Raw genomic sequence first — 72089 nt, forward strand, 5'->3', positions numbered from 1 at the left:
CCTATATTAAAAGATGAATCGTTGTCTCGTAGAAAAATTAAAAAAGAAAATTACAAATTGGTTGTTCAAATAAAATAAAACATTTTTTAAACGTCAATATGAGTTCAATTCAATTAACATCTGTATATTTTCGAGGATATGAAGTTTCAAGTTCAAATCCCTAATATTATTACTTAAAAGACGTTTTAAATAAATATTGCTTAAACTTCAAGTTTATTATATTTACAAAAGCTTCGACTTGTACGTGATCCCATCTTTGTGAATTTTGATTAATGGATCCATTACAAATGTACTGGTTTGATAATTCATAGATCTATTAAATACTTTGACACAAATGTACGAGTTAAACTTGTAATTTAATTTAAAATATCATAAAATAACAATTTTTTTAATTAAACTTCATAATATGGGATATTGATTCAATCAACAACAATAATTCAAACTATATATTTATACAACCAAAAAAGGTTCATCATAAAACTCACAAGTCTAACTCAACTTAGAAGTTTATACAATCAATGAAAAGACGGTCTTACGTATAAATTGTTAGAATTGGAAAACATGAAGCAAAGTCAAATTAGGCACTTGAATTTTAATTTTTAAAGTTGAACTAAGGTTATTTTTCTTTTATATAATTTATTTTTGGTTAATTTTCATAAATATGACAAATTGAATAAAAACTCTATGAAACTAGCCATTTTCGGATTTTTCTTTTTTTTTTCAAACTTTTATTTGTTTAAGATCGTGTACCAAACATAAAATATGTATTTTTTTTTATAAAAATATAAACAATTATGTATCAAATCTAAACGATCTTGTACAAAAAAATCTTAAAAAAATAGTTGAGATTTGACTACCAAAATCTAAACGATCAAATCTAAACGACTCCATACCAATTTTTTTTTGAAAAAAATCGTTTAGGTTTAGATACGTTCGTCTATCAAATCTAAACAATTTAAGACCAAATCTAAACTTAGGTACAAAAATAGTATGTTCCAAATAATCTTGGAAAAAATAGTTTATATTTATTTACGCAAGTTTAAATAATAAAAAATAAAATATAAATAATCATGTACTTTTATAAAAAAATTATCCAAATAAAATATAAATGATTGTAAAATCTAAACTATAATTTACAAAATACATTACAAGGGATGGTAGTTAATGAATAAACATTTTGTACTTGATTGTAGGTATACTATTTGATTTTTGAAATTGTTGTAAATATTTTATATATATATATTTTTAAAAGAAGGTTGATTTTTTTGTATAATAAAAAATAATAAAATTGGAATAATTAGTTATGCGAGCATTGTAGGGGCAGACGATTAAACCTTTAATTAGTGAAAAATTATGGGAGTTGAGTTACATTAAGTTTGGTTTGGCTTTAAAAATTTTGTCAAATTTTTCTTATAATTATTCATTTGATCTTTTTAGAAAATATATTACCATTTTGGATAAAAAAAAGAAAGAATTAAAATTAATTAGGGCATCATAGGTGTAAGTAGCGATTTATAGTTGCGGGTGTAAATAAAACTCTTGGAAAGAGAAAGACAATAAAAATATTAAAAGGAAACAAAAAAGAAAAGGAAGATATATTTCCAAAAACAATTTTTGATTTTCGTTGGAGGTGTTGTTGTCTTCGATCTCTGTTTCGTTTCTCCTTCTTCTTCTTCCTCTTGTTCTTGTTCTTTTCTTTTAGGTTTTCTTCTTCTTCTTCTTCTTCTTGCAGGAGATCTTTCTATCCAATTTCAACCTTCTCCTCACCTCACCTGAATTTCACCATCTTCTCCGGTGATCATTACTTCTAAATTCATACAACACCATCCCCCTTTCCCCTTTCCCCATTTCACTTTGTTTTCGGATTAATTCCCTCCTAATTTCTCCTTTTCCGATCCAAATGCCGCACAATTTCGGAGCATGACGTTTTTTCTGGTAAATGATGAGAGCTTCATTTGGGGCTTTTGACGAATCAAATTCTCCTTCTACATCAACCCCACCTCTCCCTCCTCACGTTTCTCACCCTCCTCTGCCCTACCCCACCAACAGGCAAAGGTGATGATGGGACTCAACCATTTTTTTTCATGCGATTTTTCTATTTCCATTATCTGGGTGATTGCCCTCTTTCTTATGTCGTGCGAAGATCTAAATTTTTGTTAAATCGTGGGTCTTCATTTCTGAGATTTTAATGCGTTTCTCCCTGCCCGATAGTTAACATTGTAAATGTTCGTCGAGCGTAAGAAGTTTGAATAAATGTGAAGTTCTTCATTTCTCTTTTCTTTCCAAGTGCTGTTTTAGTTTCTTGTTTTACTGTACTGTTATTTTGGCTTGGAATTGTTGCCATTGCATTTGGGGACGGGAGGGAGCAACCAGAGGTGCTTAAACTGTTACTGTTGTTAATCGAATGCTCTAATTTGACATGGCGTGTGCATTTAGATGAAAGACACAACCTTTTGATTACTATGTAGATAATTCCTCATCTCCAATGATAGAAAATTGAGAGTATGGTTGGAAGTTTTACAAATTTCTGCTTTGTCTTTAGTTATTGTGAGGGTGGTTAGTGTTACCATTATCGTTATTGGGTAATGGAGCATAAATACTTGTTCTGGCTAATGGGATTTTACTCTACCAGTACTGATGTGATATAGATTCAGATAGTTCATTTAATATTTAGAGTACTTGGATTTTGAAAATCTGATTCTTCCTAAGAACTAAATTTTATCTCATTTTTTTCAGAGTCAGTAATGTTTTTCAACTTTTAGCCCAGAGGGAGGTTTCACCTCAAACAAAGCGTGCATCAAGGAGGTTTTGGGGAGATTCTCATGACCGGCAATGTGATTCGGTTGGGCCAAGATGTGAAGCAGCTAGAGATGCTAAACGGGGTCTTATCTCATGGTAGTGTGTTTGTTCTTATAATGCATCTGAATGTTTAATGCAATAAATGAAACAATGAAGAATGTTTTGCCTATTTGTTTATCCTATCATTTGATGTTGTGATGTTTCCTCTGTTACTTTGCCCCTCACTTGGGATATGTTACTAAAATTGGAATCTTGCCAGGGTTGAGGCTGAATCACTACGACATCTTTCAGCTAAATATTGTCCTCTTTTGCCTCCTCCAAGGTCGACAATTGCAGCAGCATTCAGCCCTGATGGGAGAACGCTTGCTTCTACACAGTGAGTTGCTGATTAACGGATTCTTTTTGCTACAATGATGTGATGAAGTTTCATGTTCAATTTAATGTTGTTTATGTACTCTTTTTGTTTTCATGTTCCCTGCAGTGGAGATCATACTGTAAAAATTATTGATTGCCAAACTGGTACCTGCTTAAAGGTGCTGAGTGGTCATCGTAGAACCCCTTGGGTGGTAAGTGAAAGCATTTTTTTCAGCTTATCATATTGGTGATAAACGTATGACACTCTTCAATGTTACTATAAAATATACAGATATAAAAAATAGTTTGGTTAATTGCTTAGCCCTTTATTTGTTCTGTTAAAGTCAATTTCATTGGCTATATTTATTTCTTAACAACATATATTGAAACTGTGGCTTAATTACATTTCTGTCAAGGCTTCATTGATTATTAGTTATCTGTGTGACTCAAGTTTGCTCCAATCTACTGGGTGCATCTTCTTGTAATCTTTCAGGTCAGATTCCATCCACTGTACCCTGAAATTCTTGCTAGTGGTAGCTTGGATTATGATGTTCGACTCTGGGATGCAAATACTGCAGAATGCATTGGCTCTCGTGATTTCTGTAATATCTTTCTCCAACTTGTTTATATAGTATTGTGAAGAGGGCTGGATACTTATAAATTTTGTATGGTTTGTATGAGCCATTGCTCAACCTTCCTCTCCTTTTATGCAGATCGTCCCATTGCGTCCATAGCTTTCCATGCCCAAGGAGAACTTCTTGCTGTGGCATCAGGTCATAAGGTGAGATTTTTATATGGAGAATTAGATACGTAAATCTGTCAGTGGATTCTTTAATATCCATTATCATCATTTCTATATAAAAACGACAAATTAAAGAATACAAGAAAAAAAAAAGCCCTCAAATAGAGCCCACATAAAGGGAGGACTTGGAGATCCAATCAAGTAAAGTGAGACCTTACAAGTAGTGACTAAAAAATCTAACATTCAAAGAAAAACTTTGACCCTAACATGGGATCAAACGTCTTCATATTACTTTCCAACCATCTAAAAGTTCTACTATTTCTTCTTCCTACAAACTCCATAACAAATCTCAAATCCCTGATATCCTGGCTGCCACCAAAAGCCCCCTCTTGCGAAAAAGCGGATGGAAAAGCAACCCTTTGATCATCTTCTTGAGCCCTCATGTGTCTGATAAGCTGAAAGCCATGTTGAAAAACCTGAGCAAGTGCATTCTAATATACAGCTTTGACCTCAAATTTTATGCAGCTTTACATTTGGCACTACAATAAAAGAGGGGAGACACCCTCACCAACCATTGTTTTAAGGACACGGCGGTCATTGCGTGCTGTGCATTTTCATCCGCATGCAGCCCAATTCCTTTTAACTGCCGAGGTGAGTTATTTTTATTTCCTTCAAATTTGCCTCCTAATCACTTATCCTAATTTTTCTATTTAACATGTTCTGAAGGTTAATGATCTCGATACATCAGAATCTGCCATAACATTAGCAACGTCTCCTGGTTATGTGCAATATCCACCTCCTACCGTATATTTTGCTGATGCACATTCTTCTGATCGATCTAGTTTGATGGATGGCCTACCTTTGATGTCCTTTCCTCTCTTGATATGGCCTTCATTTTCTAAAGAAAATAGGAGAATGTCCATGCAGCGAACGGAAGGAGATCCTGGTGCAGGGAGATTACAAAGAGTTGATCCTTCTGCCTCAGTGCGGCTTTTAACATATTCAACACCATCAGGACAGTATGAACTTGTGTTATCACCCATTGAACCTAATAGCTCATCACCAGTTCCTGAAGAAACTGGAACCAATCATTATTCAAGTGAAATGGAAACAGAAGTTTCAGAAACTGCTGGGGATGCTTCAGAGAATATGGAAGTGCAGACCGAAGTGAGGAATAATCAAAATTTTCCTTTTAATGACCCTTGGGAACTGCCTTTCTTGCAAGGGTGGTTAATTGGCCAAAGTCAAGCTAGTCAGCATGCTCTTCGGCCACACAGTGATGATGTTCGTGAAAATTCTTCTGCACCTTCTGATATAGGAGGAATTCATGCTCCACTTACTTCATTAATTCCTACCAGTGCTAGCCAAAGCAGAGTTGGTAGGAGATCTAGTTCAAGACACCGTTCTATGCGTTCTCGTGTGCCTGTGCCTGTGAGTGGTTCAGATGAAGGTGGTAGTATGAGTAACACAATTCCTGATGAAAGTGATCCACAGCCTATTGTCAGTAGAATTCAATCTGAGCTTGCTGCCTCTTTGGCAGCTGTAGCTGCTGCTGAGTTGCCTTGTACTGTTAAACTCAGAATATGGTCACATGATGTTAAAAATCCTTGTGCTCCACTGGATGATGAAAGATGTCGGTTAATAATTCCGCATGCTGTTCTTTGTAGGTATGTTCTGTTGCAGTCATGCAATATCATTCTGCTTCTTAACTCTATTATATTTATACACTCCCATACCTGTAACGTTGGAACCAACCATTTAATGATTGTGTCTTTCCACTAGTTATAATACATATATACCTGGCCGTAGCCTTATATCGGAGACTTACAACATGGGATGGTTGCAGAGCATTTATTTTGCTCGATTCTTGGATTCTAGTCTCACTAACCATAGTTTTTCTACCAATTATGTTGTTGCAGTGAAATGGGTGCCCATTTTTCACCTTGTGGGAGATTTTTGGCAGCATGTGTGGCATGCATGTTGCCACATATGGAAGCTGATCCTGGATTCCAAAGCCATGCTAATAGTGATGCAACTGGTGCAGCAACATCACCTACACGACACCCAATTTCTGCTCAGCAAGTCATGTATGAGCTTCGGATATACTCTTTGGAGGAGGCAACGTAATATTTCTTCACCATTCACAATATTGAAGATAGTGGTTAATATTTTTTCCTTTTTATAGCCTAAGTTTATCTCTCATCATTTTTTTTTACTTAGGTTTGGCGTGGTACTAGCATCTAGAGCCATAAGAGCTGCCCATTGTCTAACATCTATACAGGTTTGTTAATGATAATGACTGTTATGTTCCTTTGAGTACTTTAAACTAGCATGAGTTCTTTTTCTACACATAAATTCTCGAAGACCTTTCTCTAATTATGAAAAACATTTTCTACTACGCCTTTAGTTTGCAAATTCTATGTAGTGAAGTGCAAGCTGTGCAAGATAATGTTTACTGTGAGAAGTTCTACTTTTGCACACTTAATGTGGCTCAGAGAATGGAAGGATTGAGTTCAATGTTTAGTTAAGGTTTGAAAAATTCAGGAGTATTTTTCATGCATAGGTCAATGTCTATACTTTTACCAATTAATTGTACAAATCCTTTTCATAAAAGGGACATCTTTATAATTCTGGGCTTGGCAAGTTGCTTCGTTTGGTAGTACTTCAATAATGGTTAAATACGAAACAAATAAGAGAATTTGGAAAGAGAGGTTGAGAGGTTTGCCTTCTTATAGGAGTTTGACCAAATAAATTTTTAATTATCCTTTGTCAGTTTATTTTATTCTCAACCATTGGAGTCTTGTCCTGTTTTGTGGTTGGCTGATTATTCTCTGATTACAAATTCTTCGATTCATCTCACTGAAGACTGAGCTTCTTATAAAAAATAAAAATAAAACCTCCTAGGAAACTAGTTGTACCAACAGATTGGCCTCTTTTTTGTGATTTATTTTCTCTTGTTTTGTTTCCTTTCTAATCTCCATATTTGGTGGGCCTTGTCCTTTGTGGCATTTTTTTTGTTCTTTCATTCATTTCATCTTAGCTACAAATTTTTCATTATGAAAAGTCAAAATAAGTTGAAGTTCCGAGTCTTACAGAAGTTTCTTTTTGTAATAATTGCAGTTCTCTCCCACATCAGAACATCTATTACTTGCTTACGGCCGCCGGCATAGTTCACTTCTTAAGAGTGTTGTTGTAGATGGAGAGACAACTGTGCCCATATACACTATACTTGAGGTAAATATTCTCACGTAAAAAACACTACTTGAGGCAGATATCATTTCTTTTGTTAATTGTGGTAACCATGACCAAGAGGTTAGAAAGGTTTGAATCCTCTCAAGCACATGTTTTTGAGTTAAAAAGATATATATATTTCTAATCGTGTGTACTAAATGAAAAGATGTATTATATCTCTTCAGCTGTGATGAAACAATGCTCTGTTCTAAAGGGCATTTCCACCCTTTTCAATTGATTATAACTATTTGATGTTTCTTATAAAGAAAAGAAAAAACAATTTCAAGTTGTTTTGAAATAAGAGATTATTTCGAGGGATTAATCTTTTAACAGCTATATTAATTGATTTATATGGCATATAGTGTACGCCTGATTTTTTGGTGCATTATTTACAAGTAGTTCTTATACGCGTAGTATAACTTTTTTTTTGTTGTGTAAAGACCCTTTGTTTGCAAAGTAACGCATTAAGTTTTACTTCATGAATATGCAGCTTTTACTGTGACATTTGCTAGTTAAAGGGAAAAAATATCTTGTATTTCTTCTATTAAAGGCAATACAAGTGTGAACTTTGATTGTAAGATATCACTTCTTTTAGCAACTTTTTATTTGTTGAAAAGGAAACAATTATTCTCTTTTTCTAGGATAATACATGGCTGGTGGTCTTTTTTCGCAGTTTCAATGCTATTAAGTCCTAGCCATTTGCTCTTTTTAAATAGACCTAATTCGTTGGATTTTGTATTTCTTGTATATATAATTTCTTGAAGAATATGCAACATATCGATAATGCTGACACGGTCAAGAAAGTTTTTATTTGGTGTTTTATCGTGGAACCTCATTGTGTTTTGTACTCAAACGAGCATTGTTTCCTTAGTCTTCAATTGGGTGTCAATCATAAATCACAACATTATATATATGATGGCATTGTAGCTACTTTTGTATTTGCCCCAGTCTGCTGCTGCTCATTTATGATAATGTTCAATTAATATCAATCTATATAACCTTTTAATGTTCCTTAATTGACTGAAGTTTGCTTTGAAAAACCTAGGTTTACAGAGTTTCTAACATGGAACTTGTGAGGGTTCTTCCGAGTGCCGAGGATGAGGTAAATGTGGCATGCTTTCATCCCTCCGTGGGAGGTGGTGTAGTATATGGGACCAAGGTTAGTTTCTAAATATATTTTTCAATAGAATTTTTTTTTTCATTTTAATACAATTATTTTGCCTGATATTTCAGTATTAATGCAACTTTGATGTCTCTTTTGCCTGTCCATACAGGAGGGGAAGTTGAGAATCCTCCAATACGACAGTTCCCAAGCCATTAATCATTCAACATATGGTTTTCTCGATGAAAATATGCTTGAGGTAGGAAACAGTCTTGGGATGCTTTCTTCTTCCTACCTCTTCTTACGACCATATCGTATTATGTCCATGGTACCAGCTTACCAGCATAGCTTTTCTGCATGAAATTTCACCTTTCTAGTGATGTGTTAAGTAACTGGCAGACCACTATATAGGAACACTACCAACCAACCTAGTGGTAAACCGTACGATAACTAGAAATAAAGTAGCGGTACAAAGCATGAAATACACCTACTGGATAACTTTTTTGTTATAGGATGGCATGCTGGGTCGTTCTTGAGTTCTATTGTACAAAACTGGGAATAGTTAGCAATGGTTGAACTTATACATACACACACATTATCCATTTTTTGTTCTTTCATTATCTGTGTAGAAATGAGTGGCGTGCCTGTCAATCTGATTTGATGTTCTTACTTCATCAAACCAAAATATTCTGATATTGCTTAGTCCATATTTCTCATATATAATTGGTTGCCACTGACTTGAATGTTGGAACAAATTTTCAGTCATGAGGAGAATCAGATTATCATTTGGAAATGTATATATATGCAATAATTAAGTGAAAATTTTCTATTCGTGCTCTTTTAACGAGGAACAAATCTTTTTTCCATTGGTATAATATAAAGTTACAACAAAATCCCAAATCGAAAATACAAAAACATCCAAAGCCCAAACCAAATGACCATAGCAATACAATCTAAAGAAACCCTTGCAACAAATCAAATCAGTAACTTTCTATTAAATTGAATTCTACTGCTGCTGCTCCTAGTTTTATTCTGCTTACTTTTCTTAATTCTTAGAGATTGGCTCATACAATTGCAGTCTCTTGTGCTTCCGATTATCTTCATTTTTCTTTGTTCTTTTTTCTTCTCACGAGGTTTTTGGCACGGTGACTTTGTAATGCCATATGGATTGCAATGTCTTATGTATTAGATATTAACCTAAGTGCTCATTTTATTATATATTAACTATATTGAGAGAGAAGATATCATGTATATTCTACACGACATGCCATTGAATGTTCTGATCTATTTCACAAGTTCTCTTTGTATAATTTTTAATTGTAGGCTGTTGTTTTATTTCTACTTTTCTAATTTTTTTTAAATTGTAGGTTCCAACCTATGCCCTAGAATGCTAGTAATTGTCGATCATAACATGAGATTCGGCGCAGCTTGACTGGTTTGTCTCTTTCACATCCTCAAGGTTTTTTTTTCGTAACTGTACTTTTCATGTTTGTTTTGATTACTCCCATTTCTTTCGGCTATTGTCACGTCGGATAAATCAATCATGTATAAGGATTGTGCACGATAACAACATAGCAACATAACATAACCTTCATGGGTGAGATGAAATTTATAGGTTATGTCATCAGGTATCTCCCAAACTAGAGAAGGATTTCACATGAAATATTCCAATTGCGGCTATTAAAATTTATTTCATAAAATGAAAAAGAAGTCATAATTAGGGAAGACTTTGGAATTGTTTGCTTGAGTGAACCCAAAAGTCTGTTTCTTCTAAAGTTCCTCTAATCCCTGGACGATCCTAACAAATTGGTATCTGTAATCTGGAGATAGTCCCTCAAATTCTCCCATACAACCTTGCCAATTTTTCCTTTACTTTCTCTGAACCAACTATGAACTTCTTGTGTACAATGTCGACCGTGTATTAACACAGGCTAATTTGTAAACAGTTATTAACTATTTCTCTTTTCCCTGTCCTAGGTCAAACACCTAAAGTAGAATCTGAAAACAATTGAAGTTCCATTTACATTTCATATAAATGTCAATAGAATGTGAATAGTCTTTATTCTCAGCTATAGGAAACAGAATGTGAATTATCTCCATCTCCCGTTTTCTGTCAAACTTCAATTATTTTTTGCTTTGGATTGAGAAAAGTTAGCTCGAAATTTGGTAAGTTCTAAAGTGAAATATCTTCAGGGTGGATGTGCTTGCGTGTGCTTTTCAATTAGGCTCGGAGCAAAGCTGAACAGATCGTTCCATCATTACTCAGTATTACTGCAAATTTACCAGAGGCATGTCAAAAATTCAGTTTGGCGCACCATTGTTGTACAAGCTTGTATTTTTCTGTTTGTAATTTAAAACTGTTATGGTGCTTACTTGATTTGATCTTTACCTGGAATTACATATACAGATATTAAAAAAAGAAAAAAAAAAAAGAAAAAAAAGCAAATGTCAAGGTCGTGATTATTGTATGTGCTTTGTTTTGCCTTTAATTCCAGACTTTTGATTTAAATTGGATGGACATGAAATGTAATTTTTTCATTTTCTTTTTTGGTCATGATTTTGTTTTTCCATTGAAGAATTCAGGATTTAGCTTTTAGCCACGCGAAGAATTTTCTTCCAAGTTCAGTTATAATGAGCAGCCTACTTGAGAATTTAACCACTTGATCCATCAACTACATTTTCACATTATTATTATTATTATTTTTTTTTTAAAAGAAAGAAAACTAAGTTGAAGTTTAGAGGAAGAAGGGGATTGGAAACTGGCTAAGCTACAAAGAGTAGTAGATGCTTGGTTTTATGGGTATAATTCTTTTCTGATTGTCGTTCTCGCGATAAAGGCTTTCCGAGCTTCTCTCCTTTCATTAAGGAGATTTGGGATTTCTTTAATTTATTCTATGGTTACTATTTGGTTGGACTTTTGGGTTCAATACAGGGATGCAGCTGTTGCAACTTTTGGTATGACTTTTTCAAATGTTCTAATTTTTTTTCATACGAAACATATAAGAGTAACTTTTGAAGTTTCTCAATGCCTACAAGTTGGTTGCAGTGAACTATTGGTCTAGCGTTCGGCTCCATTATAATTAGAAAGATTAGGGGAACAGTCCACTGTGTAATTAATATTTTACTATTGTCTTAAAATTTAGTTGTATTTTGTTATCAGATTGAAACACGTTTTAGGACACTTTGAATCTATTGATAGATCGTCTCTCATCTTTTAATTTTGCAATATTTTAAAATAGGACAAAACCATCGTTTTTAAAATATCATTTATTACCTCATCTCTTGTCAATAAATCTTTTAAATATTTAATTCTTTTTTTTTATTAACAGAATTTTTTAATTTTAACTTTTTTGAAAATACATATTTATTAGGCTAACCAGAAAAATAGCAATATGGATTTTTTTTTTTTAAAGAAAAGGACAAATACAGGTGAAAATGTCTTGAATTTTCCACTCTAGTAAAAAAACTTATATTTTAAATACAACTATTTTCAAAACCTAAAATACCCCCATAATTGAATCACACTTTCCAACTTAAATCATTTCAACTCTACCCTTTAATTTTTTTCATACCAAAACACTCAAACACCTAAAATCTTTCTAATCCCTAATTCTCCTCTTAAACTCCTTGGTCTTCTTCATCTCTATTGAAGTTCATCTTGAACCTTCCATCTCAGTGACGTGAGGCTTCAGACGTCAGAATCCTCGTAAGACCGATGGTCCACTATGTGGTTCATAAAACATCCATCAACGTAATAGTATTTTACCTAAACTACGTGAACATCATCTCACTCGAAAGGGGGCGTCCACCTTCAGTTCTTGCAAAAACAAGGTTTGTCTCCTTCTTTCTTCGTTCACAAATTATTAATAGACTCATGTATTGTCTACAATTAACAAAAATAAGGTAACCAATTACTTTGACCTCTCTAATCTTTGTCGATTGTGACATGAAAATGTGACAAAATAGTCCAGTGACCTCCATCTTCACAACTACTTCATAGGTCAGAAAAATACAAAACGTTGTGGAGTATACAATCTAAATTACTGTATTTTTTTTTAATGATTAATTAATATATAGAGGATACACTTTCGAATTAATTATTCATTTAAAATAGATTAACAAATATTGAAAGATTTTTCCTACTTTCTAGGACTACAAACTATAACAGAAATTATTTGAATATTTATAAATGTTTATTTAACTAATAAATTAAAGCAAATATTAAAAGCTATGAAAAAAGTGAAGAGTAAAGGAAGAACAAAAGTGAGTAAAAGATTAAAGAAGGTCAAAATCACTAGTTTGAAAGAAACCAACCACAAAAGAACCAAGTGAGGACGAGGTATGCATCTAATTATTTGTTTGAATGTGACAAAATCACTAATAATGTAGATAAACAGCGAATCAGATTAGAAGACATCACTAATATCGCAAAGAATACTAGAATTTGCATCAAATAAAAAAATAATTCCATAACAGAAATAATCTAAAAGGACTTGTTTGCAACAACCAAACAACTTCCCTATTAATATTTTATATTAATATGCATATCACCATATCTACAATAGAAAACAAAGGATTTAATTGTTGGAGGATCTAGAGGCAAGCGCGACAGTCCTAAAACTTCTAAAGAGAGAACAAAATTGTCCTACAAAAGAAGAAAATGTGGTGCACAAAAAACAAAGGATCAAAAGCTTGGTACTCTATCTTTGTTGCCTTGATTCTTAAGCAGTACAACCTAATTGTAAACAACAATGAACATGAGTAGGCTACCAAAACAAAATTCATGAAACAAACGGAGGAAAAGCAAGAGGAAGAATCCCCAAGGGATGAGAAGGTATAATATCACATTCTAGTACTTCGTTTAATAAAGTACATTGTATTTGGTATATCAAGAATACAAATATTAACCAATGAATCTTAATGGACAAGGGAGCAATGAACAGGAAGACGATAAAAAGAAAAACAAGAAAACGAAACTAAAGAAGGAGAAGATGAAACATAGGACAATGAAGCCCATACATCAAAAACACAAGAAGACACAATGACGATAGTGAAAGAATCTTCAGATGGCAATACAAGAACAAAGGATACACCAAGGGAAGAAGGTTTCGTATAAGATATCAATTAAATCACAGCACATAACAAATCATAGTTAAAAGGCGGCAAGAGAAAGGAAAAAGGCAAAGAATCTAACAGGTGCAAGAGGAAAGCCCCTATGACACAGAAAAAAATTGAGTTACAATTGGTCAATTACATTGTATTTTGGTCTGAATTGTTTGAAGTACATTGTATTTGACTATTTGTGTGTTTTGTGTGTATATTACTCCATTTTCCCTCCAACCTGTAATTATTTTAATTTTATTTAATTATATTAGAACTATTAGACCTTTATTTGAAATAATGGATGATATCGTGGAGTTAGAATTAATTAAATATTTGTTGGTTGAATATTTAATTAGTTAGTAAAGTTGAATTTTGTGGTGCTCTTCATACTGAATTTAATTAAATAATTTAAGTGTTCATTTTATTCCATTAATAGAATAATGAAAATTTTTGTCAGAGATTTCATAATTATATGCATATTTGATTATATATAATTATATTGAAAAAAAGTAAAGATAATTTAATTTATGACAAATTAGTTATTGTGGAAGATAATTTATTATTTTGGAAAAAGATAAATATTGATTGTGAGGAGGAGTTGCTATGATTGGATAAATATGAGAAAAGAGAATGAATAAGATTTATTTAAAAAGAAGATAATTACTGAGAGAATGGTTGATTTGATTGGACGAGAAAAGATGATAGATTTAATTAGGATATGAGATAATAGTTTAAATAAATATATATGTTTATTATATATTTTGGTGAGAGAATAATAATAACAACAAAAAATATTATTATTATTATTAGTAACGATTATAAATGTCTAACATTTTGTGAGAATTTATCGTGAAAAGATAATGTGAAAAAATATATATATATATTGATATTATATATCCCAAAAGAAAAAAAATTATTTTTATTATTATATATTGATATTATATATCCCAAAAGAAAAAAAATTATTTTTATTATTATTTGAGTTTATAAATAGCATTAAAATGCTTAAATTGAAAATAAAAGAAAATGGAAAAGATTCTTAATCTTCTAAACTAAGATAAACTCTTGTGCCCATCACCGATTTTGGTTAACGTAAGTTATGTGATTGATTTGAGTTGGATTTTGAACTTATTTTTTTAATAACGTGAATTTTAAAGTATTGTAAAAAATATGGTAGGTACAAAACTATAGACAAAAATAGTTATTTTTTGGTGAAGTCGTAGACCCACATATTACCTTTTTTCCATTATTTATATATATTGTGCATGAGACCCACACATTCATTTTTTCTCATATATATATATATATATATATATATATATATATATATATATATATATATTAAATATGAATATCTCAATTTTCCATCTTCAATTTTTGTTAAAGTCTTTTTTTACTGTGAGTCAATTTTTTTCATTAAATTTACTTGTATTATTTTGGGTCAATTTTAAGAGATTAAAAGAGCTTAATTTAGGAGTAATTTTCTCAATATATGGATATATATATTTACTTATATTACCTAAAAATAATAATTTGTTCATTTTGAAATAAAACTAATTCCTTACAAAAAAAAAAAAAACTTTTATCTAAACAAATTAATCATTTTGCTATATATATATATATATATGAAAATATCCCAAAAATATATTCATCATTAGTATTAAATTAATAATATACAACAATAAATTCCTCATACAGAGTCAACAACCAATACAGAGTCAACAACCACGAAAATAAATCATTATCGGAGAATTTCGATAAAACTAACATAAACCAAGAAACACCCTTATCCTCCACAATCTGGATGAGGTTGGAATAATTGCAGTCAACCCAATAAACCATCAAACGAGACAAAGAAAGATTGGAAGACGGAAAAAGTTTATCTTAAATATATTCAACAAATTGTTGAAATGAATATGCAAATGAAACATATACCTCAATGACACAATAATCGTAATATTGGAAAGTTTCAATCCATCTACCATAAAAAATTATAATATATTTGTATAAAATCAACATTGAGAATAAATTAAATTTCAAAGCGCTTGAGACTAATCAACTCAAAGAACAAGTTGCAAAGCCCCTCCTACAAATCAAAACATTGTAAATAAACTATAAAATCCTCGAGATGAGTTCACTTTTAAATAAGAAATATCAAAAGTTGTTTATCTCACAATACCGAAATCTACCGACACAAATTCAATTTCACAAGATACGTTCTTTCAAAAACAAGGAGATTTGAAACAATCTCGATGTGTTGGTCGATTATTTATATATCTTAACCAATAAAAGCTAGATTGAGTTGGCCAAATTATTGAATCAATAGAATAAAATTTACTATTTTAGCTATGAAATTTTCGAAGGACACGTGATGTTTTCAATATTATAAAAATCTCCTATGATATAAAAAGGGTATAATATTACAACATAATTAGTTTAAGCACTAAACCTTTGTATCATAAAAGGGATTACCCTCAAATATCAGTAAATCCTCAACAGCACAACACAAATTATTAAGCAAATCTTCAAAGTTTCATAATAAATCAAAGAATACAAAAGCTCAAAAGCTAAGGAACAACCAAATAAATTATTATGGTAATTAAGCAAGTGGTTGCCCATTTTTCTTCTCTATATTACTAAGTATTGAGTCAGTCAAAACTCCCAATTCTTAAGCAGAAATTCTCTCTTTTATCCTCCACATATATCAGTCTAACAAATCAAACTCTTAACCTATATAAACTGCCCTAAATAATGTTCAAAAATCAAAAAACCAAAAACAAAAAGTCACCTTGATTAGTTTCACAGCTACCAATTCAAGTTTCTTATTTTCCAAACCAAAAAAAAGAAAAAAGAAAAAGGACAGAAAGAGAAGGAGAAATATGTCAAACATGCAGCAAAGTTTGAATGCTGGCCAAACCAAAGGCCAGACCCAGGTCATTCCAACTTTCTATTCCTTTCTTTTGCTTTTTACTTGAAATAAGTTTTGATAACTCTCCAAAATTAAATCTTACATTATTAGTTAGTAGCCTCGTACCTAAATTTTATATTTACTTAATGGTTAGATATCTCATTTTAGTTTTCGTACTTTTATAGTTTAATTATTGATTAGACCCGACCATTTTCTTGAATTGAAATCTTCACTTATTTTTTCTTTTTTTGTAAAAAGTTAAATAAAACCGTTTAAAACGCACTCATTTAACCTTATTCGATTTTGTCCAATTTTGAATTTTTTTCCAAATATAACTTTGAAATTGTAAAATCTTAATTTTTTTTCATAATATATTTTGTTTTTGGGGTTTGGATAATGAGGGGCAGGAAAGAACAGAAGAATGGATGGAAGCCACCAAATTAGGTCCAACAAATGAACCAGGAGACATGTCTAGTAATTCAGCTCAAGCTCAACTGTGTGCTAATTCTGCTCAACACTCTACTCACCAACATGATCAAGAACCCAATAGTCTTCTCCAACAGGTAATACTTCTAGAATGCATTTAATCATTCCAAACAAATTTTTAATACTGAAATTCGGTATCAACTGTAAATTTATAATCTTCGGAAGGGAATCAAACAAATATATGCCTGCAAAATAGAAAAAAACTTGCATCGATGTGGTGCTTGACCATCAATACTCCGACAATCAAGTCCCTCTAACTGTTTAAAGAGAGCTAGAGAGTATAAAAGTTAATAGGTATTTCAATGTCCATCAAATGACATATCATTGTTCCCTTGATTTATAAGAAATAAGTCTTGTACCGGTTATTTACTAATTAATCCTTGGGTAATTAATTAAGTTATTACTTAGTAACACAAGCATGTGCAAAAGTAAAACACTTCACCTAGTCTTTTCTGTCATAAGTTTGAGCCCTATACTTAGATACTATGACTTGATGGCCGACGATTCTATATACGAGTCCGTCTTTCAAACTTCTACTCTTCAACTCTCTCTAAACCATTATTAACTTGATCGTCGGAATGTTGGTGGTCAAGCAACATATTGGTACTAGTTTTTCTATTTTGAATAGCATTTGTTTGATTCTCTTTCTAAGATTACAAATTTACAGTTTGATACCAAATTTCAGTTATGAACAAATTCAACATTGATTTTTTTTACATAATTTGGTTTGTGATGTTATAATTTTGTTGCAGACTGGAGAGAAGATGGTGCACATGGCTCAGGGTGCTGTGGACACAGTGAAGGAAACGCTTGGAATGGGTGACAAGAAATGAAGAACAAGATCTTTAAAATAGTTATTAATTTTAAATTTATTATTAATACCTCTTTATTTTTTCTATAGGTTTGTGTCCTATATGTTCATTAGGGCATGGGAAGAACAATTCCTCTGTTTGGAATTTGGATATACATTTTTTTTCAATGTAATATAATAAGGCATAGCAGATATTGCAAATGCATAAATGAAGACTCCATAAGGGTTCACTCTCCCTCCCATTCTTTTCTCATATGACAGTTTTCTAAGTAAATGACCATATATTGACATGAATGTTGATAACAATAATATAGTTATGAATTAAACAATTGTGGAACTCAGCTGTAGTTGTTAGTATTTGGGATTAACTATTGATTATTAATTCTCATGACCCTCTAATTTTGTGCGATTTTGAGTTCATTTCATGTACTCCTCTAGTTCTGTATCACGTGCTCATCGGCTATTTTGGTTTAGGATTTAAAATCCGTTCTTAATTCTTGAGATAATATGTGTTTGTTGAGGAAAAAGTTGCTCATTTTCTCTATCAAAACAAATTCTTTCCCAAACCTTCACCATAAATCTTCCTCTTATTTTCCCCTCCATTTTTTTTTATAGACAACATGTTTGATTTTACAACATTTTACAATTACTCTAATTTTCATATTCATATGTAACTTCCGCTTCTCATTCTTCATGTAAACCCTATGCCGTTTTCTTTTATCAATGAAGTTTTTCATTCTTGTAATCTTTGTGGATAATTTCATCAAAACCAACTATCTCACACCTTTATTTTTGTTAACAATCGCTTCTAAAGAGGTTCCTCTATTGGATACCTTACAATTAAATCAAATATCAACAAAAAGATGTAACCCTTCATGACATTCTTTTCTCTCTCGATTATTTGTTGATTTTATAAATTAGATTTTATAAATTATTTGAGCCTTGAAGTTCATCAAAAAAGACCAGAGATAACACTTGCAATAGCAGAATCACATTAGATCAGTAGGAAAGATAAAAGTTAAGAAAGATCAAGTTCGTGTCAACGTAATGATATTGACATAATTTCTATGTCCTCAACATAACTATGTTGTTAGAGGTAAGAGGTTCAATACCAATAAATAAATAATGGTTCTAATCTTAGAATGAAGGAGGGACAATTTGGTTCAAATTATCTATGGTTGTCGATCGCCTAGATGGAGTGATGTGTTGTGTAGCTTTAACATCTAGATAAAATGTGTGTTTTCTTTCCTTATATCTTGCATAAAATGTAGGTATCTCACCTGGTCAAAATGCCTTCTATGGTCAGCTCCGTGTAATGGTTATATCGCCAACTGGTCAGAACGCCAATTTGAGTTACGGATCTCAATTTCTTTAAGACGTTTTGCAACTATGCTCCTTTGTGAAAACCAGTTTCACAATAACCTCGTCATCTCCAAGATAAAACAGCCCCGTTCTTCGATTAATTTTGTACTGATACTAATCAGAATTCACAACACTTAGATAAACATTCAAATGCTCGAAATACTAAGAAGAAAACTTTTGGGAGAGAAAATCGTTCATGTGTTATATTCTTTATATATCTTGAAGAGAAGAATGAGAGTGATATATATAGAAGCAAAGATGCAACCAACGGTCACAAAACGAAATTAATGACAACTAAATATGATTTATTTGGACACAATTTTCAGTTTTTGAAAGTTTAATTTACAAAAAAAACATTTATGATAAGAGAACGGTTTAGTAAAATATATTATTACTTTATTCCTCCTCTCCTCTTCATGCCCGACGCGCGTCCGTGGAGATATAGCCATACCTATGTACTACTCGTAAAATGGGTTTTAATGACACTCCTAATCAAGACATTGTGTGGTTGAAAATAAAAAAAAAGGATGAGGTGAGGTAAATTGTGTCGTTGAAAATAAAAATACAAATTATTTTTTGACACAATTTAATTTATTTTGACCAATTTTTGCGTCATTAATTAACAACAATTTTTTTATGTCATTAAAACAATTTTCAAATGCAAAATTTCCAAATTTCAAAATGTTTGAATTTCCCTACCTCACGCAATTAAAACTAAATAAAAACCCTAAATTTTCTCTCAAGCAAAAACGATGGAGTGGAACGAAGCCTTAACACAAAAAAGAAATCTCTCTCTACTAAAAATGCAAAGAACAAAGTGGGCTACCATGTTGTTGTGAAGAACTCGTGCCTTTCAATTTTCCGCCACCCATCGGCGTCGATTCCACACACCAGCCACTGCCATTGTTGCTGCCATAACAAGCCTTCACCGTCAAACCCACCAATCTACCCACTTCTGTCAAATAAATTTATTTAGAAATACGTGTTTTAATAACACTTGAAATTAAGGAAAAAGGGGTGGGAGGGAATAAAATGCGCTAAAAATAAAAATGCGAAATTTTTCGTGACACAATTTTCTTAACACAAATTAAGTTTTCTTGACATAATTTTCACGTCGTTAATTAACGACATTATTTATGTGTCAATAAAAACTACCCTAATAAAAAGTCAATGTTTTCCTTCATTCGTATGCTTTTTTATTTTTTTAAAAAAATAATTAGACGCTTTCATCCCTCTTGCGAACCACGATCGAAAAAAATCCTTACTTCATCCCACGTTACTGCTATCTTTCTCTCTCGCAAACGTTCTTTGGTGACGTTTCCTACTCTCTCGCAAACGCTCTTCACGAATTTCCCTCTCTCTCAAAAGTTGTTCATCCGCCATTTGAAGAAGCTCACCAAATTTGTAGGTAGTTGAAGAATCCTAGGATTATGAGATTGATCAAGTTCATTTATGAGCTAGTTTGATTAGATTAGGTCATACATACATGTATTACAATTCATTTATCTTTTGGATTATTGTAAAACCTTTACCGACACTGAAATTTACATTTTTTATTATCAATAAAAAAATATTTCTAAACATATGTGGGTAAGTTGAATCATGTATTTAATTTATTTATATCCATCATTTACATGTCAAAAAATGTGTTGTAACTTGAAAAATAACGACGCCAAACAAGTGTTGACATATAAGTCTTTATAAACAGAAATGATATTGTAACTATCATGTGTTTGCTTAGTGGTAAAATTTTAAAAAATTAACTAAGATGTTATGGGTTCGATCCATGGTGGCCAACCAACCTAGTTTTCTTGACACTTAAGTAGTTTTTCTTTTGCATATTTATAACTATATTTCCATTCATGGAGTATGAATGAGACTAATATATCTTATTTAATGAATTCAGTCCTCCAATTAATTAATAACAAAATTAAATGTCTTCTGTTGAACTTAAGTTAAATTTGAATCATGGTCATTTCTCTCATAACCAATAATTTTAATATGAATCCAATTCACACTAAATAATATTTGAAATCATTCAAATATTTTATCTCTCGTAAATTAATTTTGAATCATATCAAAAATTAAATTTATACAATAAAGTTTGATTAACATATAAACTTTATTTTATAATATATCACTATATATTATATTAATTCCTAAAATAAATTTGAATATTTCAAATTACAAACAATATAAATAAATCTCCTTAACCTTTACGAGCTAGGAAGGGAGCCTAATAGACCTACAGATCAGAAGCTACAACAATATGAGATTAATTGGCTAAACTCACTAACCACATTAATCAATATTCGTTAACTGTGTGTACACTCCACTAAAACTCACAATTGAACTCTTCTCACTATAGATATTTTTGTGTCCATGGATATAGATCAATAACAGTAAGTTAGTCCTTCACGAGCGTTCACAACACTAGCTGGGTCAAATTACCGTTTTACCCTCGAGTTACCTCTAGTCCTTAAATATCAGTGCTCCTATAATGAACAATTTGTTTATGGTCCAACCAATGAACAACTTGTTTATGGTCCAACCAATAAACAAAAACTCATTTTCTGCCATAGAGAGGGTAGAGTCATTTGTTCAAGTTCCGAAGACACCATTTAAGGAAACACTCATCTCCTTACCCTAAGTTGAGAATGAGTGAATTCCATCTTGTGTGATTATGTTCTCAGCTCCCCACTCAGTCTTATCCCTAAAATCATAAGCATATTGAGTCGGTGATCTAGCCACTCTCACTCATACAAATCAAAGGACAATCCCTCGCGAACAGGAGTTCATAATACACTCAGGATAAGTTATGTGGGTCATCCTAATGAAATGAAACCTAACTAGTTAACGGAGTTACATCTAGTCGTTACTATTTCGCAGTCTGCTCTTATGCAAACTCATTGCATAGGATAACCTCACTTGAATGTCACCTACACGAACGCGTTTGATCATTGTTTTTTTATCAAATACAAAGTGAGTTGTATTCATGGTGTTACCAAGATAAGGTACCCAGCCTTATCTCTATATATAGACTCTTTAAGCTGATCTCGAACATTGATCCATGTATGTCTCTACATAACCTTCCTCGTAACCTTCCCTCATCGAAATTTCAAGACTTCAACCAAGATAAGCACGCTCGTCATTTGTCAATTCAATCTCATGTATCCAAGCCTAAACTTGAAACATCAACAGGTGCTGATTAAGAACTAAAACCCTAAAATACTTATCATACCAAAACGTCCTAAACCTCGCATTGCGGCACGAGACACGACCTGAGGAGCCCTGACGCTTCAAAATGGAAAGTCAGAACGTTAAACTTAAGTCCTAGAACTTTAGCTTGATCGCCTAATCCAACTCAAGTAACTTAACAAACGTGAAACTTAAACATCAGACAATTATATTCACAACGTAGCATAGAACAACTTCTTTTTATTAATTTAACAACATGTGTTATATATACATATTACATATTTCCTTAATACATGAACTACATTGTAAAACTTAAAATGTCTTGCTCAGCTTCAATGCCTTACTTTCTCACTTTGGCCTTAATGCCTAAGTTTCCTAGGAAAAAGGAAACTTAAACCATAAGTTAAATACTTAGTGAGTGATAATTTTGAAAAACCTTTGAGCATACAGTATATAAAACCATTTTCATAAAACAAGCTTCAACGTCTCATACAATAAATCATAATTTTCACATTAGCCTTTCATATCTCTTTCATCATAAACATCAATCATTCTCACGCATAGACTATTGTGATGGCCTTTACTGGTTATTTCATATTGCTCAGGCCGCAAAGCTCAATATGTTCCTTTTATGCATTGGCTAGCTTCACTTCGTCATGCAACCCTTACTTTTTATGTGCACATAATAGCTAGCTCATTTGTAGGAATAAGACTAATGGTTTACTTTCATATAATCAATTCATAAAATCATCAAACATACAACTTTACTTGAAATAGAATACGAGCTTCCTTTGGAAAACCATTCTTCTCATAAACATTAGTGTGTAATACAACATAAAGCTTAGAAAGGAAAGCTTTTAAAACAATTTCCATTTAGAAAACCAATCACAGACTAATTCCCTTCTTTAAAACGCCTAGCTTCATATCTCCTTTTCTCGCGTAGTGACTTTTCTCCAAGACAACACTTAATACTTTCTCTTATCAAAATCTTAGAGTAACCTCCTTCTTTTCTAACATCTCCTATTTATACTAATTCTAAGTCAGATTAGTCATCCTTTAAGCTTTCATAAATCGCCAGCTCTTTCTTATAGTGTTACATGTGTTAGCTCAATATTTCGTTTAGTCATGCTTGACCTTAATCTTGATGTGTAGCCCACTAATTAAGTTTAATTAAGAAATTTCCCAAAAAAAAATTTAACTCTCAACGCATGGCCTCATCTAGCCTTACATCAAAACAACCTCTTCTTTCCTCGCATCACCTAGCTTCGACATGACCCATCAAAACGCCACTCCTCAAAACCCGTTCTTCAAAATCCTTTACTCACTCTTATTTCCAAAATGACCCTTTTATTCCATATACAGGTCTTACAATATTATAATTAATGTGGAGGAAGAAAATGAATCATAATGTACCATTTGTGACCTGAACACTTGGGACTCAATCATCACCATCAATCTAGGTGATTGTGTGCAACTTCATCGCATGATGCATGGTATCACAGATGATGGCTCCCTATGAGGAACCCGCCCACTGATGGACAACACTGTCTCGTAGGCTCAGACCTACAAATACAATGATATTGATGACACAAACGTATAACTATTGAGAAAATGAACACAATGAGCATATAATCACATACCTAAAGGGTGAAGGAAAATTCATAGAGGCAATACGACTCTGGGGACTTGTTATTTGCAGGTTTCTTCTTGTGCAAGGCCACTTTTCCATTAAGTGCCCCTTTCAAACTAGCAATGGTCTTGGACCATATGCACCCCAGTCGTTGTTGATGAAGTCCTTCCAATCATCAATCAGGCTCAACATCGTCTAATCCATATGTTGCCTCCTCTCCTGGTCCATCATCGCAAGCTCCATGAAGTTGAATACAAACATCTTCACCGCATCCTCATCACTCTAAAACTAAAGGGTTGGGTAATCCTTGCCAACTTAAATCCATTCATGTTTGTCATATCCCCCAAATATAACCTTCTTAATCAAAAGGTTTTGTCTTGTTCAAACTAAACCTTACGTCTAGGCCTATACCTCAACTTCGTTATTATATCAAAATCCTCCCGCGCAAAGGAGACCTTCTGTTATCATGTCTCTCCTCCACCTCTTTCAACAAAATGTAATGGCATAGTGGTCCATTGAATACCATCCAAGAAGTGCCCAAACATGATTTTCTTAAACATATGAAATTTTTTAGGTGTTAACTTATTTTTTATACTTGACATGGTCTTCAATAGATGCGAACAAAAAGTCAAGTTTGCAAGGAAGAAATCCTTGGAGTTGATTTTGATCATAAGAGGCATCTACAAAACGAAAAAAAAAAAAAACATAACGAAAAAGAAACAATTATTATGTGCTAAAACTCAGGGTAATCTCAAAGCAATCTCAATCGAGAATCACATGAAATGTCAATTGAACTAGGACAACATTGATCACGGATAGCACGAGATAGAAGTTTTATATGTATTTTGTGGGGTAATCTCGGTCTAATCTCGAGCAAAATCGTTCCCAAGATTACCCCACATAATGCATGTAAAACACATCAGATCTCGAAACTCCTTCAATGAATCTTGAGACAATTTCATAGATCTCGATCGAGATTCTTCATCTGCACGGACCCAGATTGATGAAATCACCAAGATTCATCGAAAGAGACCACATGCATGGACTTAAATTAATGTTTTACATCTAACTATATCAAACCACCAACTACAAAGTTTCTCATTTTCCTCAGATTTCAAAATAAAAACTAAAAACTAAATGTTTATAAAATCATTAAAAGTACTTCACCTTAAAAGATTTAAGAGAGTAGATGAGTTCTTCAAGTTTCGCGGAGGAAAAATGAAAGTCGTTGGAATTTGGGAGCAAAATCGTTCACTTCTCGGTCAAAATGAGCATACAGTTTCACATTTAGTGTTTGGTGAGAATATGTAATGTTGAGCTTCCAAGGGTAGTTTGGTCATTTGATAAATCCCTTTATTTTCAAATTTTTTAAAAAATAACAAACAATCTTCGTGAAAAACTTGATCAAGGGGGAAACAAGAAATCACATTGAAGGAGTTAGTAACATTCTCAGTACCGGTGGTATCTTGATCATTGGATAAATTCATTTTTTTGAAAAAACACAATCTCGACGTCGAACTCGATTGAGAGGAATCGAGAAATTTCATTGAAAGAGTTTTTTAAATTTTGTGAAGGAGGTGTCAAGCTCGACCGAGATTAACGGAGAAAAACAAAATTACGAATTTTCTAAAAAATGTACTACTTTTTTAAAATGTAAAACTAAAATTACACTGGTTTTGTCAAGTTTTCCATTATTTTTGTTATCCAACCAAACAAAAGAATAATCATTTGTCAATTTTTTCATTATTTTTGTTATCTAACAAAACAAAAGATATCATATTTATAATAGACTAATCTACCATAAAATATACATTTGATCCTTCTAGAGTCATTCAATACTAATTTGTCGAAACCAACTAAAGCACCATGCTAAACATGATACTAAGCCAAATATTATATTATTTCTTTTTTGTATTAAAATATGGAGAATATCTCTGTCGCACAAGAACAACCCATGCTAAACCTAAGAGTATAATGAAACTTGGGGTTATTGAAAATAATGTAACAAATTTCATCATTGGGCTCAACTCAATCCCTTCAAGGTTCTCATGATGGTTACAAAAACAATGTAAGGTACAGTAGTGAAGTACAGAACAAACAGCCCCAAGAAAAAAAAATACAACTTAAAAAGCCTGTTAATACTAATTACTCTTTTCATGTCCAAGTATCAAAGTAACACTCCAACCAAAATTTTGTGAAGGCAAAGGTGAAGCAAATGTAGGAAGTAGATGCTTTCACTTTCTTTTTCTTTTTCCCATCTTCCCTGAAGAATTTAAAATTTGGATTCCCTAAGGCTATCAAAGGCCTTCTAAAGGTCAATGTTTAGCCTGCTTCTTTGATATAAAAAAAGAATAATGAACCATGCATTCCGACTCGAAATGTACAACTTATGATCTCCAATGTATTACCTAGCAAGTAGCAACTTGAAGAAACGAACAATGGAAGCTTCTTCAAGCATTGGCCTTCCACTGTCAATTAGACCACCCCACATCTCAAAGAAGCTTGCTGGTCCTTCGGCGCGACGGGCCACCAGGGAAGAGCTTCATAATCCATCCCAAGACTCTTTCCACCACCTAAGAATGACAAATATGTATATGTTTGACTGAACTAATTCTATTGCAAAACTAAGAGATAAGTGGCCATATGGTAACCATTTCGATTTTAGTTTTTATTTTTCTAAAATTACATCTGTAAACATTGATTCCACCTTTAAATTTTCTTGCTTTGTGATATACTTTTTATCAATGTTTTCAAAAACTAAGTCAAGTTTGAAAACAAAAAAAAGTGTAGTTTTTAAAAATTCGTTTTTGTTTTTGGAATTTGACTATAAGATTTTAACTCTCATACTTGTGAAAGATACAAACAATTGTAAGAGAATGAAGAGAATAAGAGAAAATAGACTTAATTTTAAAAAAAAAATTAAAAACAAAATTGTTACTGAGCAAGGCCTGAATGATCAAACCATGCTCTAAACATGTGCAAGTGCACACAGGACAAATGGCAGACTAAGAGAGAAATAGAATTAAATGAAAGATGACAATACCTCATCGCCCTAAACATGTGTAAGTGCACACAGGAAAAATGGCAGACTAAGAGAGAAATAGAATTAGTGAAAGATGATAATACCTCATCGCCCTCATCTGCAAGTACAATATCTTCATCACGTGTTGTGTGATAATCAGGTAGTCTCGCAGGAACAATCTCACCAGCCATACTTTGAGCAGTCAAAAGCTCTAATCTTTGAGTTTGTGCTTCTAGTTTCCTAGACAACTCTTTGTTCAACTCCTTCATAAAGAAACAGATGTATAAACATAAGAGACTCTGATTAATTTATCTGAAGGGTCAATAATGAGCAGTCTAAAAGTGGAAATATTCTACTAACGAGTAACGAGTCAGTTACGTAAGCATAAATCTCCAGCCCATTGTATTTTTATAGGTAGGGCAACAGCTCTCGAGGTGAGCAAGTATATAGTAAAGTGAAACCACAGAGACAATCCAAGTTGAAAAGTTCAACACAAACGGGGATCTAAAAGAAAAGTTGGTTCATTATGTTACAAATAAAAGAGCTGATGAGAGTGTACAATATTCAAATTGAAGAAGTTACCTTCAACTTAGAACTACTAGCCAACTCAGATGCCAAAGCTTTTGTTAACTCCTCTTTCTCGACAGCTAACTGCAAATCAATAAAATCCATCATCACAAGGTCAATATTATTGGATATATCAAATAACTTATTCGTTTTTTACTGTTCTTTTGATAGGAAAAAAATCGTCATATCATTAAGTGAAGACTGAAGAAATATCAAAAGGAGGAAGATGACATTTCCCATGAGGGCAAAGCGGCCAACAGGTCTCTTTCTCCTATAAGGCTCAGCCCAAGTAGGGAGTGGGCAATAGCACTGGCTGAACAGTCTATCCACCCTTAAGTAGTATTACCAGCCCTTTATCTATCTGATATTTCATCCATTTAAGTAAAGTTTATAACTGTTAATTTTATAACGACTATTTCCGACTGTGGACCTGGAATGACTGTGCATATATGACCCCTCGGCCCTCTTTGTGAGGATGCTTGATTGGCCAAAAGATATTTTCTTTGTGAAAATATCCAATAAAATATCAAACTCCTTTCTTTTGGCTTTGTAATGTTCATGATTTCTTTTGGAATATTTGGTTGGATTGTAATGGCCGCATAAGAATCGCGATATTCAAAGGAACTTTTGTATTCCATGTCATACTATCAATAAATAGTCATTGTTTCCTATAAATATTTTTTTAAATAGAAACAACAGGGAAAAAACATGAAAGAATACAAGGACATAAAAAAACCAACCCATCGAAACACCCATTCTCTCTAATAGAAGGGAAACTGTTATCAATGGAATAGTTTAATTGAAACTTACACAAAACGACAACGGAGAACCAGACCTAAAAACAATTGAAACAATAACGGCATAGCTAGGGATAGAAACCCCAGGATCAGAATTACAATTTATATAGCGAATTATTAAATCTGGAAACTAGACAATCAATATTGTTTATTCTCGTTTAAAAATAGCTTAAAATATATTAATTTACAGATGAGTACCTCAGCTATCAGAGCATTGATGTTTTGAATCATCCTCATATGATCGGAAGGGATAATGACGGATGAAACTTCAGTAGTGGCATTTTGAAGCAGCATGGGAGCTCCAGAGGCATCATCTTCGGTAAGAGATTCGTCGTGGTTAAAAGTACTAGGAGAAGCATCTACAACTACTGCATGAATTTAACAATGAATACAAAAGTGAACAAAAAATTACTCATAATCATAGTCTTATCTTTGAGAGAAAAAATGGGTGAAGTAAACTCATGCAAAGGAGATGAAAAAGGGTGATCTTTTCACCTAAATCTTCCGTAGATGTCGCCATGTCTTTTTTATTAGAAGGATTGCTAATATCAATAGACTTTCCACTTGCTGAAGCTTTCCGTAACTTAGACTGCAACAGCTTCTTCTCTGTTAAAAAGAAATGATGAAATGATAGATAACCGTAAAGTTATTTAAGAGATGGAAGCCAAACCGATGTAAAACAAATGTCCCAAGAAAAAATAAAATCAATTCAGAGAGTTCAAGATAGGAGGAAAAATGCTAAAATATAATATAGAAACAGCAAACAAAAATAGCGGTTGATTTGGTTATCATTTCTAGAAAAATATGGATAAAAAACAGGGAACTATTTTCAAGAACCACTATGGTTGATTCATTGAAAGAAAATGTACAGGGGAAGGGGAGAATTGTAGCAAGTGCAATAACCTCATCGGCACAGAAAAATTCAGCGGATTGAGAGAACTGAGTACTGAGGTTTTCGGATGTTTTCTGCTGTCAAGAGTTCAGTACTGTATGCAATGTTGTAACCCAAGAAACATCTGACTAACATTCTTAAAGAACCACCTTTTCTTCAGCACTACACTACTGCATGATGGAACTTATTTTGCAATTCTAATAGCTAAGACACGATATTTTAATTAATTTAATTTATGTTGACAAAAATCTCAGAACCATAACCTTTTATACCATAAATAAAAACACCAGACCAATAATTACCGTTACCACTGACCACCATCATTAAAGGAGGAGAGAAATTCACATTATATGACTAATTTATATTCAATATCAATTATCCTTACCTTCCTGAAGAGCCTCAATAGTCGATTGAAAATCATGACGTTCTTTCTCCATGCTAGACATTTTTTTCCTGCAGATTCCAATAAAAATATTATTTAAACTCCAGTTACGACAAACAGCTAGAGGCGAAAAGGTGCAAAATTGGATCAGATACTATATTACAGATGACTTTTAATTGATTAAATAATAATAATAATAAATTCATTAAATGATCAGTACAAAAAATATTAGAATTGATTGCTCCAAAATAGTGTTATTAATTACAGGTGAAGATTAATTAAAAAGCCTAGGGGAAAGAAGCAAAATACACCAAAGTTGGAGTGAAAATTTATGCAAAACCCATTTTCCTCCCACTATTATTATAATAATTATTACTACTATTAAATCAATAAATAAAATGATTATTTCATTCCAACCACAACCCTCAAAGTAAAGCTTTGAAAAAAAAAATCTCTAGCTTTAAACTGAAACCCTGACCACCGCAAGAGCTCTAAATTCTCCTTTACATTTCTATGAAGCATTCCTTTTTCTTTTTGTTCAAGGCCACATTTGGTTGGTGAGATTTTTTTTGTTTTCTTTTTTCCGTATAGCCTATTCTTGTGTTCTCTCTCTTTCTCTCCCCTTAATGAAGTGGTCTTCCTTTTGTCCTAAAACAGGAGAAATATAACAACACGTTTTAAACAGAAGCAAGGCCTGGCCCAGCCATTTCAGAAAACTTCGAGTTCCACGAATAGCCAGCTACTCCTGTAACTTTAACAAACTGTGAAAAAACATGTCCAAGGAGATAAGGGATTTAAATCAATGATCCGTTTAAGAACTATAGGTTATTGTTAATATTAGACGACATACTTGTATGAAGAGATCTCAGCTTCCTTGTTCTCCAACTGCCTCTCCAGCTTTAACTCATTAGACCTTAGTCTTAAGGCCTACATAAATAAATAAGCATATTTCAGACACAATAAATCGTCCAAACAAGATGCAAGTAGAACTCTAATTCCAATCCCCACAAAGAAGGGTTCATGTCATCTTTTCCACTTTTTTGGAAAACATAACAATAATATGTTAAATTCCTCAGCTAGTTCCAAACAAAATACATATATTTAGTTAAGTGGAGATCAAATATAGAACCAAAAATTTGCTTTTATCAACGTCAAAATATGATCCAAATCAACATACAGAATTTTTCTATGAATCAATATTGGGTCAATAAACCATGAAGAACAAATGTGTTAGGATACTAACAAGAATAACCCAAAAATATTCCAACCAATGGCTAAACAGAGGCGGTACTCTGATGATCTTTATTTGTATATAAGTCAAAGATGATAAACAGCAGTCACAATGTGATAATAAAGGAAAAAACAGCCAGAAAAACATACCCAGCTCCCTTATATCGGGCTGGAGAATCCTTCAGGCTACAGCAGCCTTTTCTCCTAGAAGATGACTAAAAAATAACCTAGCTACCCAATCCCAAAAATTACATATTTATATCCCTTCCTATCATTCCTCCCCACAGGCCCCACGTGCACGATCTTTTCCAATTATTCCCTCATCATTAGTTGCAAGGGAATTTACCTTCTTACCTTTCCTCTTATATGTAGGGATAATAGGGGGCCTTACAATACCCCTCGGTTCTAAGTCCACCTTGTCCTCAAGGTGAAAGTGGAAAATGGTTGGTTCATTTCATACACCAACTCCCAATTGGCTTCACTATCCGGTAATCCCTTCCATTTAACCAGCCATTCATTAGCTCCCAATTCTGTGTTCCAGTGGATGCCTAGCACTGTTTCTCAAACTCCTTAGTTAAGATGGGGTGTTGTGTTGCACCTCTTATTGTTCTCCAAGTTTCAATTTTAGTTGAGATATGTGGAAAATTATGGATGACAGCTTCAGGGGTAGCCAACCTGTAGGCTTCTCCAATCTCTTCTATGATTCGGTATGGCCCATAGTGCTTAGGTGCAAGTTTTTCACATTTCTTCCTGGCTAAGGAGCACTTCCTGTAGGGTCTAACTTCAGATAAACTTCATCTCCTACTTTAAATTTAAGCTCTATTCTTTTCAGGTCAGCCATTTTTTTCATTCTATTCTAGATTGTATAATCAGGGCACTGAGGGCCAAATCTCCTTCCTTCAGCATTGTTTCTACTTCATTGTTAGGGGTTTTTTTGTGACCATAGGATATGGGGGGGACAGTCTGAAATGGGGTTATTTTTGTGGAAGCGTGGAAAGTAGTGGTGCCCAAGGAATAAGATTGTCCCATTTGTGTGGCTGTTCGTTACAGAAGCATCTCAAGTAAGTATCTAAGCATCCATTCACTCTCTCTGTCTGACCATTCATTTGGGGATGGAAGGCTGTGCTCCTTTTTAGAATGGTACACATGGTTGCAAATAACTCTTTCCAAAAATTGCTAAGAAAGATTTTATCTCGACCAGTGATGATTGACGTAGGAATTCCATGCCTCCTTACCACTTAATCAATGAATACTATAGCTACTTGTTTAGCTGGAAAAGGGTGTTTTAATGGGATGAAGTATGAGTATTTACTCAATCGGTTCACTACTACCTCCGCCTGCCATTAATCCAGAATGGGGATAGGCTTTAACGTACCCGCAAGCTTGGTTGCTTCAAATTTGTTCCTTTTGCATATGTCGCACTGTTCTACATATTTCTTTACCACTTCATTCCTTTCCAATTCAATTCTCCACTCATTCTCTTATAAGTCCTTAAGAAACCAGAATGACCCCCTAGGATTTAGTAATGAAAAGTGTGTAATAGATTCGGTATAAGAGAAGATGTTTTCGAGATAACCACTCTCCCTTTATACAGCAGCCTTCCACTATCCCATTGGTATTTATCCTCCTTTTCAGGGTTCATCTTCAGGTATCTATAATTTTCTGGAGTTCTTTATCCTTCTCAACTTATTTACTGATCATTTCCATATCTACAACTCCAGTAGTTGCCATGTTGTTCAATTCCACTGCCTGTTCCATCCTAGAAAGGGCATCCGCAGCTTTATTTTGTAGTCTGGGTTGGTAAAGGATCTCAAAGTTATATCCAAGGAGTTTTGTTAGCCATTTCTGGAATTGTGGTTGAACCTCCCTCTGCTCTAATAGAAATTTCAAGGCTTTTTAGTCTAAAATTATGGTGAATTTTCTTCCAAGGAGGTAGTCTCTCCATTTTTGCCCCGACAACATCACAGATATTAGCTCTCTTTCATATATAGACTTAGTTTGAGCCCGTGGGGATAGTTTCTGACTGAAAAAAGCAATAGGGTGGCCATTTTGAGAAATTACTGCCCCTAATCCAATATCAGACGCATCAGTTTCAATGGTGAAAGGAAGAGACCAATCAGGTAAAGCCAATACCATAATAGTAGTCATTGCCAACTTCAAACTTTCAAACGCTGCCGTAGCCTCTCCACCCCGTTTAAAAGCATTCTTCTGTAACAGCTTGGTTAAAGGTGCTGCAATTTCTCCATATCCTTTACAAATCTTTTGTAATAACCGGTTAGGCCTAAGAATGCTCTCAGTCTGATTACATCCCTTGGTTAGTTTATCATGCTTCTGATCTCCTCCCCATCTGCTTCCACCCTTCTCTTGGATATTTGATAGCCCAAATATTGGATTTGAGAGTGTGCTATAACACATTTCTTTTTGTTGGCAAAGAGCTGGTTGTCTCTCAGCACCGCAAAAACCATCCGCAAGTGTTTTTCATGTTCATTTATATCGACACTATAAACTAATATCATCAAAAAAAACTAGCACACAACGTCTTAAGAAGGGTTTAAATACCTGGTTCATGAGAGATTGAAAAGTATCAGGAGCATTAGGGAGGCCGAAAGGCATTACCAAAAATTCCTAATGGCCCTTGTGAGTGCAAAAAGCAGTCTTCTCAATGTCTTCCCTCCTCATTCTGATCTGATGATAACCCGATTTCAGATCCAACTTTGAAAAGATTGTTACTCCGTGTAATTCATCTAGCAACTCCTCAATGACTGGAATAGGAATTTTGTCGGAGGTGGTTACTTGATTTAGTTTCCTATAATCCACACAGAATCTCCATCCCCCATCCTTTTTTTTAACCAACAGTTCCGAACTCAAGTATGGACTGTGACTGGGCCTAATCACCTCGGCTCGAAGCATTTCTGTCACTAACTTTTCAATTTCTTCCTTCTAAACATGCCCATATTTATAAGGCCGCACATTGATAGGTCGTTGCTCATGTAGAGTCATGATGGAATGATCGATTGCTCTCTTGGGAGGTAGCCCTTTTGGTGTCTCAAAAAGATGTCAGCATAATACCTCAATAATGATTTGATCATGGGTACATCCTCTCCATCCCCTTTTTTCTCCTCTTCCTCTCCATAGTTATCTTCCACTTCTATCTCATAGTTGTGTAGTTCTTTTCCCATGTTTTCTCTAATGTTTTTAAAGAGTATTCAGCCTTGATGAGTGAAGGATCCCCTTTTAGTACTATTTGCTTATCTCCCACCCAGAAGGTCATAGTTAAGGAAGGCTAGTGGACCTTCATAGTTCCCATAGTATCAAGCCATTGCATTCCCAAAACTATATCAACCTTTCCCAATTCCACAGTCAGAAAATCCGCTATAATAGTCATCTCCTTCAGTCTAAGCTCCACTCTCTTATAGATCCCTTTTCCATGGCAAGCGTTTACCATCACCAATTGTTACCCCGAACTTCGTACCCTCGTGATTGCTAACTGTTTTTCCTCAACCAAAGCCTTGTGTATGAAGTTGTGAGTGGCTCCACTATCAATAAGAACCACCACCTCTTTCCCTTTCACACTCCCCTTTAACTTCATTGTTCCCTTGGATGTGAATCCTCTGATTGTCTTGAGTTCAATTTCTGTCTCCTCCACTATGTCTAACTGTTTCAATTCCACAACTTCCTCGGTAATTTCCTCCGATGAGCCTTCCTCCCCTGTACTTTCTTCTTCATTAAGAATGAAGAGCATCAATTCTCTTTTCTCTGACTTTGCATCTATGACTCAGCGAGCACTTTTCGTTGCACTTGAAGCATAGACCTTTATCAAGCCGTGCTCTTAATTCGGTATCCGACAACCTTTTCACTGGTGGTTCATTTTTCTGATAGTTTCCCTTAATTGGTACTGCGATCTGTTTCATTTGAAACTCGGTTTTCCTTTGAATACCCTTCTCACTATTCTCTTGATTTTAACAACACCTCCTCCTTTTGGTTCTGCTCTTCCCCACTCTGCTTTGGCTAACTTCAGCACTAAATTTCGATCATTCACCAGCTGCGCTTCGTTCATACACTCCTCCAATGTCTGAGGATATCTACTGATTACTTCTACTTGAAGAGTGGGTTCCAGGCCCATCACAAATGCATTCCTTAGAACACTTTCGGCCATGTGTGGCAATGGAGCAGAGTAGTTGACAAACTTCTTAATGTAGTCATTATAGGGCCCATCTTGCTCGATCCGAATTAGTCTTGCACCCAAACTTTTCTGCCCAAAATCACAAAAAAGTTCAAACATTCTTCCCTTCAGATCCTCCCATGACTCAATATTCTTATGGTTATGAGTCATGACTCTATCGGTACCAATCAACTTCATCCAGTCCAAAACTAACCACTGCTACTTTTATCTTCTCTGTTTTAATAGATTATTAATCTCGAAGAAGTGTTCTGCTCTATAAGCCCAGGACTCAGGATTTTCCCCCGTAAACATTGGCATTTCCAGTTTTTTATACTTACTTCGATCCGCATTTGTTGTATTTCCCTACTATGGTATCCATCTCTTTCATCTTTCCCTTTGAGTTTCATAACCGAGCCATCGGATGTACCAAACTCCTCTCTTCTTTTATAACTATGAATTTCTCTCATCTCGTCAGCCATCCTATCCATGGACTTCATCATCTCTAACATCATTTCTTAAAAGCCCATAATTTCTCTTCCCGTTCCATCAACTCTCTCCTCTATTTGTCTTTGAGCCATTAAACACGTAACCACCCCCAGTTTCAGGGCTCTGATACCGGTTGTTAGGATACTAACAAGAATAACCCAAAAATATCACAACCAATGGCTAAACAGAGGCGGTACTCTGATGATCTTTATTTATATATAGGCCAAAGATGATAAACAGCCGTCACAATATGATAATAAAGGAAAAAACAGCAAGAAAAACATATCCAGCTACCTTATACCGAGCTAGAGAATCCTTCAGGCTACAGCAGCCTTTTCTCCTAAAAGATGACTAAAAAATAACCTAGCTACCCAATCCCCAAAGTTACATATTTATATCCCTGCCTATCATTCCTCCCCGTGGGCCCCACCTGCACGATCTTTTCCAATTATTCTCTCATCATTAGTTGCCAGGGAATTTACCTTCTTACCCTTCCTCTTATATGTATGGATAATAGGGGCCCTTACAGAATGCTAATGTCAGATCCAAGAACGTTTTCAAATTACGCCCCTCTCCTTTCAGTCACAACAGTTATATGTTATAATTTAACTTGATAAGCATTCCAATCTTAGAACTCAGGACACAAATATACAACATATAGAGCAGATTTTGATCATAAAAGGTCGTGATATACATTCCAATCTGAATGGACAGTATTCCTCCATAACCTCCAATTTATAAATATCATTATCAACTTGGGAGTTCATAATTTTGAAAGGTATTTGTTTGATAGTATGAGATTCCATCTCAAAATCAATTGGCAATGAGTGGAGTAGTTCATCTATCTTATAAAGGAGTGTGAGTCTCCTTGTTTTTTTCAATGTGGAACTCATAACATCTCAACACCTTAAGATGGTGCCTCTTTGGGTTCACCTATCTTGGACCGAATAACCGTTTGGGCTTAATGAGCTCTAATACCATGTTTGATAGTATGAGGTTCCATCTCAAAACCTATTGACAATGAGAGGAGTAGCACATCTATCTTGTAAGGAGTGAGTCTCCTTGGTTCTTCCAACGTGGGACTCACAACATCTCAACAGCCTTCATTTGATGATAAGGGTTTAACTCGTCTTTGGTTTTCAAGGGCCTTTTTTAATATTCTAAATGACCAAGAATGGTTTCTTTTTCGACAATCCAATCATTTGGGCACATCAAAGTGCCATTTATTAGTTCGGTTGTGGACGTTCTTAAGGTCTTTTCTGCCGGTTTTGTATCTTCTTGAAGGAGTTTTGAGGAGAAAATTTTCTTTAGGTTCAAAATAAACTACCAATTCCACCTGGAGAGCTTTTCAACAGGATTCAAGGAAACTCTTTCAGAATAGAACCGTTAATCGTATGTAGGTTTATTGAAAATGTCAAGGACTGGATTGATCAAATAAATCTGGAAATATCAATGAAAAAGTCTTATTTCCGTTTTAAAAAAATAATGATAAATCTGGAACTGGAAAAGCTTGACAAAGAAATGGGTCTTTGTTTGGAAGCTCAGTCTAGAAGGAAGCAAGATCTACAAGTTGAATACTGATACAAGGAGATTGCGGATGTGTATGCTAAAATTCTCAAGAAATACAAAGCCATGCTACTTGCTTCCTGTTTGAAGAATAGATCCTTCAAATTTCCATTGGGAATCTTAGCAGAGGTGTTCGGCTGGAATGGATCAAGGTTGGGTCTATTGAAACCTCCTCTATTATTTTAAGCCTTCGATTCTTGTTTTGATTGGGATGATGATCCCTCTATGGATTTCTATTTTCTATTTTCAGTTTATTTTCCTCTTGTCGTTGCTCACTCCCTTCAAATTTGTATTCTTTGAACCTTTCTCTTCCCTTTCATTCACGAATGAGAAATTCTTATCTACTTTGAAGAAGAAAAAAATCAATTCATTTTGCATTGGGAAAAATTAACTAAGCATCGACATTTTTACATGATAACCACTTTATTTCAATATGAAGAGGGGAATTTAAAAAAAAAATGGACAAGGAGATGTGAAACTTTTTAGGTACTTAAGCACCTTGGAGGACCACACCCCAAAAAACAGCTATTGGGACAAGAGAGTCAAGTCACTTAAGTACCACACCGGTGGTCCCATTTAACAAACATGAGATAAAAGCATCCTATACTACCTTAGTTCCTACAATACCCCATCCCTGGAAAGCCGACATCCGGCAGCTACTTCAGCGATACTTCACTCGACCAATCCAGGTCGCATCCTATACTACCTTAGTTCCTACAATACCCCATCTCTGGAAAGCCGACATCCGGCAGCTACTTCAGTGATACTTCACTCGACCAAACCAGGTCAAAACCCTCCACTGGTTCCACTCCGAAAAGCCGACAACCGGGTCTGACACCATAGTCAGGTACTTAAGCACCTTTGAGTCCCCAAAAGAATAAGTATTTGAGCATCCCATACTACCTTAGTTCCTAACAATTCGAACAGCCCCTATAGTCATCATGATCAAAACTACAAAGGAAAGCCATAACCTACCACCCTACATACAAGACAAGATAGGCAGCCCGAAAGAGTAGCTAGAAAAGCACTGTACTGAATTGAAAGCCTTTAGAGAACAATCCATTACCTTCTCTTCAAGGCCAATTACTTCAGAAGCTATCAACTTGGCACGTTCATCCGCTGCATTACACTCTAGTTGTGCATTTGCATACTCAAGTTTGATAGACTCCAGTTCAACCTGGGTAATCAAAGGAGTCACATATATAAAATATTTTTAAATCATCTGCTCATAGGAAATTGTAGCATCAAAAAGTACTTTGAATGTAAAATATTCAAGTCCTCAAATTACAGTAAATATCCAGGTGCGAGAGTGGCATATCTAACACAAACTATAACAGTAAGCTTATCAAAAATCCCATTTAATACAAGTAGGGAAAGGTAAAAGGGATACTATTTCAGTATGAAAACTCAAAAAGGACATCACAAAGTCTCAAGACAACACTGTAACAGTTACTCATTTATCAGGATACAATTAATAGAAATTGGTTTAATCCCAATATGTTTTTAAAACTTAAACCTAGAATACCAAACATGATCAAGTCAATTAAGAAGATAGCACTCAACAGCTTCCAGACTGAATATCTCACTCTTAAAACAAACTTCTCAAGGGCACACACTTCATTGTCCATAAAAAATGAAAACCAGACAGACAGAGAAACCGAGAAAAACTATCAAAATAACATCCAATGCAGAGGCTAATAACACCATTTCAATTTGGAGACTTGATCTTTGGTGAAAAAACTAACAAAAAGGAAGAAATTTACAGAGACATGTGAAAAAGTATAACCATTTGAGTCTTCATTTCCTCCTGTAACATCTCCATATCTGATTTTAGTTGGTTGACAACGCTTCTCTGAAGAATTACCAGAAGAAAAAAAAACAAAAATACACAGTCAGTCATATCCATATGAAAAACAGGAATTGATCTTACATTTAATTATTCTGTAGACTAAGGCACAACAAATATGGAGATATTTAAAGGGTTCCCACTTCCCACTTACATTTCACTGAACAAATGAAAGGCGCAGAAAGGGGAACAAAAACACCCTATTTATCTTACTCAGAAATTTATATATAAATATGTGTATATTAAAAGGGCACCTAAAAAACAATAATTATGTCATATTCAATATTCACACAACCAATAAGACATTAGATTCTTCAACTTGTAAGAAATAATGTCTGATCATTAAAATAAAAGGTTCAAAATTTGGAATCAAACTCTATGATTTGTAACATGAATAGGAAGCTGAAATGACAGGGTGATTGTTTCTTAGAATTTACTACACTATTGATTGCAAAGTCATGTCAGCTGGATGGAAGAAAATTTTTTAAAATAACAAAAAAAAAAAGGCAAATTGCAAAAACCACTCCAGACTTACAAGTGTTAAAATTAGATAATCAAACTTACAATGGTCGTAGAAATTGGACCTTCAAATGATAAAGATTGAGACCTCAAACTTTTACATTTGTTACAATTTTTTTAATTATGTAAGTTTGAGAGCTCAATTTTTACATTTGAAAGTTTGAGGATATAATTGTAACTATCATAATACTTTAGGGGCGGTTTTTTGTAATATGCACACAAAAAAAAAAATAAAGAGTTGCATACAGATTATTCATGTTAGCAAAACAGTCACATTTAATGAAACTATAATGTCTTAGTGATAAAAGCCATATACTTTTTGTCATGTCTGAAGACCAGGAAAATACAGACAGTAGGCCATGGACGAAAAAAATACTCAATCATCAGAAAGGGATAAGCATTATATAATACCCATGCAGAATCTATAAAGCAACCTGTTTGTTATAACTATCAGTAAGAGATGAATTTTCAGCAGCTAAGGACTCTGCTAAAGTCCTTGAAGCATCCAAAGCTCTTTGTAACGAGAATTTCTCTTGCGTCAAGTCTTCAATATGCTGAAAAAGAAGAAAATTGAAGACTTTAAAAAATGTCAATGGAATATAATCTTCACGACGAGAAAGGCAAAATGCAATCGAAAGGCGCATTGTAAATATGCATTTTCTCAATGTGGTAATGAAAAAAATTAGACAATGGGAAAAACATTTCCCAAGAAGCACAAAAAGGTATGCAATTCATCATTCATTCAAACAACATCAACTCTTGCCAAAATCTTCATTCTTTGTAGGTCATGGAGTCAAATAAATTGTAACAATAACATTCACCTTCGGTCATCTATTATGCAATATTTCAAGTAAGAACTCTTCAATAAGCTTTCGGATCCTGTTTTCATTTTTATGTAGAGCTGAGGCTAAACAATTAAACCACACTATATATTATACGAGGTCAAAGGAAAAACTCAACAACAAAGAATTCTCTTGGAACGTAATTTTCAAAATCAATCGAACTTCCAGTAGCACAGCAATACGACTAGACGTGCAAGACGACCCATCCTAGGATAACATGAAATTAGTGATAGAGTGAAGGAAATGAGATTATTTGATCCTTGAGTGAAGGTACACAATAACTCAAACTTTAAATTTTCAAGTTTATGTAACTCACTTGAAACAAGTTTCACTCCTTTTTGGTCACATCTTGAATGAAGTTGTTTGTAATAATATTAATGGTTTGAGAAAGAGAGTACTCAATTTTACATAAACATTAAAAATAATTGGTTCTAACAGGAAAATAATGGGAAAAAACTTAGTACTCTGAGAATTATAGTCGATTAAATATTTAAATGTAAAGTATAACTGCATAATTTTCTCAACTCATCAACTGTTCTAGATGCAAAAGCTGTAGAAAGGGTTCAGACAAAACCCATCTCCATTCCGATTGCAACTACAGGAACACGGTAAATTACTTTTTAGATTTTGATGAACTGACTCGAATAAAAATTTTAAATGAACATTTACATAATCTTTCCTGGCATATAGGTCATTATGGTGACTTTACATATTAGATGAACAAATTCCAGATTCAATGACCAGAGTAAATATAGAAGTACCTGTTCCAGAGCAGCAAAATCTTCATTTTGCTTGGATGAATAAAGCTCATGTTTCCTCTCCATAGTATTATCCTCTATTCCTATAATTGGCTGGTCCTTAACAGGAAAAACTGAAGGAGGAAATGAATTGCTATATGACACGGGAGTGTTTTGAGAGGTAAAATGTGAGGGCGTTCCCAATGTTTTCACATCCATTAATGGCTTCTGTAAAGTTAATGACTCTGAGCCATCGCGTTCATCTGTTCTAAACCCATCAGATTTTATAGAGTTCTGAAAGGAGAAAGATGCTGGGCCATCTTTGTTAAATTTAAACCCATCAGATAATCCAGGTTCCTTATCACGTTCACCATGTCCAAGAAAACTCCCTGAAGAAGCCTTAGGTACAGAAAGAGAATCAAGAAATGATGGGCGAGATCTCCTAAAACTATTTTCAGATGATGCAGTGTATGGGGGTTCATAGTTGGAGGGGAGTCTAATATCAGCATCCAAGCCAGTAGGTTCAGATGATTGCACAGATTCAGGCTTGATTCTAGTAAAATCAGTCACATCAATGGGCTTCCCCTGTTCAAAATTTCTGTGCATGCTTTCCCCAACTTCATGGGAATTATATCCTTTTCTAGTCGAATTATTAAATAAGCCTACAAAAAATATAAAACAGTCTGTTAGCATCAATCTTCTCTAGAATAGAACATAAAAAAGACTAGAAAAGTAATCATACATGACAAGATATATGGAAACCAAAATCCATATAATATTACCATCATAAGATGACTGGAAAGAATTTCCACTAGCCAAATTATTATTACTACTGGAATCAGTATCTTGTAAATTGGCAACAGTATTCTGTAGAGAAATATTTGCAGAAAACTTATGCAAAGAACCAGAACTTTTAAGCATAGAATTTTCTTGACTATCTCTCCTAAAGAGTAGTCCATCCACCCCATGGTGAGCAGATTGACTAATAATGCTATCGGTCCCTTCACTTGCTTGAGGGTTAATGCCAAATGCACTCTGAAACGAAATTCTAGCCTGGGGTCCATTGATTAATTCGGAGTCTTTATTTATCTCTAATATCTCGTTTCTACTATTAACATCTGTGGGTCCAAAAAGCCTCGAACCATTGAATGTATTAATTTCTTGACCATTTGATGGTTGCTTCACTGGATCAGTGGAGAAGACTCCATCGGTATTTCTTGAAAAAGGATAGCTTGCATGTTTTTCATTCAACGCATTTTGATTAATGTTTTGAGAAAAGTCGTCTGCATGTCTATCATCTTTGACCAGAGCAGAGGATGATTCAATGGCAGATCTGCCTGCTCCGTTAGTTGTTGTAGCTCCATCAGAATCTGTAATCCTTTGAGCATGTTCAGATTCTAAAGGCTTCTTCTCCTCAGAGCCAGCATCTGAAACGTGATTTTGGCTTGGTGGTGCAGCTTTCTTTACTCGCTCTGCTGCTTTTTTCTTTCTGAACTCCTCTAACTGTAAGAAAAAGGAAGTACTCAATTTTTTTCAAATACATAAGCAAGGAAATGATTAAGAAAATGACATGGGGAAGAACATCCAATAATCAATGATGTTCATTTTTTTAAAAGGAAAAAGGGTTTCAATGATAAAGCCTTGTGCAAACAAAAGGAATACCAATTTAATGAGAGAAAATGACCGTCAATAAAAATAACTCAAGGATCTAAATGCATCTAAGAGTATGAGCAATGAGCATCAGGAAGTTTACTTTAAAAGCACTGGCCACATGAAACCAACTGTCCAAGCAAAAGATTCATCAAAACCATATCAAACTTTGAAAGTACTCTGACTAAACCTCCATATAACTGCACGACTTCACAACTTTACTGATATGAGCTCTTAACCGGGTCAACTTTACTGGTATGAGCTATGAGATGTAGCTCTTTTCATTCCCTTGGTGAAAAGTCTATCACTATTCCTAAACAGAACTTGTAGATAAATAGGCTCTGGAATGTGCTTAAAGCCATCAAACAGGCACCAGAAGGTGGGTCAATTCCCTATCATAGGTCTAATTAATATTGACCCCACAGCCTAACACATTCCAAAAAGAGTACAAGCATTGAGCAAACAAGTTATCGTCAGATACTTGGAAGAGGAAAACATAGGGAATTACGTTTTTCCCCTTCCTCTCGAAAAACCTCACCCTCCTGGTCAGCTCTAAGAAGCTATGTGCAGGTTGATAAGTCCAATATCCAATCCTTCGTTCAAAGCTCATGCCCAAGATCATAAACAACATATATGGCCCGAAAACTACTGCCATCCTCAAAACAATGGCTTGTCATAGACTCATAAGTTAGCTCATCAATCTCCATAAAATCAGCCATCTAAAGCATTGAGTATAGGATTCGGAAAATGTGATAAATAAAAAACAAACACTTTCTAAGGCAAATAACAGATTTTAGTTTCTTAAATGTGAAAATTGAACTCAAAGATTGCTCAAGCAGCTCGATCGTTGTCAATTAATCCCTACTCAACCATCCCATTGCATACAGAATCTCGCCATTTAATAACCAATGCATTCACATTCAAATAAAAAAGTACACAAAGACACATGCCCAGAAAACATCCAAACCAAACTGAAGATTTGAATTACGTTCAGATGAAAGCAAAAAAAGAAACATGTAAAAAGAGAAGAAAAATCCGTACCCGACGCTTCCCTGCTTCCAAATGCTCTAATTTTCGAGTCGAAGCCATCGAATTGGGCAAAACCTGAGCCGAAGCCATCAAAACATCAACCCCCAGCTGAAGAAAACAAACACAAACAAACCCAAAATCCTCATGGTGACACCATTTGCGGGTATAAAAACACAACCCCACAAACCAAACCAAACCAAACCAATCACCCCCGGAGAAAATACAATGAATCTAAACCAAACAGTGGGAGAGTAAAATTAGCAGAAAAGGAAAACGAAATTGATTAAAAAGAAGGTGGGGAAATGGATGGGGGAAACCCAAAAAGAGAAAATTGGGAATTCGGGTAGGGGGGGAAATTGTTGTTAGAAAAAAAATCCCAGGATATAAAAGAGGCAAATTCCGATCGGATCGGACACGAGGAGATCTGTGGGGGTACAATGAACAGCAATCTGGCAGATCTCTGCTAGCTTCGTTCTTGCGTGGGTGCGTTGGTAGATTGTTCTAACAGAGAAAAAAATTGCGGATTTTGCTCTTGGAATTTCGGTGGTGTGTCAAAAATTTTCCCCAACCTTCTGTGAGCCTTTGAATGGTGGCTTTAAAAAAAAACAATTATAAACAAAAACATGTAATGAGAATAACGGAAGCGTCAAGCATGTGTTTCTTTCTCAATGGGTAGTTCGCGGCGGGGAAAAATTAAAATTACTTTTTTTTCAATTTAATATATATATACATGTATGCCTATATTGTATAACAAAACTAAAAAATATTTACAGCCAACACAAAAGAATTCAAATTCCCTTTTTTCCTCTAAATTTTAAATTTGTTCGGGTTGATTTTGAATTTTTTTCACAAGTATTGAATCTACCTCCCTAGGTATTATTATTTTTTATTCTTCGTATTATTATTTTTTCTTTTTCATATTCGGGATTGTTTTATATTATTATTTATATTAATCTTCATATTAAGAATTGTTTCATGTTATTATTTTTTATTTTTCATAGAACACGGATTAGCTTTAAATCTTGAAATTGGTCTTATTGTCTAACTTAACATTTTCTCGTGAAGACTCTCTCTTGTGAGCGTTTAGTCTTATAGTCCTACCGTAAATCTTTATTTTCTTAAAACTTTCTCACGAACTAACTTCTTTATCGCAAAATTTATACTTAACCATATAAAATTTTATTGTTTAATCATTTACATGGATTGATTCAAATGTCAGCTTATTTTGAAATAACATCTCCTCTTATCCAAAACGCAAATTTCAAAACATTTAGTCAAATTTCACTTCTTATACTCAAATTAGAAGTGAGTCTCACAAAAATTAATAAAAATAAGTGGATAATATTAATTAACACGATTTTAAAGGATATAAAAATTATAAATTCTAATTGTTATTAAAAATATGTATTATTTATTATTTAATGAAAAATTTATAAATATTCTCAGATATAAAAGAATCTAAAATATTGAATTTATCTCTCATTATTTTAGACATATGAAAATATGATGTAAGATTTGATTTCAAATTCAGGATTTTAGATGATGGTATAAAATCTAAAATTCAAATTGTTATTCAAAATATGAATTATTACGTACTACTTAATAATTTTTTTATAAATAGTATGAAATAGGAAGAATCTGACAGAGTTGAATTTATCTTAGCCATTATTTTATGGATATAATCTAAAATTTAAATTCAAATGGTTATTAAACATATATATTATGAATTATAGAAATAAATTGTTAATTTATTTATTTAAATCCTAAGAATTCGAAAATGCGGTAGAAATTACAACCATCATTTTTAAGTATGCAAATACACTTATTAAGAAATTAATTGTGGTATAATCGGGTATAAAAAAAAGTCTGAAACTGACAGTTTTGCCATAAATTTTAATATTTTCGGTATTTGCTATTTTTTCGTTTGTTATTTACTATTTTTCTATTTACATGGTTATCTCTAAGTACGTGTATTAATCTAATAGTTTAAATGTATGTGTATAATGGCAGAATTTGAATAATATTTGCTCTCAAGCTACGATATAATATTACATAGATGTTATGAGTGAAATTTTTAAATAGTACATGTCCATACAATTCTAATAGTAATGTCACACGAGTTGTCTATATATATATAATAAACTCAAAATATATGTATTTTCCTGAAAAGTAAGTACAAGTGAAAAAGAAAAAATACTTACCATATTCTTAATGACTTTCCTACTTTTTCTTTTTAGTTACAAGATAAGGTGGAGAGAATCAATCCTACATTCTTTTTGAAGTATATATTCAATGAAGTTCAATTTCACTCACTAGGTGTGCTCTTATTTGGAAGCAGATATTAGAGTCAAATTTAATATAAATATTAAGCTTGAACTTTAATGTTTATCCGCTAACATCTTTTTAGGAAAAAGAAAATTTCAAGTTACATTACAAGGGAAGTCGTTACATTTTTTATTTTTTTCTATTTAGTTCTTGAAATTTAAAAAGTATTTAATAGGTCTATCAACTTCATGTCTATTTGGTTTTATATCTTTAAAATGTGTTTAATATTTGTTAATTCTCAATATCAAACTTAGTAACCATGGTCCGTTTTTGTGAAGTTTGATTTAAGGAAAATTGTCAAATGCTGTAAAATTGACAAAATATTTGCAATTAATAGCAAAATTGCTTATACTCAATTTTTGTTCTTTAGTGAGTTTTTGTAGGAAGTGTACATTTTGTTTTATTATTCTTCTTAAATAAAATCATACAATCCTTGTTTTGTAACAAAACTATCGCACCCCTCCCGAGCCATATGCTTTTGATTCGAGAGATGGTGTGAAATCAATTGATACCATCTTTTTTCCAATGATACTTGTTGACCCTAACCTCTATTTCTTTACTTAAAACTTAGCGAAAACATATAACTAAACTTTTTTTAGAGAATAAAATTCAAATGCAACACATTTTATTTATAAACATTTAGAAAATACTTACAAAAACTCTAACAATACTGGACTTTCGATACAAATCCGTTATTTGTACCCACAATTCTGACCATGTTCTAATATACTACCTCCAAACATAGTCATATTACAATTTTTTTATCAGACTGGTTGTCGTGGCGACAATAATCTCAGCTCAAGGAAACATGATCATTAACAAGAAATTGAAAAAACATTTTGAAAAAATGAGCTAAAAATGCTTCGTGAGTAACGATTTTCCAAAATATGCTTTTCAAATAATTATGCTCAATGCTCAGCTCTGGACGTATATGAATCATTGTAAACTTAACATAGTAAAGCTTTTGAAACATTTTAGAAATTCTCAATCATTTTAAAAACACATTAAGCTATCACATACCATACCAGCTTATAACTATACATCTATAGTTTAATATAGGTCAGTATAAACTGAGTCTTCCTCCATAGATGCTTATACTTTTACTGATTAATCGTCCTAGGCCCCTATATAGAGCCTTCACATGCATAACTTAATGAATAACATTTAAATGCAAGTCACTCACAACATTGCACGTAAAACTTGAAATCATACTTAATAAATTAGTCATAGAAAAATATACTAGAAACTAGAAACTTTCTCGGTAAAGAAATTTAAAAATTCTACTCCATGAAAATTTACCTTATATTTTATTTAGTATCTAAATGTTAGAAGATATCTCAACTCCAACAAAAACCCCAAATTTGTTATTATATCTTTACAATTCATAAATAATTTAAGAAAATATCTACAGTTCAGTAAAATAGGTGTGTTTTTGTTCTTTAACGAGTTTCCTTGTAATATTGTAACAAAATCATGTGTGTAATTGGCATTCTGGAAGGAAAAAGAGAACAAAATGTGTCTGAGCCCGGGTTCGAACCGGGGACCTCTAGTGTGTGAGACTAGCGTGATAACCAACTACACCACCCAGACATTGTTATTTAAATATATATAATTCATAGTAAAATAGGTGTACTTTTATTCTTTAACGAGTTTCCTTGTAATATTGTAACAAAATCATGTGTACAATTGGTATTTAGAAGAAGGCAATTGTTCAAAATAAGTTAAAAATTTAAGTGTCAAATGGAATTCTTGAAGGAAAAAGAGAAAATATATGTCTGAGCCCGGGTTCGAACCGGGGACCTCTAGTGTGTGAGACTAGCGTGATAACCAACTACACCACCCAGACGTTGTTGCTAAAAATCGTTCATGCAATAAAATACCTTTATATAGTTGGCAATTGAAAAATACTTTGATCTTTTTGGGACATAACTGAACAAATACCTTTTGAAAGCACATTTACATAATTAACTGCAGTTTTTCTAATTAAAAATATTAATAGCTATCTTTTTATATATATATACCGAGATACCGAGATACCGAGAAAATATAATGTAACACGAGATATAAAACTATAACATAATAAATGAAATTTAGAAAATTACTAAAACATAAAATACAGGCAACATTAAAATTCCCATCATTCTTTTACCAATGTGCATCCCAATAAAATCCACCAAATACAATCATTTATAGGCAATTTGAACACTAGAATGTGACATTACATGAACACTGAATACTAAAAATGTATACGAGAGAGATGAAATTAAAGGAAAATTAAATTAAATTAAAAAACAACCTCAAATACACACTAGTACCTCTTTCATGAGTTAGTTATAGTAGCAGCAGCTACCAACTTAACTATCTTTGAAAGTATCCTTTTTTATATATTATGCTCAACAATGAAGAATGATGCAAGTTAGGTTGAGTTATATATACAAAATTAGTATTGTATATATACAAAATTTCCTTTGGTAGGTCGTAAGATTGATGTCGCTCATGACGTTGCTAGGTCTAATTGTCTATGCTCCTTCTGTAGATGAATTCTATCGCTCTTTTCTATTTAATTTGTTTGGTCCTTAAATTCTCTTTTGTTTTCTTCCATTGAAAAAAACATAGGAATTTCTCTTGCCACCAAGAGAAATTCAATTATATCTATTTTAGGTAAAAAAATCATCATTAAAAAGTAAGTATTTACTAAAAAAAATTGAATATGTAACGACACTAACACTTGCTGCAACTATATCTCTAAATATCATCAACCATTATCTTTTTTTATTTTACTTTTTTAAATGGTCAGAATTCAATTTGGTAGATTTTAATTTAGGTTTAAATCCTATCCGGGTCACACATTTTTTTTAAAAAAACTCACTTTGATTTATGTCGTTAAGATTCCATTAACTTTTCAATGGAACGATAACGTGACTTCTATATTTGGACGAGTAGACTTTAAATTTATCATATTATTCAAATTCATAAATAACTAATAAAATTTTGGAAACTTTGTATCACCCAACTTTTTATACGAAGTTAAGATCATTACCTTAAATTTAAATAACAAATTTGATAATTTCTTAAAAATAGGATAACTAAATTTTCATTAAAAAAATACCATGAAAACATGATGCTGTTAGTTTTACAAATTTTAATTAAAGATAATAAAAATAAATAGAAAAAATATTTAAGATCAAAATATTGAAAACAAACAATGAAAAGTGGAAGCAAAAATTGAGTCCTCATATGACATGTCACTGGCATTTTGCTCACCAGCTTTCATCTATCTTTACATTTGTCTTAAATATTAAACATAGAAAATGGTTAGTATAAACATATACTCCCACTACTGGTTAGGTCCCGGTAAGTGACGGTTAGTTTTCTATTAATATCTTGTGAGCAGGTAGCCAAAACTATCGTGTGCCCGATGGAACACATGCAATCTGGTGATATTGAAGGAACAATCTCATCTGCCAGTGAACCCAAAGGAACACCTATGATATCGAGTTGTAATAGTCTCATTAGACCACTCATAAACATATCATGATAGACTAGTGGTCGACTCACACAATCATAAATTTGTGAAAGGTGGTGATCTCGAGGGACACCTATATAGGTACAATTCTAATAGTCAAAGTTAAGAGAGCACCATAGTTCATTGCATGTAGAACATCACAAACATGACATGAATATCAATCATAACATCCTTAATCATGTGATCAATATAACATATATCATCATTAACATAATATCAATCATCATCATCAACATCGTGTTATGCATTTTAGCTACTATCAATGCATAACTATAAATACATGGAAGCTTTTAAATTCATATTTGAAGGTCTAGTAGTAGAATATTTTACCTGAGAGATTAGCCAAACAAAATACTTACTAACTGACATTAAAAATTCTCCAACTATTTCAATCTCGAAATTGAGGTTGAAACTAATTCAATCATTTAAATCTTCAAAATTTTGTCAAATGAACCTTTCAAAGGCATGCAACCAAAATCAACTTCAATAATAACCTAATTTTGAGTCTCAATTAATTAACCTTGAATGAGTATCAAAATTCAGAGGAAAGATCCAAATTATTTAATTAAATTATCTTAGTGAATAAGATGAATAAGCTTTCTTTTCCGCTGTGTTTTCAATTTAAACATTTCAATGTTATTTATAAAATCAAATAATAATAATATTTATCATTTTAGAATATATCAATATATATTTTTATTTTCATCCTCTTTCCTCGCTCAATTTCTTAAACGCACAAAATATTAGAGATTTATAACCATTAATGATAATAATAATAATATAACATGTATTATTATTATTCTCTCACCCAAATATAATAAACATATATTTACTTAAATCATTATTCTTTTCCTAATTAAATACATCATCGTTTGTGTTCAATCAAATCAACCTTCTCTCTTCACATTGATTATCCCATTTTCCAACAACTATAATTATATTTTATCATATAATTAACTTTACTTTTTCATATTATTATTCGTAAAAAATCAAATAATTAATATTATATTCTACTAAAGATCCAAATTCTTAAATAAACATGTATATACTTAATTAATTTCAATTTCACCAAATCCGACTTTTCCTTTCAATATCCCAACTTAACTTAAATTCTCAATTATTTTAATTAACCACATATTCTCTCATAAATAAATTATTTTAAAATATTATAAATTACAACATGAATTATCTCAACCCAATAATTAAATTTTAGTTCCAATCCTTAATATAACACTAAAATAATTTAACATAATTAATAAAAATTCTTGAAAGATTTGGGATGTTCAATTTCTTTTTTCAATAATTATATTCAAAATTTTCACACTTTAATTTAATTAAATAAACATCTAAATTATTTAATTAAATTCAATCTCAATAACACAAAAAAATCCAATTCTACTAATTAATTAACAAAAAAATATTTAATTAATTATAATTTCATAAAACCGTCGATTCTAAATCAAATATTTTAAATTAACACTCAATAGTGACAACATAATTAAATAAAATTAAGATAATTAAATTCTATATCACTTTAATTATTAGGGCGTTACAAATTTATTTTATAAATCTTTTATATGATCAACACAATATATTTATCAAATAAACTTAAAAACTAATTTTCTAATTTTTTTTCTCCAAAAGGGAAATCTCTCACATCTCTTCTAGCTCCCTACCCTTTACTATTTTTGTTTTCAAAATTGAATCTTGAACAAATAGAAGAACATTGAGTAGAATAGAAAAATAGAACTGACATATCGATGTTAACATCTATGACAATGTAAAATAAATAAATAAATATATAAGTACATGTATAGAATAAACTATACAAAATTGAAAATCTTGAAACAAATCATAAGAACATTAAGTAGAATGAAAATAAAATAAAATAAAACTGACATATTGATATTACCATCCATGGCAAGGTAAAATAGAATTGCAAATAAGTATTGCCACAATGAAACACAATCCCCCGCCAAGGAGAAAAAGAAAGGAAAAAGAAAGGAAGAAGAAAAAATTGGGAAGAAAGAGAAAAAACACCTCATAAAATATTTCAAACTTGGAGCACTAAAATATTTGTTTGGATGAAATTGCTTCTAGCATGAGTTGAGAAGGTGAAGTAGAATGTCTAATGCCTCAAAATGGTGATAAACTAAAACTGGAAGGCAAATTGAGTTTTTGAGTTCTCCAAAAATCTAACGAGAAGACCAAAATATGCCATTTTAAAAGTTTAGGGACTATAAAATGTTTTTAAAAGTTTATAGAATAAAATAAAAGTTAAAAGTTGAGGACCAAAATAGAATTTAAACATATAATAATTAAAAAATAACTAATCGTGTATGAAATCTCTATCTGATGTATTAAAATTGACTGTGTAGAGAATCTTTATTTGCATCTTTAGCTCATACATTTTTTAAAGATGAATTTTTATATTGGCTTTTGTTGAGTGGTTGTGACTTTTCACGTGTTTCGTTTCGGGTGTAGATGTCCTTTTGAAAGACAATAAAGAGGACTTTTAGAGTGTAATAATTGATATTGACGACATTGATTTTTTATTGTGCTCTATAATAATTTTATAGATAATTGGTTTATTGCTTAATTATTTAATAAAAGTTAATATTTTCATTATTATTCAATTGCATGTTATTGTATAATAATATCCATGAATATATTATTATATTCTAAATGTTCCTAACCGATTATTATTATGAGAGCAATAATAAATTAAGATTAGTATGAGTTATAATTGATAATCATAAAATGATTATATATGTAGAGACATAAATTATAATCATATTTTCTTATTAGAGAATAAGAATTGAATTGGTCTTTTTTTAGATTATTACATGGACACGTGTCATAAACATATCATAAATAATCTCAAATAATCGATTGTTTTGATCCTTAGGCGTAAGATTATCATAGTGTGAAACATAAGAATTTATCGATTCTGATGTAATCAAACGTTATCTTTAATTAGATAATTGTAAAGGTTATATTCGAATGGATTATGAATTATGTAGTGGACAAATGATTAATCGATATGGAATTTATCCTTCTTGTTATGGAGAAATATCTTTGGGCCGCTCGATTAAGCGTGACTGTGGAAATGCACGGTCATGCTATAAATGACATTAATACACTTATTAATTCAATTATATACTGCGTAATTATAGAAGGATTTATTATTTCAGTATGCTTATTGATCGAGAAAGCGATCAAATTAGATAATGTGACTTTTTCCATGCCTTATATTCAATTATATACTGCGTAATTATAGAAGGATTAAAGCAATAATTATATTAGGTTGTGTAGGATCACCAACTTAGTTTAATATGAGTAGCCATAATGTTATGCTAGAGACTAATTATGACTTATGAACCATAAAACGAGTTATTGGCTCATTGTCATATTAAATTAACTCAATAGGTCGCACACGAAAGAACTGGGTCAAATTTGTCTTTGGACTGGTAATTAATAAGGTAATTGGAGAATTGAAAGTTTATTAGAAAACCCTAAGAAACCTATAAATAAGACATTAGGCATTTTATTTGATACATAAAAAAAGCATAAATTTGTTCGACACAAAAAGAGAAAAGTGAGAGTCGAAATTCCCACTCCGTGAGGTTCTAGCATATTCAAATTCGAGGAGTCAAATTTCTAGTTCGTGTGTGGATACTGTCAGAGAACGCTAATGATTTTGCAACGTTTTGATGATACGAATTTAGAGGATCGTTCTTATCAGAATAGAGACAATTCAAATTTGGAGAGTTACTCACATCAACACAGAGGTATGTTTATTCGTGATTTAATTGTTTATCCACGACTTATTTACATTCTAAGGTTAAATAACAAAATTTATGTATAATTTCACTACATCTAGCCCTAGTTCGTTTTCCAATAGATGAGACATAACTCTTCGAAATACAATGTAACATATGTCATTTGGAAGCATCTGTTTAGGGTGGAGATGATTACACACATTGAATCGATAGAGTGCATTGATTCTTCCAATGTATATGAGAGATGTGTTGGGATTGATGCCCTAAATCTTGTGGTCTTGTAGTTTGTAATTGTGTATATTATACAAACATTTTATTTATCTAATAAAATAAATTGTGTTATTTTATTTGACATTTAGTTGCCTTAACCCACAAAACCAATAAACTAACATCCAAGGTTATTTTATGTAACCTAAACATGTATGTGGCGACATACAAGTGGATCATGTTTAAATGATAACCTAAATGGTCTGTAGTAGATGAATAATGTTGGATACCTTATCCTGGTGACACTACAAATATAACTTACTTTGTAGTTGTTACAATTGTTCTAAAGTGCCACAAATGATTTGATCCTAATCATACCATGTAGAGACATTAGAGGAGAGGTATTCTATACAAAGAGTTTGTATAAGATCGAACCATGAAATGAATAGTCTCTCTTATTAACACTGTTACTAGTTGAGACTACATTTCACCAAGATGACCATATGTGACTTGACCTGAATCCTGAGTGAGTTGTGAACTCCTGCCTATGAAGGCAGTCATTTGATTTGCATGGGTGAGAGTTACCTATATCGTCGACTCAATAGGCCTACCATTTTAGGGATTCGTTTGACTAGAGTGCTGGGAACACAACTACACAAGAAGAACTTCACTCCTTCTCTATAGATGAAGTAAGTAGAGAAATTACTCTCTTAAGGGCAGATTCCAGGGCTTGAACAATGTGGTGTCGCACCCTCTCTTGGCCCGAGAGGAGTTTAGTTCTACAGTAGGACTATAACTATTGTTCATTAGAGGGATTGATGGTACTTAAAGAGTTAGATGTAACTACAGGAAAAAAAAAGGTAATTTTTGGCCTAGTTGTACTTATGAGCAATTTGTGAAGGGTCATTGCACTGTTGATTGGTTATATCTAATGGACACAAAAGTACTATAGTAAGAAGAGTGCAACTATTGGTCTTTAGTGGAATGACTGATAGTTAATGAATAATGATTAATTTAATTAAAGAGTTTAATTAATTAATCTCACATCATTGGAGCTTTAATCTATAAGTTCATAAGGTCCCCTCGTTAGCTCAATAAAGATAAATGAGAATCAAATTTATTTTTGTTTAATTTGAATCGTTCAAATTTATTAAAGAGAATAAATTGTATATGATATAATTAATATAATGTATTTGATACATTATAATATAAAAATTTTATGAGGAAAGTTAATATTTGAATATGATTCAAATAATAATAATATGAATAAAGATTCATAAATAAACTATAGATTAAAAATTAATATGGATTTGATTGATATTAGAACTATAGATCATATAAGAAGATCTAAACCATTGGTTATATTATATATGATATAATATAATTTGAATTTATATTAATATTACTTTAAATAAAAGAATATTTTACGTAACGGGAAAGGGAGGAAGTTATTTTGATAACTTCCCTTCATCTCTCTTCATATCTTTTGGTTAAGATATATAAGAGATGATGCAATCTTTTCAGTATGGATTTTTGTCAATCTATTGTTTCCAAAAAGAAAATTTCTCTCTGCAAATATTTTTCTCTTTAAACAAAACAAAAACACAGAAGCCCCGAAAACTGTCTGTGTTTTTTTTTTTATCTTGAGGATAACAAGGAAAACTTTGTGGTTTCGTGGTGTTCTTTGGGAGGTTCTACAAAGGTTAGTTTTCTTTTCTTATTTTCCTCCATAGAAGCATGTTTAGGTGTTTTCTCTGTGTTTCAAGTTCAATTTCTTTTGCACGGCGTTCACACGCTTCCGCTATGGGAATTCCATTCCTTCAAGATGCACATGTAAATTGTCACTCCCCCACTTAGAACGTGTTCCAAGTGTGAACGCGTCTTGGACAATCCTAACACTTCTAAGTGAAGTGTTAGAACGCCCACTCTTAAAGTTTTACTTAAAAGAATCATGCTTTGCAATATGAAAGTACAATGCTTCAAGACTTGGAAGAAGTTAGCAACTTTGGGTCTGTTTGGTCTTGTTCCCCGCTCCCTGTTACTTGTTTCTTATTTTTTTAGAACAATAAACATGAATGTGTTTGATACTTATTTTTGCTTCTTATTTCTTGAAAAAAAAAGAAATAGAAACAAAAAATGTGTTTGATAATTGCAATTTCTTGTTTCCTTATTTTCTTTTAGTTGTATTTTTTATTATATTCATGTTATTTTATTCACATTTAATTCAATTAAACATTACACCACTCACTTTATCAAACATAGATAGGAAGGTCTTTTAATAATCTTATGGAGATCAAGATGAAGATTGAGATATGAATGACAAAGTTAGCGAGGAGAAAGACGAAAACCCACAATGAAGAGGAGGACTAAAATCCATAGTGAAGAGGAAGACAAAGACCCACGACGAAAACATAGATCTGGTGAAAACCCACAGATTCGATGAAAACCCAGATTCGTGCGAAGAGGAAGACGTCGCATAGAGGAAGACGATGATAGGCGAGGAGGAAGATGACGAAGACAATGAGAGGAAGAGGAAGACGGTGGTTATTTGGAGAAGACGGTGAAGATAAGAGGAAGAAAAAAAACCATGTGGAGAGTGGTCATTTGAGGAAGAAGATGAAAATAAGAGGAAGAAAGAAGAAATCACGTGGAAAATGGAAAAGGAAAAGGAAACCAATAAAAATAATTGAGAAAAATGAAAAGGAAACCAATAAAAATAATAGAGAAAAAGGAAAAGAAAATCGATAAAAATAATTGAGAAGAAGAAAAAGAAAACCGATAAAAATAATTGAGAAAAAGAAAAAAGAAACCGATAAAAATATTTGAGAAAAAGGAAAAGGAAAAGGAAACCAATAAAAATAATTGAGAAACGGAACAAGAGAAACTATTTTTTTTTTTTGTTTCCAATAATTTCTTATAAAATGGGAAACATTTTTATTTTTTTGTAGAACGAGAAATAGGGAATGTTACCAAACACCCTTGTTTCTTAAAAAGAATGAAAACAGAAACAGAAAACAGAAAAAAAAGCATTACCAAACGGGTCCTTTATTTTTTCTTAAACAAATTCGATAAAAAAAACAAAGCATTGCTTTAATAGAAACTAAAACTAAAACTTCAAAATTTCAACACCTTGCAGTAGCTCTTAACGCCTAACCCAACACATCAGCTCGCCTTCTCTCAGCGGTCTCCTCACTTTGCTTGTCTAGAAAAGGAAAACTTATACATAAGCCTAATACTTAGTGGATGACATTTTAGAAAAACCCTTTGGGGAATACAAGCACATGCATAAAATCATTTTACAAGAACAACTCCTCAACGTCTTTTCACGCTCTGGGAATAAGAAATATCGCATTAGCCTATAGTTATTCTTTTGCGCTTGAACATTGAACCTTCTCCATGCACAAATTATCGTGATGATTCATATTTCACCACCAGCATCTCTGGAGACCCTTGTTCAATTCCAATTGTTTGTCGGTCAGCTCGAATACATACCATGTCGCAACGCATCCAGCCACCTTCTTGCCATGCGACCACTCAAATCATGGTTGTCATTACTCTTATGTGCATGTAACAACTAGCTCATGACAGGACTAAAGCTAATAATTTACTCGCATACAAACATCATAAGAACACTCATACTTTACCTTGTAAACAAACTTTCAAACAGTCATGCTTTTCATATAAATCATAAACAAGATTACAACATGTATTACACTATACATCACATAACATAACTTTGAAAGAAAAGCTTTTAGAAAACTTTCCTATTTACTTTGGAAGAGTCACTCACAAAGCTTGTCTCCAACCCCTTCTTAACGTAACTCGAACTCTCCTTTTGACAGAGCTTTAACACTTTTCATAACTTCTTTGTAACTTTCCTTTGAACTCACAAGGACTAATTATACTAATCCTAAACCGGATTAGTCATTCTTAACTCATCTTAGCTCATCAACATCTACTTAGTGTTTACATGTGTAAGTTTAATATTTCCTTTAATCATGACTAACTTTAACCCTGCATGTATCTTGTTGACTAATCTGGAGGAAAGTGAGTCATCACAACTTTTCAACTTTCTTTCCTAGCCTGGCTCAAAACGCATTATTGGATCTTCCTCATGTCACCTAGCGAGAATGCATACTCTTCTTCAAAAACGCATAATACTTGTATTTAATTAATAATTTTTACAACTCCTTCCTTGCAGAAATCCTTTCCTCACATCCCCTCTACTTCATAATGCAGACTTCACATGATCGAAAAAACAAAATAAATACTTTCATTTACCTAATCAAAAGATAATTTTCATAAGATCCAAAGTTCAAATAAAATAAAATAAAAATTAATTGAATAAAAATAATAATTAATACGATGAAACAATACATCATTTCATGTAACTTCATGATAGGTACAATAGTAACATTAGAATAAAAAGTATTAAAATATATAAAAATAATAATTAAAACTACAAAATTTCACATGAAATGCACACATAAGTAAACATAAAATATGATACCTTAATTCTCATTTCTTCCTTTAAAAGTAAAAGTATGGAAGATGAAACATTTGTTTAAGGTGAAGATGAGGAGTTCTAGAAAATGAAATAGACATTATATCTTTTCAAAATTTCATTGCCCTAAACATTTTCCTTTCTATGACACTATTTTAATATAATGTATTTTTAAAATAAAAGGAATTTCAAAGGGAGTATTAAACTTCACACTGTCTCCCAAACATATACAAAAAATTGCAGCTGAATTATTGAACAAGAATTTATTTTCCTGTTAACAATAATTATTAATTTTTATTAAGAAAAATTATTAAAAACAAAACTTTTCAAAAAATATTTATACTTTATAGAAAAATTTATACTTTATAGATCAGCTGTAATAAATTTTATCTTTTAGTGGTTATGGAGTGTAAATGGTTTGTCCATTTTTGAAAAAATTTCTAATTATTAATCATACATAATTTAGTATGAATTTTAATTTTAAATGAAAAATCGCTACCTACCATGCATCTGAAAAAAAGTTTAAGAATCTATCGGACACTTTTAAAGGATTATTTGTTTCTTGAAAATGTGGAAAACCATAATTAATCTTAGATGCCCAAAAATAATAGATGAAATTATAGATGTTCGACCTCTTTAGATTATTGTATTTGTTTTGTATAAGTAATCATCGTAGATATGTGAAAATATTTTTATTATTGTAATTAATTTGATAAATATGAACTTATATAACATTTTTTTTTATCAATTTAGATTTCTTTTAAAATTAAATACAATTTATATTATTTTAAAAGGAATTTTAAACTATAGTAGAAAAATTGAAGCTATTTACATAGTATAGCAAAATCTAACAAATTCGAGATGAGAAGTTGAACAATTAGTAAGAATTTGTGAAGTCTAGAGACTTGTGAACTCTTGAAATCCACTGTAGAGAAGATATAAAAATAAGGGCCGATAAGAAGAATGACAAAATATGAGGTTATGAATATATGACAAAATTATTTTTAAATTGATAAAATAGCAAAATAGAAAAATCTGAAGAAAAAAAAAATAACTTGAGCAATATCTTAAATGCCGCTACGTAAGTGAAAAACTTGAATGTTAAATACAATTGTTCAATAAACTCAAAATACCCTATAATTAAATAAAACATCTCACACACAATTAAAGCCTATGAAAAATCTAATTTTTCCCCCAAAACTAAAAAATAACTTATATCACCATTGAAGCTCCACCTAAGCTCTGCAACCATTTCACATTTCCTTCAAGTTGGGCAGACATTGAAAACTTTTCCATTAATTTTACGTTTTGAAACCCTACAAAATTTTGAAAGATCTTCTGATTGCATCTCCAATATCTTCCGTTATCTATCTTTCACGTTTGTTCCACCGAAAAGAGTTCTTGCAAAACGACTTCATAATCAACTTCAAAACCTTCAAGCTCTTCACATGTGTCCTAACTTTGTCCCTTAACTTCGTCCACTTGAAAATCTTCAATCATCTGTAGAGAATGATTCATCTCAATCAAAACCCTTGTCATTTTTCATACGTTCCACTCAAATTGGCGAGTTCTTCATGTTCTTCATGCATTTGAGATTCATTTGAGCTCTTAATCGACCAAAATGTGAGCTTCTGCAGTAGATTTTCCTCTTCACATTTCATCTTTTGTTTCTTTGCACTCTGATTCTTAAGGAATTTTTTTTTAAACACCATTATATATAGTTCTTCATTTTGATATGCACACCAATTATAACTTGAAATCGTTTAATTTTTTTAAAGTTTTCGTTGTTGTGATCTCTGCTATTTTAGAAGGCCAGAAAGAGAAACATAATTTGTATAATAATTTTTTCTTTTCTTCTTTACATTTCTTCTTTCTTTTTAATTTTTTCTTCATTAGGGGTAGAGAAACATAAATATGTATTATGTATTATTTAATAATTTTTTATAAATATTTTAAAATATAAGTTGTTAATTTTTAAATTATAAAAATTTGAATTTTAAATTGAAATTGTTATTAAGAATTTATCTTTGCCATTATTTTAGGGATATGCAGAAAGATTTGAATTCAAATTGATTTAAATCCTAAGAATCCGAAAATATGGTAGAAATTAAACATATCTTTTATGTATTATAGAAATAAACATCTATTATGAATTATAGAAATAAATTGTTAACTAATTGATTTAAATCCTAAGCATTCAAATATCCGGTAGAAATTACACTTATATTTTTATGGGATGTTGGTGCAATCTTCTCCAGCAATAAAATATCATATTTAGTTAAGATTTACCAAACCTAAATGTTGTTTACAAATACACTATATTCATATCTATGTGATTTTCTGCCTCATTCTTTGAACTATTCGAATACACTATATTTGTAAGAAGTGAATTGTCCTATATAAAGAGGTATAGTCAGGTATGAAAATACAAAATAAAAAATGTCTGCGATCGACGGTTTTCCTATAAATCTTAATATTTTCAAGATTTGTTATTTACTATTTTGCTATTTGCACGGTTATCTCAGGTGAGACAACAATAAATGAAGAATCCAGTTCATGGACGAAAGAGGCAAGTTAACAAAATGAAGGATCAACAGATAGTAAAAAGAGAAAAAATAGTATGGAAAAGGAAAATGAGGTAACCATATATAACATTTGATAATTGTAACATTTTTATGGATTTTCGCTATAAATTTCCTTTTTATAACATAGGTCAAGACTATTAACAAGGAAGAAAAGACAAAAGAAGATAGAAGAGGAAAAGACAAAGCACCGATGAAACAAGAAAAAGCTGAGCTATGTGTGATATATATGGTACTGTCGTTTAGATGTTATATGAGTAATTACACTGTATGTTTGAATTATGTTGAGTAATTACACTGTATGTTTGAATTATGTTGTATCTGGAATAGACTGAAACTTGTTTATCAAAATTACAGTGTATTTGTATTATGTTTGGAGTGTTGTGCATTATGGAGTATGATACTTTGAAGTTTGATAATCGAGAGATTTAGTCTATAATTACACTGTACTTGTCAATTCGATCGTATATGATGTAATCAATTCTGAAAATAGACTTAAATTCATTTATTAGAATGATGTGAATAAACGTGAAAAAAAAAACGTATAATGAAAATAAACGTGAATATTACGTTAAAAAAACACGTCTCAAAATAATTATATTATACAATTGACACAAGAAAATAAATTTTTAAAATAAAAATCAACCAAAATAAGTGAATAATCATAATTAGCCCGATTTGAGAGGATGATAAAAATTTTAGATTCAAGTTGTTATTAAAAGTATGTATCATGTACTATTTAATAAATTTGAAATATAAACAATCTGAAAATGTTGAATTTATCTTTGTCATTATTTAAAGGATGTGACGTAAAATTTGAATTTAAATTGAGGATTCTAGGAGATATTATTTAATATATTTTTATAAATAATTTGAAATGTAAAAAAATGTGAAAATGTTGAATTTATTTTTTCCTTTCAGGTATGGTCTAAAATTTGAATTTAAATCATTATTAAACATATCTATTATAAAACAAAGAAATTAGAGCCATATTTTTAGGAGAGGTTAATGCAACTTTCCTAGCAAGCATATTTAATTAAGATTTACCAAATGTGAATGTTGTTTTCAAATACATTGTATTCGTAAATATATGATATTCTGTCTCATTTTTTAAGCTATTCAAATGCATTATACATAATCAAGTATAAAAAAGTTAAAAAAACGTCTGCAAGCTGACGATTTTGCTATAAATCTTAATACTTCAAGGATTTGCTATTTTCAATTTGTTATTTAAACAGTTATCTCTTTAAATTATTAGATTATAATCAATATTAAAAATGAAACATGAGCACAATGTAACAAGCAATGTAACTCAACCATCTCAACCAACAAAAGTAAATAAATAAAGGACTTTTTATATTAATATAGGTCAAATTTCAAGAATGTCTTAAACCCACTCGAAAGTATTCAATAAGTGTTATTTCCTTTCACTCTAGCTTAGCTTGAATTAGTTTGATTACTTAATGTGCTTAAATATGTTATTTTATACGTTTTAAGAGCTTAAGAGGTAGAGTCAAGCGTTAGGAACGATTATAAAGTCGACTTTTAGGTTATTTTATGCTTGATTTGGACGCATCCATTCACGATTTCTTCATGCCCAGCAGTTGTACTTCTGTATCACTTTTTATTTTCATCTCGAAGACTCTTCTTGACACATTATGAATGGCTAGGTAAGCCATTTCTAGCTTAGGTTAGAATCCAAGCCCATGGAATCTTGGTTGGAAGACTTGGTTTTGTCTTTGCTTCTTTAATATTATTTTTGCTGCTGATTTGTATTGTTCCCACTGAACAATTAAGTCTTTGACCAATTCTCGTTCATTTTTGCACAAGTTATATTTGTGAATTCTAGGTTATTTAGAATAACTCTTTCACCAGCATATTGTATGATTAACTAATTTTGAGAACGTATTGATTAGTAAATAAGGTCGGTTGTTTAATCAATCTTAACTAGATTAACTCACTTAATGCAATTGTTTGATTAATATGGACCTTTTTCGTACCAATTGGTTGAGTATCTAGATTGGCTAAGAAATAATACTAGGGCATGTAAGTTGAGGCATCTTGGGTATATAAGTTAAGAGATAAAATTGGTTAAGAAGTCTATGATCGACCGAGTGAATGAGTGGATTCCAAATCACTAGACTAGATCTTTTTAATTCAAATGAGTTCATTTAAATTCCAACTTTACCTTAATGCATTTTTCGTTAACATTCAATAGCAAACACAATACACACCTCTATAGCCTGTCTAAAATCCAAGAGTGTCTAAACATTCTTCTTAGTTTTCTGTAGAGACAATTCAGTTTTGTCACTTATACTACCTTCCCATAACACATAACAAGCAAGCCCAAAAAGTCAATAACACTCCATTTATTTATGGTCATTTAAACCAAAAAGAAAAATTAGAAAAGATGTAATTATAGAAATGATATTCGCTGAATTTGTTTTTTTTTCCCAAATGGTGTATTTTTCTCTACCTTGAACATTATTTAGCATTAAATATAGCCCACCAAAATTAGAGATAATTTTAAATCAAAATCTTAAATATGTTATAAAAAAAAAAGAATGGAAAAGTTACAAAATATGTAAATACTAAACATGCGAAAAATTCATCTCAATTGAAACACTAAAATTTAAATTTATATATATATATTAATAAAATCTTGAATTTGTAGTTCAACCACAGCAAAGAGAAATGAGATTCTAATATTAGAAACACTAAGTATAATCAACATGTCGGATTTCTAAATTTTAGGGATCTGTCATATACTTAATAAATAAAATATGGCTATCCATAGTAATTAGGATATAGAGTGTAATCAATGATTGTTAAAAAAATAAAATATCTATCCCATTTATTATATATTGTTTAAATTTTTGAACTTTTAGTTATAAAATAATACAAAATTTTAACGTGACTGACTGGAGAATGTATCACAATGTTAAAATTGCCTAAAAATAAGTAAAAGTTTAATTATGAAATATAATTGAATTTTAGGATATTTATGAAATATTGTTTGTAAAGTGCCATTCTAAAAAAGTGACATACGAACAGGCATGGATCCTAAGTATTGTCACTAGTAGTCTTATGTCTTAGTTATCAATTTGATAATAATCTACATCTGTCACCTATCAATCATTAATCAATTGAAAAAGAGTGCATGAAAGATACCACCAATACATATGTTACTATATTTAGGGAAAAGTTATAGCACAAGTTATAAATCTCATGAAGTTATACATTAATTCAATATTGATTTATTTCACATACCCACGTAATTCTTCAATATTGTTATTTTTGTGATGGCTATGAATTGTAGTATAGAAACATTTGCAATCAATTATCAAAATGGAAGAACTAAACTTACACGATGCATTTGGAGGAGCGTTTAGGATGCGTTTGGAGAAGCGTTTAGAGGAGGAAAAGAGTCATGCAGAAAAATGATTATGATAATTCTATGTTATGATAATATGTGTTTGGTGGAATGTTTATTATTGATAGTGTTATTAGAGAGCAAGATTATGAATGATAGTGTTATGATAGTATGTGTTTGAGAAAAGGAAAATAATAGGTAGTATTACGGTAATATTTGAGTGGAAGATGGGTTGTGTAGGAAGGATTGTGAAAATTATTATTATTATCAAGGGAGGATTAAGGCAGGGTTGATGGAGTTTGGGGAAGGGTTGTGATAACTCATCCCCAAACAAGGAAGGGAATGGGTTGCAATCTTTTCCCTCCCCCAAACACACCGATGTTGCTCTTATCAAATAGAATTGGTGTACACCAAGAGAGTCCATTCGACTTTCCAACAATTATTCCAATAGCCACAAGCCACAAACAAGGTAAATATTTGCTGAAACTTAATTATAATTTAACCCTCCACAATCACTTTTGCTCTCAAAAAGCCACTGCTACCATATCAATTAAGTGAAAAAGAATGAAGACAAATTCACATCTAATTCCAAGTCCCAACTTTTTAGTGAGATACATGAGTAGAAAGAGATGTTCACCGAGTAAAGAAGACAGTTTTAGCAGTAGTATTTGCAAAACATTTGAAGAAATTTTGACATGCTTTTATTTTTATAAGGAGGGCCATGAACCAGCAAATCAAGAAACCCATGTGAGGATAAGTTGCAAGCATACAAAACCAAACTACATGTCAACCACAAATGAATCTGTTTGAAACAAAATCACCAGACTTCGGGTCGTAGCTCACCGGTTGCTGGAGGCATCCATTTTCCGGAGTTGTAAACACTTTCACCAACTTTCCAACCAGGCACATCCTTCATAACTTCAGCCTCATATTCGAGGTAACTCTTCCACTCTTTGACAAATCTAGAAAGTGAGAACAGACAAGAAAATGATGTAAAACTTTTCTAAAGCCATTGAAGGAACCAATAGTTTCAACCAGTGTTACTGGAAGATTGAGGGCAGCCTACACAAAAAATCATCCATTTTACCTTTCATCTTCCTCAGCTTGAAGCACAGGCAATATTGCTCGCCGAGCTGCATATTTTTCTTCTTTCAGTGCCCTACAAGAGATTGCAAAGGTAAGTAAAATATAATACTATATTTTTAGGCCAATGCGCTGTACATGCTTTGTGTCCTCATTGTGAACTTCATAGTGTACAATAGAAATATATAACGGTAATCTAACCAACCACAAATAGGAAGAAACAATGGCCAAATGAAAAGCATGACATCATCTTTAGCATATCCCCAAACCAAATGGAAAGGAACATAGAAGAAACCATGAGATGCTCGTCTTTTAAATGTAATACTTGGATTCGTCTTAATGTGTCATGTGGTCAGCCCATTCATCTCCTTTGAGTGAAGGGAAAAGATGGGAACAAAGGGGAGCAGATAACACCATTCTTTTAACTATCTATCAATCCCATAAACAAACGTTCTAAGTACGAAGAAGCTACACTAACTTTTCCTTTGGAAGCAATGTAATACAGGCACCTTTCATTCTAAAGATGCTTTTGCAGTAATTCAATGAGAGAACAATGTGCCATGAAAAACTAAATAAATGGACAAGTAAAAGTGGTAGTTTAAAGTTGAAATTCAAATGATCTGCTTGACTACATTCAACTTCCCTAGAAAACTAAATGGATGCATGTATAATTTACTACCAAGAAATTATCTTATGGTGAATAGAAGTGACTAAAACCACTGCTCGACATCTATGTCCACCTATGAAGTCCTCAAATGACCACTTTTTGCAACAGTCAAATAGGAAAAGTCTACTTTTATTACCTGTTCTTGGCTAAATGAATCCAATTAAATATGTAACTTTTAATTTTATCAAATTAAACCTTAAACTTAAATAAATGCGTGCTTGTGCTTGTGCTTGTGCTATTACTTGGGTGTTGTGAGGTGAGAGGATAGAAGAGTGTTTAGAAGGGCTGAGAGGGATGCTAGAGAAAATGGTCTCTTGCTCGTTTTCATGTTTCTCATTGGGCTTTGACTTTGAAGGTTTTTTGTAATTATCCTTTAGGATGATTGTCGTTATGGGGTGTCAACCTAGTTGAGATATCCAGGTGAAGTCCTATTGGGTAAAACCCAAAGTAAATCTAAGAAGACTTATGGCCAAAATGCACAATATAATAGAATAGTAAAAGTATAGAAAGGTTTGTCATTGTACTTTGGAGCATTAAGTCTCGTTTCATTTTCTAAATAAGAGTTCAATTCCCTTTCCAGAAAAAAAAGTATAGGAAGATTCATCATCAAACAAGTGGTATCAAAGACATGCACCAAACCTAAGTACCTAACCGGATGCTATAATCATTAGGAAGTTAACAAGTGGATATTGATTAGCTTCAACGACGTAGTCATGTGGAGATCCATGATTGAGCTATATATTAGTCAAGCAGTGTGCTCTAGAGAATATGAGTTTGCTTCCTTTCTAGAGCCACGTGCAAGGTTTGTAAGAGTTTGGAGAGGTGGTTGATGTGCGGTTTTTCTGGGAAGGGAGCACACTTAATTAAATAAGAGGTGGCCTTTTTCTGGGGAGAGGGGTAGAATTAGAGAATCTAAGCACTCATAACAAAGCTTTAGTAGTCAAATTGCTATGGCATTTCTCCTAGAGCCCAGTTCTCTTTTGCATAGAGTTATTGTTACTAAACATGGCCTCCATCCTTTCGAGTGGCTGTTAGAGGGGGTTAAAGGTACTCACTAGCACTTGTAGAAGAATATTTCACAAGAGATAATTTATTTTGTTCATTTGGTCCGGTGTGTGGTGGGCTGGGGAAGGAAGGGACAAGTATTATTGGCAAGAGGATTAGGTGGGGGAGAGACCTATTTTTCTTTGCTCCCTTGTCTATATCATTTGTCTTCCTTAAAGAACCATTTTATTGTTGACTTTCTTGTGCATGGGAACTCTTGCTATTTGTCTTTCGGGGTATTCGCGCTCTTTCCAATAGGGAAGTGATGGATATGATGCTTTCTACTTTCCTAACTTGAGGGCCCCCCTTTAGGCGTGGGAGTAGAAAAGTCAAGGTTTGAAGGCCCAATCCATTGAAGGGCTCTTGTATAAGCCTTTCTTTCGTAGTTTGGTTGATCCCTCTCACCTAGATCTGTCAGTTTTTTCGGTACTTTGGAGGATTAAAATCCCCAAGAAAGTGAGGTTCTTTCCTTGGTAAGTTTTACACGGCCATGCTAACACGATCCATCGACTGAAGAGGAAGTTGCCCACACTAGTTGGTCCTTTTTGTTGTATTCCTTTTTAGAAGCCAGAATTCTTGTGCAAATCTTTCTTTCAGTTTGGTTGATCTTTCGTCTCCAGATCTGTCAATTTTTTCTAGACTTTGGAGGATTAAGATACCCACGAGAGTGAGGTTCTTTCCTTGTTAAGTTTTACATTGTTCTAACACGATGCATCAACACAAGAGGAAGTTGCCCTCACTAGTTGGTCCTTTCTGTTGTATTCTTAGTCAGAAATGGAGAAGATACCTGGACCATATTATTTGGCGTTGTGAGTTTGATAGTCCCTCACTTGTTCAAAGATAATGTGTATAAATGGGACAACTATCTTCAATGGTATGGGGTATTTATGACAAAATCAAAAGCTAAGTGATGTAAACCAATTGAGAGACTTTTTTTAATGTTTAAAAGTTGTGAATACAAGAAGACAAGTACTCTATTTATAGCAAACTAATCCTAATCCTAATTAATAAACGAAACTAATACTCATCCTAATTAATAAAAGAAACTAATCCTTCGTCCTAATAAATAAAAGAAACTAATCCTAATACTAATAAAAGAAATTAATCCTAATCCTAATAAAAGAAACTAATCCAAATCCTAATAAAAGAAGAAACTAATCCTAATCTTAATAAATAAAAGAAACTAATCCTAATCCTAATCCTAATCCTAATCCTAATAGATTAAGGATTTGACCATAATATCCTATTTCTACTAAATCACAAAGTAATGAGGATTTATACTTTAAATGGACAATATTGTAGTACTATAAAATTAAGGAGAATTTATTGTCCATGATAGTTCTTATGAATGAACAATGTTACTTTGCAAGTATTGAATCTTCTAGTTGTATTTTTTTTATAGAAACAACTGTTTCCAACTTTCCATTGAGAAAAAAATGAAAAAAAAAAAAGAGCATATAGAAAAGAAAAAAAAGGAACCCAAAGGGATATCTTGTTAGCTAGAAAGGGATGTTCACTTGATGATTTGGGGAGTTCCTCCTCCATCCGCCTTTCAAAGAGTGTGTTTGTTTTCTTTTTTGGGCAAGGATATGTGCGGTTTTAAGGGATCTTTGAGAGGAGAGGAACAATAGATTGTTTCACGGTGTGGAGAGGGAACTGGGAGGTTTGGTCTCTGATGAGGTTTCATGTTTCTTTGGTATTTAAGACTTTTATAATTATGACTCAGGCAACATCATTCTCAGTTGGAAACCCTTTGTCTAGTGGCTTTTTGTGGGCTTGAATCTTCTAGTTGTATTGGAAAAAAGAAAACTTTTCCTTGGGTGTGAACATTTCATTGCTGAATGTGAGCTTTTTTTGTCTGTCGTTTTGAGTATTAATTCTTAGTTTAATTATGAGTAACTTATTAATTGCTTCATGGAAAATTTCTAAAAGTAAATGAAAATTTGAAGATATTTTACAAGATGTATGAAACTTAAGCTTCGTCGATTTAAAGTGAAATGCAAAAAGTGGAAGGGAGAAGATGCATCAACCCACCCTCAATCAAAGTAGCAAAGAAAGTGCTAATTTTTTTAAATCAATTGACTTGATACAGAATCAAATCCAGGTACCGAACCTAAAGTCTCAATACAAATTCGCTCCAACGCATCTAAGCAGCAAAACGGTAAAATTCAAAACAACCTAAAGCATGAATCTCCAATCTCAATAAAATTCAACAAATCCCTAACAAAAATTCTGGGTCCAGAACTCTACTAAATCTCAATCAAACTAGCCCCACTGTTCGCAGAAAAAACGACACTCAGATACATAAACCAATTAACTCCATTACCGATAAAATGATATAAAACAGGCAAATACCATAGACTAAACTAAGATAATGGGGGAGAAAATACAGACCTTCGGATCTTGTTGCCCTTGCCGACCTGATACATCCCCCAAGAGAATGCACCAAAAGCAGTAAGGAAAATGGCCATAGCGCTAGGGCCTTTAGTGGGAATCCGGCGAGCGTAGCGAACCGGAGCGAATCCACCCGGCGGTGGCCCGTCTTGGAGGATCGGCATATCTTTGACGCTAGCCATGCCAGGTTTCTTCCGAATCGCGGCTTCCGTCATCTCAGAGAGCTTTTTCGACGATCAAGTGGACGAATTAAGCAAGAGTTGGCTGTAATGGAGAAATGGGATTTGGGAATTGGGAGGTTTCGAAAACGAAAGAACCTGAAAAAGATGAAGGAGAGGCTGAAGTGTAGAGTACAGAGGGAAACAGTGGAACCCGGGCGCATGAAAGCCCACTTTGTTAACTAATAAGAGAATGCCACGTTGTTGACTGTGAAGATTTATGTCACCTGCAGGTTAACAAGTTATTGCCCCTTAAGGATAAATAAAATTATTTCCCACTAATCAATTCATATTTTGTATCAATTTTAGGCTAAATTATTGAAGTCTCATCGTTAAAGTATGTACCTTTGAATAACTCTTTTCTTATATGGGAATGGATCATATAGGGTCATGAGCCTTTTTGAAAAGTTATTAGTGGAGAATTAAGAATGATTCGAACATCTACATCCATAAGGATCCTTGTCTGGTGGGAGAGAGTCAATGCCTTAAGGACCATATAGCTACAAAGAGGGTATGTGATCTTCGACTTTTTGATGACTCATGAAATTCTAGCTTGATTCATGAGTGTTTCACCCCTGTTGATGCCTATTATACTCTTAGTTTATCTAGGTAGCGTCGAAGGGGTATGAATAAGATTATTTGGGATCTGGATCCGAAGGGTTGGTTTTCTTTGAGATGGGCTTGCAGTTCAGGATATGGTTGCGGCCTCAGTGTCGAGTTCTAATCCCTAGAGGAACTTGTTGCTTTGGAAGTCAGTGTAGAAGCTTAAAGTATGGCCTCGTGTGAAACTTGTTGTGTATAGCGCAATTGCAATATGTCACTAAGTCATGTCATTGCGCATGATGCGCTCACCATAACTCTCTGTATAACATGCTTTAATTCTAGGCGAAGAGTCATGGGTCATGACTGTAGCATGTAAGATGCTCACTATGTACCTCTTCACCTCGTGATACATAAATCCTCGTTGAATACAAGTTTTCCTATTGTTTGCCTAAGTGCAAGCAAAACAACAGGTTTACCTAGATGATCCATAGTTGAACACATGAAATTGTTTAGAGACATTAGTTCTAGGGTATTCTCATCGTTTAGGCGTTATGATGATCGAGTAGAAAGAATATAAAGAAACTAAAACTGCTTCCTTACAGCTAGAGACTCATGCACAAAGAATAAATTATGGCAAGATGAAAGATTGAACGAACTAACTTGTATGCGAGAAAAATGTGAAGGAAGGGCTATGCATTATTATATGATTAAGTAATGCGAGAGCCTTGGTGAGATATGTTATGATATATATATATATATTTATGTATATCTCATATGTCCTTTATTGTAATTTTATAGAGTCTCTAGGGTTTAGTTTATTCTCTATATAAATATGTACCATTTCTTTGACTCGAATGAATAATAAGAACGATACTTCTCTGAACTATAGATTACATGGTATCACAGCCATTAGGGTTTCGAATGACCATTAATTTCCTCCTCTATTAGGTTTGAGTTTAGGTTACCTTCCACTGATCGTTTGTCGACACCGCCCATTCCATAAGAAGCACCACCTCCGTCCGCCCAAGTCTGTCTTCACCTATCACCGAAAAACACCGCGCGTGACCTTCATGCGCCGTCGGAATCCTCATCGTCTTCACCCACGCGCCGACACGTGAGAACGCGTGAGATGTCCGATTTGTCCTCCGTCTTCTGGGCTTGTCTGGAACCATTGTTTTCGGTGAGTCTGTACCATTGGGTCTATCAAATAGCACTCGGGTTCAACGAAAACTGAAGGTTACGCTATTGGTTTTGGGTCTTTTTCCAATTATGCAGCTGTTTGGATTGATTTTCTCTTTGTTTGTGTGGACTACAATCAGTTTGTGACTTCAATATGGCCGACATAAAAAATTTGGTAGTCTCCAACGTTATTCCCTTAGCTTCTAAGATCACAGAACATAAATTAAATGGATTTAATTATTACGATTGGCATCAATCACTTTTATTTTATTTGAGAAGTACTTATATGGATGATCATATGACCGGAGATCCCCTAGAAGATGTAAAGCAAAAGAAGGATTGGCTTCGTGATTATGCTCGTTTATATCTTCAGATCAAAAATTCAATTGAGAGTGAGATAATTGGATTGGTTGATCACTGTGAGTCTGCTAAAGAACTTTTGAAATTTTTAGAATTTCTATATTCAGGTAAAGAGCAAGTGCATAGAATGTTTGAAGTTTGTATGCAATTTTTTCATGCGGAACAGAAAGCTGAGTCTGTCACCAGCTACTTTATGTGGCTTAAGAAGATCATTGTCGAGCTTGACTTGTTGTTACCTTTTAGTCCTGATGTTAAAGTTCAACAAGCTCAACGAGAGAAGATGACTGTTATGATTTTTTTGAATGGACTCTTACCTAAATTTGGAATGGCAAAGACACAGATTCCCTCTGGCTCTAAGATTCCATCATTAGATGATGCCTTCACTCGCGTCCTTTGCATTGAAAGCTCTCCGACTGGTGTGTCTATTCCTCAACCCAGTAGTGCTCTCTTTAGCAAGAACAATAACCATCAGACACCTCAAAGAAATAATACTGATCATCGAAAACCAAATTCTGTAGAGATAGTTTGTAACTACTGTCATAAGCCAGACCATATGAAACGTGATTGTCAGAAATTGTTGTATAAGAATAGTCAACGATCTCAACATACTCAGATAGCCTCCACATGTGATATACTAGAGGCGTCAATTACTATTTCTGTAGATTAGTTTGCTAAGTTTCAGAATTACCAAGATTCATTACAAGCGTCATCTTCCTCTACTCTGGTTGCATCCACTGTTGCCTCAGGTAATACAAAGTGTCTTCTTACATCATCTACCAAATGGGTCATAGACTCTGGTGCCATAGCTCATATGACAGGTAATTATCACCTAATTTCTTGACCGTTGTC

The 72089-nt window shown here is 32.7% G+C and overlaps 4 protein-coding genes and 2 non-coding genes across 7 annotated transcripts; 2 read left to right on the plus strand and 4 right to left on the minus strand.

Moving 5' to 3' along the window:
* The first annotated feature begins 1606 nt into the window (after positions 1 to 1606).
* Positions 1607 to 10782, plus strand: LOC101210946. 2 transcript variants are annotated; one of them, XR_004214500.1, is made up of 15 exons: positions 1607 to 2055; positions 2737 to 2895; positions 3059 to 3175; positions 3281 to 3365; positions 3647 to 3755; positions 3867 to 3934; positions 4421 to 4546; positions 4622 to 5562; positions 5815 to 6018; positions 6116 to 6176; positions 7016 to 7129; positions 8172 to 8285; positions 8401 to 8487; positions 9596 to 9687; positions 10422 to 10782. XR_004214500.1 is itself a non-coding variant. In XM_004147126.3 (15 exons), exons 1-14 carry the CDS (start codon positions 1940 to 1942, stop codon positions 9620 to 9622), a joined length of 2328 nt encoding a protein of 775 aa, XP_004147174.1. In that variant the 5' UTR covers positions 1607 to 1939; the 3' UTR covers positions 9623 to 9663; positions 10422 to 10782. The 2 variants fall into 2 exon arrangements, 1 of the variants encoding a protein (XP_004147174.1); XM_004147126.3 differs by having other exon boundaries at positions 9596 to 9663.
* Positions 10783 to 16079: 5297 nt separating this feature from the next.
* Positions 16080 to 17789, plus strand: LOC105434588 (late embryogenesis abundant protein D-7). Its single transcript, XM_011650821.2, has 3 exons — positions 16080 to 16264; positions 16647 to 16802; positions 17478 to 17789. The coding sequence occupies exons 1-3, from the start codon at positions 16211 to 16213 to the stop codon at positions 17556 to 17558; spliced, it is 291 nt and encodes a 96-aa protein (XP_011649123.1). The 5' UTR covers positions 16080 to 16210; the 3' UTR covers positions 17559 to 17789.
* A 7924-nt stretch (positions 17790 to 25713) lies between these two features.
* LOC101216257 (protein BLISTER) lies at positions 25714 to 44087 on the minus strand. Its single transcript, XM_004147146.3, has 13 exons — positions 43466 to 44087; positions 41557 to 42277; positions 40799 to 41436; positions 39630 to 39749; positions 38617 to 38682; positions 37897 to 38007; positions 30237 to 30313; positions 29390 to 29457; positions 28608 to 28718; positions 28311 to 28480; positions 27331 to 27399; positions 26853 to 27011; positions 25714 to 26299 (listed from the first exon to the last, which is right to left on the minus strand). Exons 1-13 carry the CDS (start codon positions 43541 to 43543, stop codon positions 26219 to 26221), a joined length of 2469 nt encoding a protein of 822 aa, XP_004147194.2. The 5' UTR covers positions 43544 to 44087; the 3' UTR covers positions 25714 to 26218.
* A 3207-nt stretch (positions 44088 to 47294) lies between these two features.
* Positions 47295 to 47368, minus strand: TRNAV-CAC. Its single transcript has one exon. It is a non-coding gene; the product is annotated as a tRNA-Val (tRNA).
* A 182-nt stretch (positions 47369 to 47550) lies between these two features.
* TRNAV-CAC lies at positions 47551 to 47624 on the minus strand. Its single transcript has one exon. It is a non-coding gene; the product is annotated as a tRNA-Val (tRNA).
* A 16644-nt stretch (positions 47625 to 64268) lies between these two features.
* LOC101210459 (NADH dehydrogenase [ubiquinone] 1 alpha subcomplex subunit 13-B) lies at positions 64269 to 69333 on the minus strand. Its single transcript, XM_004147124.3, has 3 exons — positions 68941 to 69333; positions 64840 to 64911; positions 64269 to 64714 (listed from the first exon to the last, which is right to left on the minus strand). The coding sequence occupies exons 1-3, from the start codon at positions 69153 to 69155 to the stop codon at positions 64570 to 64572; spliced, it is 432 nt and encodes a 143-aa protein (XP_004147172.1). The 5' UTR covers positions 69156 to 69333; the 3' UTR covers positions 64269 to 64569.
* Positions 69334 to 72089: the final 2756 nt, after the last annotated feature.

The sequence above is a fragment of the Cucumis sativus genome, chromosome 2 (genome assembly GCF_000004075.3).
Source record: "Cucumis sativus cultivar 9930 chromosome 2, Cucumber_9930_V3, whole genome shotgun sequence".
Taxonomy (NCBI): Eukaryota; Viridiplantae; Streptophyta; class Magnoliopsida; order Cucurbitales; family Cucurbitaceae; genus Cucumis; species Cucumis sativus.

What these genes read in the sequence shown, in the direction of transcription:
- LOC101210946 (XM_004147126.3), top strand. Translation starts at nt 1,940, where the DNA reads ATGATGAGAGCTTCATTTGGGGCTTTTGACGAATCAAATTCTCCTTCT. An exon ending in TACCCCACCAACAGGCAAAG is followed by an intron (nt 2,056 to 2,736) that starts GTGATGATGGGA and finishes CATTTTTTTCAG; the next exon opens with AGTCAGTAATGTTTTTCAAC. An exon ending in CCATATACACTATACTTGAG is followed by an intron (nt 7,130 to 8,171) that starts GTAAATATTCTC and finishes TGAAAAACCTAG; the next exon opens with GTTTACAGAGTTTCTAACAT.
- LOC105434588 (XM_011650821.2), top strand. Translation starts at nt 16,211, where the DNA reads ATGTCAAACATGCAGCAAAGTTTGAATGCTGGCCAAACCAAAGGCCAG. An exon ending in AAACCAAAGGCCAGACCCAG is followed by an intron (nt 16,265 to 16,646) that starts GTCATTCCAACT and finishes AATGAGGGGCAG; the next exon opens with GAAAGAACAGAAGAATGGAT. An exon ending in CCAATAGTCTTCTCCAACAG is followed by an intron (nt 16,803 to 17,477) that starts GTAATACTTCTA and finishes ATTTTGTTGCAG; the next exon opens with ACTGGAGAGAAGATGGTGCA.
- LOC101216257 (XM_004147146.3), bottom strand. Translation starts at nt 43,543, where the DNA reads ATGGCTTCGGCTCAGGTTTTGCCCAATTCGATGGCTTCGACTCGAAAA. An exon ending in ATTTTGCTGCTCTGGAACAG is followed by an intron (nt 39,750 to 40,798) that starts GTACTTCTATAT and finishes CTTCTTTTTCAG; the next exon opens with CATATTGAAGACTTGACGCA. An exon ending in TTGCAGATGAGGGCGATGAG is followed by an intron (nt 26,300 to 26,852) that starts GTATTATCATCT and finishes TGTCATTCTTAG; the next exon opens with GTGGTGGAAAGAGTCTTGGG.
- LOC101210459 (XM_004147124.3), bottom strand. Translation starts at nt 69,155, where the DNA reads ATGACGGAAGCCGCGATTCGGAAGAAACCTGGCATGGCTAGCGTCAAA. An exon ending in AAGGGCAACAAGATCCGAAG is followed by an intron (nt 64,912 to 68,940) that starts GTCTGTATTTTC and finishes AATCTCTTGTAG; the next exon opens with GGCACTGAAAGAAGAAAAAT. An exon ending in CAAGCTGAGGAAGATGAAAG is followed by an intron (nt 64,715 to 64,839) that starts GTAAAATGGATG and finishes CTCACTTTCTAG; the next exon opens with ATTTGTCAAAGAGTGGAAGA.